Here is a 70,424-nt window from a genome sequence, read left to right as displayed (position 1 = left end):
GTCACTAGGCACCCTGGTCAGTCTGGGAGGTGGTTTTCATGTTCTGGGGGGGGGGCTATGTGACTTTGTGGCGGGGGAGGGCGGTTAGAGATCTTATGCAGCGGTCCTTATCCTGGATCACAGAGCCACGCAGCAGGGGATCTGTAACCATCCTTCCCCGCCACAAGGTCACATAGCCCCCACACACAGAGTCCCTAAAATGAGGGGTGGAAGGCGCCGTTGAAACAACCAGTCCGCCACTGTGGACCGCTCTAGGAGCAGGAGCCTGTCATTCCTCGAGTTTAGAAGCGGTCTTTACATCACTACACACCCTACCCACCACAGTCTGCGTCCCAGTTTCAACCCTTTACCGCGAAATCAGTAATAAAGAAAACGGTGTTAATTAACAAAGTTCCATGTATTTTATTTTTAAACGTGCGTTGGAAGGGGGGAACGGGGTATGTAACTGCAGAGGATAATCAACATTAGCTGGGTAAAGAAACGGGGACAGGTTCAGCTTCTCTGTAAACAAACTTAATAGTCACAGGTTACCCTGCTCACTGAGGAATCTAGCTTTCAAAGCCTCCCAGATGCACAGCGCTTCCCGCTGGGCTCTTCTAATCGCACGGCTGTCTGGCTGGGCGTAATCAGCAGCCAGGCTATTTGCCTCAACCTCTCATCCCGCCATAAAGGTCTCCCCCTTGCTCTCACAGAGATTGTGGAGCACACAGCAAGCTGCAATAACAATGGGGATATTGGTTTCGCTGAAATCTGAGCGAGTCAGTAAGATTCTCCATCTCCCCTTGAGACATCCAAAAGCACACTCCACCACCATTCTGCACTTGCTCAGCCGGTAGTTGAAGAGTTCTTTGTCACTGTCCATGGCGCCTGTATAGGGCTTCATGAGCCAGGGCATTAGCGGGTAGGCTGGGTCCCCAAGGATCACTATAGGCATCTCCACATCCCCAACAGTTATTTTGTGGTCCGGGAAGAAAATACCTTCCTGCAGGTGTCTAAACAGACCATAGTTCCTGAAAACACGCGCGTCATGAACCTTGCCCGGCCATCCGACGCTGATGTTGGTAAAACGTCCCCTATGGTCCACCAGTGCTTGCAGCACCATTGAAACGTAGCCCTTTCGGTTAATATACTGGCTGGCCTGGTGGTCTGGTCCCAGGATAGGGATGTGAGTTCCATCTATAGCCCCACCGCAGTTTGGGAATCCCATCGCGGAGAAGCCATCTAGGATGACCTGAACATTTCCCAGGGTCACTACCTTTGAGAGCAGTAGCTCAACGATTGCGTTGGCTACTTGCATCACAGCAACCCCCACGGTAGATTTGCCCACGCCAAAGTGGTTCGCTACTGACCGGTAGCTGTCTGGCGTTGCAAGTTTCCAGAGGGCTATGGCCACTCGCTTCTGCACACTCAGGGCTGCTCGCATCCGGGTGTCCTTGCGCTTCAGGGCAGGGGACAGCAACTCACACAGTTCAAGGAAAGTTCCCTTACGCAGCCTAAAGTTTCACAGCCACTGTGATTCATCCCAGACCTGCAGCACTATGCGGTCCCACCAGTCCGTGCTTGTTTCCTGGGTCCAGAATCGCCGTTCCACAGCATGAACATGACCCATTGCCACCATGATCTCCACGGCGTGGCGTACCGTGCTTTGTGAGAGGTCTGTGCCACTCTCTGACTTCATGTCCTCACCGCGCTGCCGTAGCCTCCTCGCCCGATTTCTCAACATCTGACTGTGAAAAAGGTGGACGATAAGGTGCGAGGAGTTGACAACGGCATAACTGCAGCAATGATCGCAGCGGGCTCCATGCTCGCAGTGCTGTGGCGTCCGTGCTGTCACTCACCAGAAAAGCGCGCGAACTGATTGCCCGCCGGCGCTTTCAGGGAGGGAGAGCAGGAGTGACGGTTGAACGACGACAGTTACCCAAAACCACCCTCGACACATTTTTTCCCCCAGCAGGCATTGGGGGCTCGACCCAGAATTCCAATGGGTGGCGGGGACTGCGGGAACGGTGGGATAGCTGCCCACAGTGCACCACTTCCAATGTCGACGCTTGCCCCGTTAGCGGGGACTCACAAAGTCGAATTACTGTCCTTACTGTGGATGCACACGTTCGACTTTGTAATATCGATTCCACAAATTCGATTTAAGTAGAATCGAACTACTCTGGTAGTGTAGACATACCCTCAGTTTCAGCCAGAGTGAAAAAGATCAAAGAACCAGCCTCTTATCAGAGTAGTAAGTTTTAGAAAGGAATAAATAGGTTTATGTTTATTTCTTTGTAACCTGTCTTTTGCAATTAGAGGGAGAATCAAATTGGCTATTTGGATATTTTTCATTAGTGTATTAAGTTTTTGCCCAGGGGAACATCTTCTGTGTTTTGAATCTGTTGTCTGTGAGAGTAGCTGGTATGCTAATCTCTCCCAGAGGGTTTTCTTTACCTTTCTTGTCTTTAATTAAAAGCCTTTTTCTTAATACCTGATTGATTTTTTCCTTGTTTTTAGATCCAAGGGGGTTGGATCTGGATCTACCAGGAGTTGGTGGGAGAAAGGAGGGGAGATGGTTAATTTCTCCTTGTTTTAAGATCCAAAGGATTGGATCTGTACTCACCAGGGAATTGGTGAAGGAGTCTCTCAAGGCTACCCAGGGAGGGGAAGGTTTTGTGGGGAAAGGGAGTGATCCAGACACTGAAGATTCTGGATGGTGGCAGTGACACCAGATCTAAGCTGGTAATTAAGCTTAGAAGTGTCCATGCAGGTCCCTACATCTGTACCCTACAGTTCAGAGTGGGGAAGGAACCTTGACATGGGCTCTGGAGGCTGGGAAGAGGGGGCTTGGAGCCGTGCTTGCTAGAGCCGGGGGTGGGACTTTGTGAAGTGAAGGAGGAGGAACCAGGCTGGGGATGTCTGGGACGAGCTAGACTGGGAAGGGAAAAGAGCAAGGAGGGGTGTCTGTATCTTACTCAGTGAGCTAGCAGTCATAGACGCTGACTTGTCGCTAAAACTCGACGTGGTGTAGACAAGCCCTCTCTGAGTCAGGGCAGAAAAAAGAGGCTGGTGCCTGAAGAGAATTTCTGTTCTTACCACACTGCGCACCCCAAGCATTGCTGGGCTGTTCAGGCCTAGAGGGAAATGTTCCATTCTAGGGTGGATGAAAGGCCATTTGGGAGGTGATGGCCCAGAGCCCTGTCAGGCAAGGGCCCGGTGGGGGCTGGACTCAACCATTGATATCAGCAATTTTGGGTCCTGGCTGACATATCAGCCACCATGTGAAACGCTTCCCTGTGGCCTTATGATATGCACACCGAGGTATGTCACTGCCACGTCCCTCTCCTAGGAGGGGAGGGGAGGGGGAAGGCTGCAGGGTGATCTCCCACCTCCATGCAGCCAGGGGCCAATGCTTCCCACTGCCATGCTGGAGCCTCCACATGTATGTACTGACCAGGGCCCCGGGGGCCGTCCACAATGTGTGCAGCTATGTGGGGCACCAGGAAGTTTGGGGCACCAAAGCCCCTGCCCTGGCTTTGCTCCACCCCACCTCTTCCTGCCTGTGCTCCACCCCAGCCCCGCCCCTGAGGACTCTGCAGCAGGGCCTGACCTACACTCATCGGTGGCCAGAAGTACAGAAACCCGACTCCAGCCGTGCCCCTGGTGAGTGCTGGGGGGTGGTTCCTCCCTGTCTCCCAAGCCAACCCCCTGTGGAGGCCTGGGGCTTCCCCCCACGATGGAGGTCTTCCCCCCCGCAGGGGGGTTGTGTAGGGGCCCAGGATAGCTAGTGACGGCCCTGGTATTGACTAATAAAATGGACAAAAATTTAAAATATTGTGTACAGAATGTTGAAAGCCCTCGGGAATATGGCATGCTGGACAGTTTTGGGGTGGGGGCTGTGGGGGGGAGCTGGGCAGTGTGGGGAGTCTATGGGTGGAAGGCCACTGGGCAAGGGAGTTGCTGGGCATAAAGGGGTGAGGGGTCCTGGGCAGGACAGCGGTGTGGCAGGCGCAGGGGCAGCGCAGGGCTGGGGTTTGGGGCGCAGGTGGCAGGGAAGTACAGGGGTTAAGGTGAAGGTGGCACTGTGGAGAGGTTGGGGTGAAGGTGGCAAAATGTAGGGGTTAGGGGCACAGTGTAGGAGTTAGGGTGCAGAAGGGGGTGAGGATTAGTGGCAAAGGGGGTGCAGAATGGGGAGGCCGCCGGGGCTAAGGGAAAAGGCCCTGAGGCCGGCCCTGCCCCCTGGTGGATATGAGGGTGGGTTTCTGCTGTCACCCTTCCCTTCCCCCTTTCTTCCTCTCTTTCTCCTTTTGCTTCTCTCTCCCAGGAGTCTGGCTCCCCCAGCCCAGCCAGCTCCAACTTTTGCACCAGTGCTGGTAGGGTGACCAGATGTCCCAACTGAATAGGGACAGTCCCGCTATTTGGGGCTTTGTCTTCTATAGGTGCCTATTACCCCCCATCCCCTTCTGATTTATGCTGTCTGGTCACCCAGTGCTGGTAACATGCGCCCAGAGATGTTGTATGGTTGTACGTTGAGCGCTAGGACCCAGGAGCAGCCGGGAGGCGGCTCCGGGCAGCGAGCGCTGGGCTCCGGCCCGGCCGCAGGAAGTGACTCGCAGCCGCTGCGGTGACTCTGGCTCCCAGGCTCCTGGCGAGATCCCCGAGCCCCGGGGGGCGGCTGGTGCGGGGAGCCCGGAGCCCTGGCTGCAGCCGGGAGAGGGGAATCTCCAGCAGGGCCCTTCCCGCTGCTCCCCCCCAGGAGCCTCTCCCAGGGCAGAGCCCCCGGCCCGGCCCGGCCCCTGCCCCGGGGGGCCCCGCTCGGAGGGAAGGTGAGAGAGACCCGCCCCCGCACCCCCGGGCTGCAGGGGGCGGAGGCTAAAGAGGTGCAGGGGTGAGGGCCGGCGGGGGAGCGGGGTGGGGGCAGGAGGCGGGTGCGGGGGCTGCGGGGGGGCAGGCTGGGATGGAGGCGGGGGGGCACTGAAGGAAAGATGGGGCGATGCGGGGGGATTGTGGGGCTGAGGAGAGCGAGGCTGGAATGGGGGAAGATGTGGGGGGTACTGCGAGGGAAGGGGGTGGGTGGGGAGGCGGGAGGGGAACAGAGGCAAAAACCCAGCCCCACAGCCCCCCACCCCGCTCCCAGTGTGTGTTATTGTCAGACACCCCCGGGCTGGCGGGGTCTGTGTCTGATGAGTTTTGGGGTCTGCCCGGGGCCCTGGTCTGATATCTGGGCAGGATTCACATCTCAGCCCCACCGGAGTCACTGCTGCTTTGGGCAGGCAGGGAGTGTGGATGGGCCACTGGGCTCAGCCTCTGCCTGCCTGTCCCTGGCTCAGAGCTCTGCTTCCCATATCAGCCTGTGTCTGGCAGGCGTGTGGGAAATGAGAAGACCCTGCCCTGCTCCGTGTGCTGTGGGGGACAAGGAGCTCTCACCTTCTCCCACCCCCTGAAGCCTCCTGGCTGCTCTGAGCAGGGTGGGGGTGGGATTCTGCTACTCTGACTCTCCCAGAGCTTCTATTTCTTTATCCTTCCTGCCACGTGACTAGTGGGATTGTGGCTGGAGCAGCAGGTAATGACTGGGGCCTTTTGTTGTTTCAGATGCCGGTGACCTTCGAGGAGGTGGCTGTGTATTTCACCCAGGGACAGGGGGCTCTGCTGGACCCCGCTCAGAGAGCCCTCTACAGGGACGTCATGCAGGAGAACTACGAGACAGTGACCTCACTGGGTAAGGGATTCCTGTCCCCTCAAATACTAGAAGCTGTGGGGGTCTGCGTGTCTGAATCTGGTCATGTTCTTCCCATGTCAGTTAGATCAGAGGTGAATGGGTTCCATAATGCACAGCTGCCATGTGAGAGAGACTTGCATCTCCGTGCCCCCTCCAGTGGGACATGGGTGTCAAAACCCAGTGGACAAGCTAAACCATCCCCACGCTTCCAGCTTTCAAAGGGGCATAAATCCAGCATTCTCCTTTCTGTGTTGTTTCTCAGCTGCACACACAGTCCCTGTTCACCTCCCTCGTTGGGACTAGCTCCAGCCCTGGGGAGGGCTCTGGGCTCTGCAGGTTTAGAAAGAGGCAGGGGTTTAAGTCCAGAGCCGTGTGTGAGTAAGCAAGGCCTCCAGAACGCACAGATCCTGAGAAAGGCTAGTGAAGGTGTAGTAGTAATTCAACTCACCTCCCCAGACAACTTCCTCTTCGCAAGGGGGCTCGGTGACCGTTTTCCCGTCCTCTTGGATTCCACGTTCCTGCAGCAGAGCACAGGGACAGGTGCCACTCATAGAATGTCCTTTCTGAAAAATACTCCACCAATGCTCCATGCACCCTGTTCTGGTCTGATTTCACCCTCTGCGCAGGATTCCCCCTTCCCAAACCTGAGCTGATTGTCCAGCTGGAACGAGGCGAAGAGCCATGGGTGCCCGATCTCCGGCCCTGCAAGGAAAGAAGGCTTTCTAGATGCCCCCATACAGGTGAGGACTGACACAGAAACCATCTCGGGAATGAAGGAAAACGTTGAGAATCCCCAAATATGGTGTGGGTAAGCACCTTCAGTTCTTCCTCGTTTCAGCCAGGACAGGGCTGCAGTCATCAGATCTAGCTCACGCCATTCCACCCAGCCTCTTCCCTGCAGGAGTTTGCTTCCCAGCTTTCCTGCCCTGTGAGTGTTTGGGAGGGATGTGGAGGAGGAGTCCACTTGCTCAGTCTTTTTGTTGGGTTTTCCCTCTGTGCTATTCCTCTTTCTCCCCAGCACAATGACTCCTGTCTAAATTGTCTCTCTCCCAGCAGGTGCTGAGCGAGGGAATGACAATGAGGAGGGGAATCATCATGAGGAAGTTCCCGGGGAAGTGAAATCGCAGGGGACCTTTGTGGGAAGAGGTGAAGGGAATTTTTCCCAGTGCTTCGAACTCGAAGAAGCCTGGGGAAATTGGCACAGGTCAGAGAGGCTTCAGGGAAAGCACCCAGGGAAGAAAGTGGATGAATCTATTAATGGTGGGGGAGGAGAGGAGGATCCCAGAGCGCAGCAGACAAATCCCAAAGAAGAGAAACCCTGGCACTACCTTCAGTGTGGGAAACGATTCACTGTGAGATCACAGCTTGTGACACATCAGACAATCCACACAGGAGAGAGACCCCACAAGTGCTTGGACTGCGGGAAAAGTTTCATAAGCAGGTCAGACCTTGTTCAACATCAGAGAATCCACACAGGAGAGAGACCCCACAATTGCTTGGAATGTGGGAAAGGTTACATACAAAGGTCAGACCTTGTTAAACATCAGTCAGTCCACACAGGAGAGAGACCCCACAAGTGCTTGGACTGTGGGAAAAGTTTCCTAAGAAGGTCACACCTTGTTAATCATCAGGCAATCCACACAGGAGAGAGACCCCACAAGTGCTTGGACTGTGGGAAATGTTTCACAGAGAGGTCAAACCTTGTTACACATCAGGCAGTCCACACAGGAGAGAGACCCCACAAGTGCTTGGACTGTGGGAAAGGTTACATACAAAAGTCATCCCTTGTTAAACATCAGTCAATCCATACAGGAGAGAGACCCCACAAGTGCTTGGAGTGTGGGAAAAGTTTCATAAGCAGGTCAGACCTTGTTCAACATCAGAGAATCCACACAGGAGAGAGACCGCACAAGTGCTTGGACTGTGGGAAAAGTTTTATAAGAAGGTCAAAGCTCATTTATCATCAGGCAATCCACACAGGAGAGAGACCCCACAAGTGCTTGGACTGTGGGAAAAGTTTCATAAGCAGGTCAGACCTTGTTGAACATCAGGCAATCCACACAGGAGAGAGACCCCACAAGTGCTTGGACTGTGGGAAAAGTTTCATAAGAAGGTCAGACGTTGTTCAACATCAGAGAATCCACACAGGAGAGAGACCCCACAAGTGCTTGGACTGCGGGAAAAGTTTCATAAGAAAGTCAATTCTTCGTGAACATCAGGCAATCCACACAGGAGAGAGACCCCACAAGTGCTTGGACTGTGGGAAAAGTTTCATACAGAGGTCACAGCTAGTTCGTCATCAGGCATTACACACAGGAGGGAGACCTCACAAGTGCTTGGACTGTGGGAGAAGTTTCATAAGAAAGTCAAACCTTGTTGAACATCAGGCAATCCACACAGGAGAGAGACCCCACAAGTGCTTGGACTGTGGGAAAAGTTTCATAAGAAGGTCAGACGTTGTTCAACATCAGAGAATCCACACAGGAGAGAGACCCCACAAGTGCTTGGACTGCGGGAAAAGTTTCATAAGAAAGTCAATTCTTCGTGAACATCAGGCAATCCACACAGGAGAGAGACCCCACAAGTGCTTGGACTGTGGGAAAAGTTTCATACAGAGGTCACAGCTAGTTCGTCATCAGGCATTACACACAGGAGGGAGACCTCACAAGTGCTTGGACTGTGGGAGAAGTTTCATAAGAAAGTCAAACCTTGTTGAACATCAGGCAATCCACACAGGAGAGAGACCCCAAAAGTGCTTGGACTGTGGGAAAAGTTTTATAAGAAGGTCAGACCTTGTTCAGCATCAGAGAATCCACACAGGAGAGAGACCCCACAAGTGCTTGGACTGTGGGAAAAGTTTCATAAGCAGGTCAAACCTTGTTCAACATCAGAGAATCCACACCGGAGAGAGACCCCACAAGTGCTTGGTGTGTGGGAAATGTTTCACAGTGAGGTCAAACCTTGTTACACATCAGGCAGTCCACACAGGAGAGAGACCCCTCAAGTGCTTGGACTGTGGGAAAGGTTACATACAAAGGTCAAACCTTGTTAAACATCAGTCAGTCCACACAGGAGAGAGACCCCACAAGTGCTTGGACTGTGGGAAAAGTTTCCTAAGAAGGTCACACCTTGTTAATCATCAGGCAATCCACACAGGAGAGAGACCCCACAAGTGCTTGGACTGTGGGAAATGTTTCACAGAGAGGTCAAACCTTGTTACACATCAGGCAGTCCACACAGGAGAGAGACCCCTCAAGTGCTTGGACTGTGGGAAAGGTTACATACAAAAGTCAGCCCTTGTTAAACATCAGTCAATCCATACAGGAGAGAGACCCCACAAGTGCTTGGAGTGTGGGAAAAGTTTCATAAGCAGGTCAGACCTTGTTCAACATCAGAGAATCCACACAGGAGAGAGACCCCACAAGTGCTTGGACTGTGGGAAAAGTTTCATAAGAAGGTCAAAGCTCATTTATCATCAGGCAATCCACACAGGAGAGAGACCCCACAAGTGCTTGGACTGTGGGAAAGGTTACATACAAAGGTCACGCCTTATTCAACATCAGGCAATCCACACAGGAGAGAGACCCCACAAGTGCTTGGACTGTGGGAAAAGTTTCATACTGAGGTCACACCTAGTTCGTCATCAGGCAGTACACACAGGAGGGAGACCTCACAAGTGCTTGGACTGTGGGAAAAGTTTCATAAGAAAGTCAAACCTTGTTGAACATCAGGCAATCCACACAGGAGAGAGACGCCAAAAGTGCTTGGATTGTGGGAAAAGTTTCATAAGAAGGTCAGACCTTGTTCAACATCAGAGAATCCACACAGGAGAGAGACCCCACAAGTGCTTGGATTGTGGGAAAAGTTTCATAAGAAGGTCAAACCTTGTTCAGCATCAGAGAATCCACACAGGAGAGAGACCCCACAAGTGCTTGGACTGTGGGAAAGGTTACATACAAAGGTCACACCTTATTCAACATCAGGCAATCCACACAGGAGAGAGACCCCACGAGTGCTTGGACTGTGGGAAAAGTTTCATAAGCAGGTCAGACCTTGTTCAACATCAGAGAATCCACACAGGAGAGACTCCAGAGGTGCTTGGACTGCGGGAAAAGTTTCATATGGAAGTCTGACCTCATTAAACATGGAAGAATCCACACAGGATCTGAACTTCTGTGACACATGGCAAGAAAGGATTAAGCAAGTTGCATGTAATTGATTCGCTGTGGGTAGGGGCTGAAAGATGGAGAGAATGTTTATAGCTGAAATCACCAAAATGTGTTTTGCAAGGGTAGTGTTAATTGGATCTGTTCCGCTCTCCTGCTTGGACATTTTATGTTGGGATCCCGGAGACAGAAAGGAGCAGGTGTTACCATCTTGGCTACCAATCCCCATGGTGACTCTCTACACTAGCAATTCTCAAACTGTGGGCAGAGCCTCCCAATGGAGGGACAGGAATGTGTCAAGGGAGGCATGAACTCTGTGTGTTGTTTGTTTTTTAAAGAGCACTGGCTGTCGGCCCCAGGTGGCTGGGGCTCATGAAGAAGGAACAGGCCCATCTGGGAGGTGGGGATAAATGCTCAGGCTCTGAAACCCAGGTGGAGCAGCAGCACAGAAGTAGGGGTGTCCTCTCCCTTCTCTACAGAAGGCAAGAACATGACTTGAAAGGCAGCAGGGGCCGGGGAGTGGAGAGGACGGACCAAGGCTGGAAGGAAATCCAATCTGGGTACTCAGAACTGTGAAGTGCCTGCAACAGCAGGTGGGGTGCAGAAACCTCCTTGCTTCACATTTTCCTTAAATTGGTAAAATTTAGGATTTAAAATGCATTTCATAATTTTATAGTTTTAACCAGTTCTGACCTTTGACATGTTTCTCCCTCGTAATCCCTGAAAACCCCCTTGCTCCAGATAGTAAAGTGGTTTTAGTGTTTTGTCTGGACCTGTTTGTTTTCATTGAAGTGTTTGGGGGATTTGACTGGAGAGAACAAGGCTGTGGCATAATCCGGCCCCTCTGTGAGGGTGACCCACTAATGACTGTGTTTGTTCAGCCCAGTGACCAGACTGAGCTGTCCAAGATGCACATTCCCGGGGCGCAAGGCTGGGAGGAGAAAACTGGCTGATGTTCCTGCTAAGTTCCTGAGTGTCTGGCTAGTTGCACTCAGTACAGTGCAGCCAGGAGTGACTTTGAAGGCTGGTGGCTGTGTGTGAGCAGAGCGTGGAGGTGTTTGTTGTTCACACAGGGAAGCAGCAGGGTGGATTTGATTTAAATCACTAGTCAGGACGACTCCATTTAATCATAGTTTTCTACATAAAAATGTATTCTTGTTGGTTGTTATAACCTTGGTAAATATTCTTCAAAATGCAGAGATAGATGTAGGTTTCATTTTTGGAAGGTTCACACTATACATTTTTAAACAGTGATTTATTTTGAAAACTTTTCAGATGAGTTTTACAGCTATATCAGACAATGAATGTTTGGTTATTTCATTTCATTTAATTTCACTTGGTTATTTCATTGTTGGGTTATTTCATTCATGCCATGTTGTATTAGGAGGAAAACATCACCAGACAGACATTTAAATAACAGAAATCTGATTTTCTTGATTTTTTTTTCAAGTCATATATTTTTATTCACCCTGGGATAAAACATGCCCTGGGATGGAGAATTAGGCAGTTCAACAGTCCAGATTGTACCCTGGCGTATGTCTCACACCCGCCGTCTCCTGGGACCTACATGGCACTGTTTGGGCTTTCATCATCCTGATCCTGAAAGGGAAGGTGAGCAGGGCAAAGCAGAGAAGAGAAACCAGCTGACATCCTCAATTGCTTCGGCTTCGGCTAAATCCTGAACTCCCCCTGGCATGTGAGACTTGAGGTTCTGCCGCCAGCTTTCCCCCACGTGTCTGTTTCCTTCCCAGTGGTCAGGGGTGAAAGTAACTTAAAGGACTTAGCGATATGCCGGAGTCCTGAGCAGGGGGAGGGGCCTCAACCGGAATTGGTGGGATCTTTAAATCCCTGGGCCCTTTACATTGAGATTTAAAGGGCCCGGGACTCCAGCTGCGGAGCAGTGGCTGGGAGCCTCAGGCTCTTTAAATCATGGGGGGAGCTGTGGCAGCGGCCGGGAGCCCCGGGGCTCTGGCAGCGATGTAAAAGGCCCAGGGCTCTGCTGCAGTAGCGGCGGCCAGAGCCCTTGGCCCTTTAAATCGCTGCCGGAGACCTGCTGCCGGAGCCCCGGGGTAGCAGCAGCAGCCGGGAGCCCCAGGATTTGGGCGCTGATTTAAAGGGTCCAGGTCTCCATCACACAGGAGGCGAAACCTAAAGATGGAGAACTTGGAGTATGAAAGGGGGTTCTGCAGTGAATAAGAAAACAGGAGAGGAAAAGTGGGTACCTGAGAAACTTTAAAGAGAAGAGATCATTAACCTGTGTCAGTCTATGGCCCACCGAGGAATAGAAAATACTCTCTTTTAAGCTAAAACCAGTTTGGAATACGGCCTAAGATGCGAGAGGACGTAGAATATTTGGTTAAAAGCAGCATAAGATGGGCAGCAGACGGGAATAGACCACCGAATGTGGGACCCTTGTGGCACCAAAGACTTGCAGGGCCATGGATTAGAATCAAGGTTGATTATATTAAGACCCAAAGAGGGAATCAATATTTATTAGTGATAATAGATTCTTTTTGTGGCTGGGTGGAGGCAGTTTCCACCAGGAATCATTCTGCAGAGACCACCGCCAAGAAGTTGTGGAAAGTTCTGTTTGGTAGATACTGGGCTCCAAAAGTAATTGGTTCAGAGGATGGAGCACATTTTATAGGAAAAGTAATTCTAATAATGTTAAAAGCTTTAGGATTAAAGCAACAACTGCCCATCCCCCACCATCCTCAATCGTCAGGGACAGTAGAAAGGATGGATCAGACTATCAAGCAAGCCCTTTGCAAAGTGGTGCACGTCGCTGGCAGAGGTTGGGACAATAAATTACCGATGGTGTTGGCAGCCATCCGGAGCAATGATGGATTGGATACTGACTCCCAGCCGTATCCCGTTCTCTGTGGAAGGTCTATGAGCTTGTGGAACCCTTTAGTGTGGAACCCTTTATTATATGGAGGAGGGGGAGGAGTCTCTGTTGTCTTGGGCCTTCATCAGCAACTCCAAGCAGCCAGTCTTGGGGAGGAAGCCAGGATCCAAGGGGTGCCATTTTCTGCAGTTCTTACACAGTTTTAAAGCCATCCCGATGGTGTTATTTCCTTTCTTGCTGATTCCTCATTTTTTTCCAGGGACGTGACAAAAGTGGTGTATTATAAACAGTTCTTTTTGACCAATTCACCCTTCAGTTCTCGCTTTGGTTGCCAAAATGCAAATCATGCACTCATGTCGAACCACACTCCAGCCACACTTTGTCGCAAGACCTATAACATGTTACATGGATAGATGGGTTATATATGTACATATCCCAACATTGCCTGCATCTCTCAAGGGGGCTCAGTGACCCTGTTCCCATCCTCTGGGATTGAATAATCCCTCAGCTGGCTGGCTGAGGGCTCTGGCTCTACCCAGCGCCCCCCTCACCTCCTCGTGGGAGCTCAGAGATGCGCAGAGCCCCTCCCTGCCTGTGGTGGGAGCCCTAGAGACCAGCCAGAGCAAGGAGCAAAAATTTGTAGCATGTGAGTGAGCAGGGCTGGGGGAGTCAGGCCCGGCAGGGGGGTTGAGCAAGGCTGGGAACAGGCTCTGGAGGCTGGGAAGAGGGGGGTTGGAGCCGAGCTTGGTAGAGCCGGGCATGGGACTTTGTGGCGAGGAGGAGGAACCTGGCTGGGGATGGCTGGGGTGAGGCGAGGTGGACTGGGAAGGGAAAAGAGCAAGGGGGGGGGTGTCTTTGTCTGACTCAGTGAGCTAGCAGTCATAGGCGCTGACTCCATGTTTGTTCTAGGGCTGGAGCACCCACGGGGAGAAATTGGAGGGTGCTCTGCACTCACCGGCAGCCAAGCTCCCTGCCCCAGCTCACCTCGCCTCCGCCTCCTTCCTTGAACGCGTTGGGTCTCCGCTTCCCCTCTCAGCGCTTGCCGCCGCAAAACAACTGTTTCGTGGTGTAAAAGCTCCAGGAGGGAGGAGTGGGAATGTGACGTGCTCAGGGGAGGAGGCAGGGAAGAGGTGGGGCCAGAATAGGGATTTGGGGAAGGGGTTGGAATAGGGCAGGGGTCCCCAACGCGGTGCCTGGCGGGGCATGTATGTGCGCCCGCCTAGTGCCCAGTAGGAGAGAGAAGCCGCGGCCTCGTGTCTGCCAGGGACAGAGAACTCTGGGCCTGCATTCTGCGGGCGCCGGTGTTCTTTGTCCCCGGCAGGCAAGGGACTGCGGCTTCTCTCTGGCTTCTCCGGGGCTGCAGGCACCAGTGTTCTCGGTCCCCGGCAAGCACAGGGCCGCGGCTTAAGCCGGAGAGAAACCATGTCACTGTGCTTGCCGAGGACAGAGAACTCTGGGACTGCAGGCTTCCTTCTATGTTAAAGTAAGAATAATAAATATATTTGGACCAGCAGTTCAACAATGTTTTACTTTTTAAAAAATAAATAAGATGAAAACTTTATGATATTTATTTGGTAAAAACTCCTTAATTTTTCTTACAGGTAGATAAAAAAGAGCAAAATCACATGGTACGGTGAAAGAGTAATTGCCGAATAATTTAATTAATACCTTTTACATGTAAAATTACCCTTTTTATCCTAGAGATTCATATATTCTATAATATAAGTTATGATGTTTTTCGTCTTATTTAATGTACAAGTACGAAAGAAGTCTTGTAAAATTGTTGGTGCTCGGCACACTCTTCTGAAAACATGATTGTGCTACTGGCCACCAAAAGGTTGGGGACCACTGGAATGGGGCAGGAAGGGGGTGGAGTTGGGGTGGGGACTTTGGGGAACGGGTTGGAATGGGGCAGAGTAATGGGGGGTTGAGCACCGACCGGCGCCAGCAGGAGTCCGCACCTATGCTAGCAGGGAATGTGCTGGGGCTTCCTGTTCCCCAAGCGCACCACATTCCCCCTCCTCAGCCCTCCTTCCCAGCTCTTGCCGCCTTGAAACAGCAGTTTTGCGGCAGCAAGCGCTGGGAGCTGGGGAGAAAAGCGGAGCCGCAGGACGCTCAGGGGAGGAGGCAGAGGCAGAGCAGAGGTGGAGGTGAGCTGGAGTCAGGGGGTGGGCCGGGAAGCTGCCAGTGGATGCAGAGCACGCACCAAGTTTTGCCCGTGAGTGCCCCATCCCCAGAGCACCCACGGAGTCAGCGCCTATGGATGTACCTAAGAACATAAGAATGGCTGTACCAGGTCAGACCAAAGGTCCATCCAGCACACACAATGTAGAGATAGTTAATACAGAGATTTCTCTATAAATCTTTATGACGTTGCATTGTGTTATTTTGTATTAAGTATCTTTATCTTTATGACATTGCATCTTGCATGATGTTATTTTGTATTTCATATGTCTTGGTATTGTGCCTCTCTATTTTCATACAACTTTGTATTAGATCCCTTGTAGGAATGTTACACTTCTCAAGCGCTAAGGGGGTAGGAATGCCGCCCCCGGATTTAGAGCATGATTGTGATATATATCTCATATGCATCTCATAGAGTATTAATTGATACCTGTATTACTAATAAATGTGGCATCTTTGCCTTATCCCTCTTAATAAGATCCTTCTGGTTTTTATTACATTGGTATAACACTCAGGGGAGGAGGCAGAGGCAGAGCAGAGGTGGAGGTGAGCTGGGGTCAGGGGGTGGGCCGGGAAGCTGCCAGTGGATGCAGAGCACGCACCAAGTTTTCCCCATGAGTGCCCCATCCCCAGAGCACCCACGGAGTCAGCGCCTATGGGTGTACCTAAGAACATAAGAATGGCTGTACCGGGTCAGACCAAAGGTCCATCCAGCCCAGTATCTGTCTACCAACAGTGGCCAATGCCTGGTGCCCCAGAGGGAGTGAACCTATCAGGCAATGATCAAGTGATCTCTCTCCTGCCATCCATCTCCATCCTCTGATGAACAGAAGCTAGGGACACCATTCTTACCCATCCTAGCTAATAGCCGTTTATGGACTTAGCCACCATGAATTTATCCAGTCCCCTTTTAAACATTGTTATAGTCCTAGCCTTCACAACCTCCTCAGGTAAGGAGTTCCACAAGTTGACTGTGCGCTGCTTGAAGAAGAACTTCCTTTTATTTGGTTTAAATCTGCTGCCTATTTTCTTATTACCATGGATTTATATAACGGCAAGAATATATTCTCAGTCTTATTCTCTATCCCCTTTTGAATGATTCCTAACATCCTGTTTGCTTTTTTGACTGCCTCTGCACACTGCATGGACATTTTCAGAGAACTATCCACAATGACGCCAAGATCTTTTTCCTGCCTCTTTGTAGCTAAATTAGCCCCCATCATATTGTATGTATAGTTGGGGTTATTTTTTCCAATGTGCATTACTTTACCTTTATCCACCTTAAATTTCATTTGCCATTTTGTTGCCCAATCACTTAGTTTTGTGAGATCTTTTTGAAGTTCTTCACAATCTGCTTTGGTCTTAACTATCTTGAGTAGTTTAGTATCATCTGCAAACTTTGCCACCTCACTGTTTACCGCTTTCTCCAGATTATTTATGAATAAATTGAATAGGATTGGTCCTAGGACTGACCTTTGGGGAACACCACTAGTTACCCCTCTCCATTCTGAGAATTTACCATTAATTCCTACCCTTTGTTCCCTGTCTTTTAACCAGTTCTCAATCCATGAAAGGACCTTCACTTTTATCCCATGACAGCTTAATTTATGTAAGAGCCTTTGGTGAGGGACCTTGTCAAAGGCTTTCTGGAAATTTAAGTACACTATGTCCACCGGATCCCCCTTGTCCACATGTTTGTTGACCCCTGCAAAAACTCTAATAGATTAGTAAGACACGATTTTCCTTTACATAAACCATGTAGTATTGATCAACAGTTTATGTTTTTCTATGTGTCTGACAATTTTATTTTTAACTATTGTTTCAACTAATTTGCCCGGTACTGATGTTAGACTTACCAGTTTGCCGGGATCACCTCTAGAGCCCTTTTTAAATATTGGCGCTAAATTAGCTAACTTCCAGTCATTGGGTACCGAAGCCGTTTAAAGGACAGGTTACAACCCTTAGTTAATAGTTCCGCAACTTCACATTTGAGTTCTTTCAGAACTCTTGGGTGAATGTCATCTGGTCCCGGTGACTTGTTAATGTTGAGTTTATCAATTAATTCCAAAACCTCCTCTAGTGACACTTCAATCTGTGACAGTTCCTCAGATTTGTCACCTAGAAAAGCCAGCTCAGGTTTGGGAATCTCCCTAACATCCTCAGCTGTGAAGATTGAAGCAAAGAATCCATTTAGTTTCTCTGCAATGCCTTTATCGTCTTTAAGTGCTCCTTTTGTATTTCGATGGTCAAGGGGCCCCACTGGTTGTTTAGCAGGCTTCCTGCTTCTGATGTACTTAAAAAACATTTTCTTATTACCTTTGGAATTTTTGGCTAGCCGTTCTTCAAACTCCTCTATGGCTTTTCTTATTACACTCTTGCACTTCAGTTGGCAGTGTTTGTGCTCCTTTCTATTTGCCTCACTGGGATTTGACTTCCACTTTTTAAAGGAAGTCTTTTTATCTCTCACTGCTTCTTTTACATGGTTGTTAAGCCACGGTGGCTCTTTTTTAGTTCTTTTATTGTGTTTGTTAATTTGAGGTATACATTGAAGTTGGGCCTCTATTATGATGTCTTTAAAAAGGACCCACGCAACTTGCAGGGATTTCACTTTAGTCACTGTACCTTTTAACTTTTGTTTAACTAACCCTCTCATTTTTGCATAGTTCCCCCTTTTGAAATTAAATGCCACAGTGTTGGGCAGTTGAGGTGTTCTTCCCACCACAGGGATGTTGAATGCTATTGTATTATGGTCACTATTTCCAAGCGGTCCTGCTATAGTTACCTCTTGGACCAGCTCCTGCGCTCCACTTAGGATTAAATCTAGAGTTGCCTCTCCCCTTGTGGGTTCCCGTACCTGCTGCTCCATGAAGCAGTCATTTAAAGTATTGATAAATTGTATCTCTGCATTTCGTCCTGAAGTGAAATGTTCCCAGTCAATATGGGGATAATTGAAATCCCCCACTATTATTGGGTTCTTAATTTTGATAGCCTCTGTAATTTCCCTTAGCATTTCATCATCACTATTACTGTGGTGGTCGATAATAGATCCCTAATGTTGTATTTTTATTAGAGCATGAAATTTCTATCCATAGAGATTCTATGGAACATGTGGATTCGCTTAAGATTTTTACTTCATTTGAATCTACATTTTCTTTCACATATAGTGCTGCTCCTCCCCCTGTACAACCTGTTGTGTCCTTCCGATATATTTTGTACCCCGGAATGGTTGTGTCCGATTGATTGCTCTCAGTCCGCCAGGTTTCTGTGATGCCTATTATAGCAATATCCTCCTTTATCACAAGGCACTGCAGTTCACCTATCTTATTATTTAGACTTCTAGCATTTGTGTACAAGCATAGGCGCCGACTTATATGGGGCTCTGGGGCTTTAGCCCCATGAATAAATCCCAAGCAGGGGCTCTGCCCCACCAATGTTTTTTCTCCCCTGCTTAGAGCGCCCCCCCGCCGCTGCCAGGACCGCCGCCAGGGCTGCCCAGAGCCCTTTAAATCCCAGCCGCGGCCGGGAATCAGAGGGCTCTGGGCTGCCTGCTGCAGCGGGAAGCCCAGAGCCCTCTTATTCCCGGCCGTGGCTGGGATTTAAAAGGCTCTGGGCTCCCCGCGTTTGCAGGCAGCTCAGAGCCCTTTAAATCCCAGCCGCGGGCCGGGAATCAGAGGGCTCTGGGCTGCCTGCTGCAGTGGGAAGCCCAGAGCCCTCTGATTCCCGGCTGCGGCTGGGATTTAAAAGGCTCTGGGCTCCCCGCGTTTGCAGGCAGCCCAGAGCCCTTTAAATCCCAGCCGCGGCCGGGAATCAGAGGGCTCTGGGCTGCCTGCTGCAGCGGGAAGCCCAGAGCCCTCTGATTCCCAGCTGCGGCTGGGATTTAAAAGGCTCTGCGCTCCCCGCGGTTGCAGGCAGCCCAGAGCCCTTTAAATCCCAGCGCGGCCGGGAATCAGAGGGCTCTGGGCTGCCTGCAACCGGGAGCCCAGAGCCTTTAAATCCCAGCCGCGGCCGGGAATCAGAGGCTCTGGGCTTCCCGCTGCAGCAGGCAGCCCAGAGCCCTCTGATTCCCGCCGCGGCTGGGATTTAAGGGCTCTGGGCTGCCTGCAAACGCGGGAGCCCAGAGCCCTCTGATTCCCCGCGGCTGGGATTTTAAAAGCTCTGTGCTCCCCGCGGGTGCAGGCAGCCCAGAGCCCTTTAAATCCCAGCCTCTGTCCGCTGATTGCCTCCTCCCCAGACCCCTGCCCCAACTGCCCCCCCAGAACCTCCACCCCCTATCTAAGCCCCACTGGTCCTTGTTCCCCAAATACCCCCCCGAGACCCCTGCCCCTAACTGCCCCTTGGGACCTCAGCCCCTATCTAAGCCTCCCTTCTCCTTGTCCCCAACTGCCCCCTCCTGAGACCCCACCCAACTTCCCCAGGACCGCACCCCTACCTGTCCCCTGATAAACCTCTTAGACTCCCATGCCTATCCAATTGCTGCCTGTCCCCTGACTGCCCCTTCGAACCTCTGCCCCATCCAACTCCCCTTGCTCCTTGTCCCTTGACTGCCCCCTGGAACTCCCTACCTCTTCTCCAACCCCAAACTGCTTACTGTGCCACTCAGACCAGCGTATCTGGCTCCATGCAGCTCCAGACAGTTGCTGCCATGCTCCCCATGGAGCCCACAGCCCTCTCCCACCCCAGCACCTGCCTTCCAGATTTGAACACCTCAAAATTCAGGAGTGCTCAAGCTCGGTTTGGGCAGCTTTACTTCATTTCTCCCAAATCAGTTTCCTGCAAGGTGCCAACTGAAGGTGTTGGAGAACAGAGAGATCAGGTGGCCTCCTAATGCCTGGAAAAGAGACAAAGGCCGGAGGAGGGAGTGTCAGTGCCTGTCTTGGACTTCTGGGAAGTGCACGGTGTGGAAGGGATGCTGTGATGCTTTGGAACATCTCCATACAAAGCCAGTCAGGACTCTGGGGGAGCCTCCTCTCTCGGAGCATACTGTCTCCAGGGCAAGAAGCTTACACCTTCCTGGGTCTGACCTCGGAGCATTCAGCATGCCCTTCCACGTCATGCACTTTCCAAAGTGAGTCTGCCCAGGCTGGTCCTGGGGCAACCAGAGGTCGCTGCACCCCAACTCTGCAGTCAGATGTGACTCTCAGCCAGACAGTAAAACAGAAGGTTTATTAGATGACGGGAACACAGTTTAAACAGAGCTTGTTGGTACAGAAAACAGAACCCTCTGTCAGGTCCATCTTGGGGGTGGGAGCCCAGAACCAAGTTCTGGGTCTCTCCCAATTTCCCCAGCCAGCTCCAAACTGACACTCCCTCCTCTGGCCTCTGTGTCTCTTCTGGACAAGGAGGCCACCTGATCTCTTTGTCCCCAACACCTTCAGTTGGCATCTTGCAGGGGAAACTGAGGCACCCACACAGTATTCAGAGAAAATATTAAGAACATTCCCACTTCATCACAACAGATGCAACAAAATATAATACTGTATATTGAAGTAGGCAAGTGCTGCTTCTGACTTTCCACTTTTAATTGACCCTTGTAATCTTGTGGCACTGACGCGTTGTAGCTTCATTTTATATCGGCTTACAGGGCGGGAGCGGGGGGGCACCACCATTTTGGGCCCCACCAAAAATTATACAAACCTGCCGCCTATGTGTACAAGCACTTTAAAAACTTGTCCCTGTTTATTTGTCTGCCCTTTTCTGATGTGCCAGATTCTTTTTTATATGACTGTTTATCATCTGATCCAGCCCTTACATTATCCTCTTCCGTCCTTTGCTCCTGACTATAACCTGGAGATTCCCTGTCATCAGACTCTCCCCTAAGAGAAGTCTGTGTCCGATCCACATGCTCCTCTGCAGCAGTCGGCTTTTCCCCATCTCCTAGTTTAAAAACTGCTCTACAACCTTTTTAATGTTTAGTGCCAGCAGTCTGGTTCCACCTTGGTTTAGGTGGAGCCCATCTCTCCTGTATAGGCTCCCCCCCATCCCAGAAGTTTCCCCAGTTCCTAATGAACATGAACCCCTCCTCTCTACACCATCGTCTCATCCATGCATTAAGACTCAAGCTCTGCCTGCCTACCTGGCCCTGCGCATGGAACTGGGAGCATTTCTGAGAATGCCACCATAGAGGTTCTGGATTTCACTCTCTTCCCTAGCAGCCTAAATTCCGCTTCCAGGACATCTCTCCTACCCTTCCCTATGTCGTTGGTACCTACATGTACCACGACCACCGGCTCCTCCCCAGCACTACACATAAGTCTATCTAGATGCCTCGAGAGATCCGCAACCTTCGCACCAGGCAGGCAAGTCACCATGCTGTTCTCCTGGTCATCCCAAACCCAGCTATCTACATTTCTAATAATCGAATCTCCCATTACTAACACCTGCCTTTTCCTAGAAACTGGAGTTTCCTCCCCCGGAGAGATAACCTCAGTGCGAGAGGCAACCCCAGCACCATCTTGAAGGACGGTCCCAGCTATGGGAAGGTTTCTCTCTGTTCCCATTGACTGCTCTGCTTCCCTGGACCTTTCTTCCTCCTCAACAGCACAGGGGCTGTCTGAGCAGAGGTGGGACAATTCTACAGGGTCCCGGAAAGCCTCCTCAACATATCTCTCTGCCTCTCTTAGCTCCTCCAGTCCCGCCACCCTGGCCTCCAAAGTCCATACATGGTCTCTGAGGGCCAGGTGCTCCTTGCACAGACTGCACACTTACACCACTCGCCCACAGGGCAGGTAATCATACATGCAACACTCAGCGCAATCAACTGGATAGCCCCCACTCTGCTGCTGGGCTTCTGCCTGCATTGTCTCCTAGTTAATGGAAGGGTGGTTTAAAGAGAGAGGTTTTGGAAAGTGGTTTGGATTATAGGTTTTAAGGGGACTACAGGGGAAGAGAGAGGCTGACAAGGGACCCCTGCTCCCTTCCCACTCCCCTTCCAAACTCCCTTGCGAAACTCCCTGTTAGCAGCCCCTGGTTGCAAAGCTCCCTGGTCACTTGTGTGTGGCTTTATAAAGCCCTGGCCTCAGTGAATGCCTGCTACCTGAAGCAGAAAAGCAGCAATCAGGGCTGCAGAATGTAAGGGAAGGAGCAACCTCTTAGCTGGGGAAGAAGGTGGATTCACTCTTAAGAAGGCTGGAGTAGCTGAACACTTTTATTTAGGGGAAAGGGACATTTTTTTTCTTCAGGATCCAAGTATCTGCTGGTCTGTCTCTCCAGCTGGGAGCAGTTTGAACAAGGGAGAGTTCTAAACAGTGTAAAGTCGAGTGTAGGGTGACCAGACATCCCGAATTTATCAGACTATCTTGATATTTACTTGTTTGTCCCACGTCCCAACTGATCATTGGTCAGGACACGAATTGTCCCAATATTTTGCCCTCGCCCCCTCCCGGCCCCACACCGACACCACCCCTTCCTCCCCCATTGGGTCCCACACCAAATTCCTGCCCTTCCCCTGCCCCCAGACCAGCCCCCTCCCTCCCCCATTGGATCCCTCCCCAAATTCCCGCCCTTGCCCCACCCCAGCCCTGCCCCCTCACTGCCCCATTGGTTCCCTCCCCAAATTCCCGCCCTGGCCCCTCCTCTTCCCCAAGGACGCCGCATTCCTCCTCCTCTTCACCCCTCCCTCCCAGGCTTGCGCTAATCAGCTGTCTGGCGGCGCAAGCACTAGAGGGAAGGGGGAGACGCAGGATGTGGCAGCCAGCTCAGGGGAGGTGGAGGCGCAGCAGAGTGGAGCTGGTGCAGGGGGGCGTGGGGTGGAGCTGCCGGTGGGTGCTCAGCCGGTGGGTGCTATGCTCCGGCGGAACTTTTGCTTTTATTTTTGTTTTTCCTCCGCCGCCAGCTCTTGCTTTTTAGTTTAGTTTAGTTTTGTTTTTGCTCTGCCAGCACCCCCCACCCCGCCCGCATTCTGATATTTCATGTCTCTCATCTGGTAACCCTAGTCAAGTGGGACTTTAAAGGGTCTTTCAAGAATGCAGCACATGCTTCCTCACCTATGGGAAAGACCTTTAAAAACTGCCTTAAATCATCCTAACAAAGAGCCACTCTTCATATGAGGCTTGGCCAGCACTGTTGAAAGCGTGTGCCGAGTTACCTAGTACAGCCCCACAGAGCCGTGCGCAGCAACCAGGTATGGGCTTGTCTACACTGCCAATTATCGACAAAGCTCTTGTCTTTCCCGGGTACTTTAAAAAGCTCCCCCATCTGAAAGACAAAAGTTTTGCTGCAGCAAGTAGCAGTGTGAACACAGCTTTGTCGGCAGCGCAAACGCCGCTTGTGCGGCTGGAAGTATTTTGCCGACAAAGAGCATTTACACATGTAAGCAGAGTCAGGATGAGCTCTACCCTGACATCTGGTGGTGAATTATGGGGAGTGTGGAAAGGAATTTCAGGTCTTTGCATTTGCACACCGACTCCACCTAGCATAGTGAGCGGCAGCCTGGGATGGTTATTTTCACAACTGTGCAATCCCCAATTTCTTTGTTATTAGGGCAGGAGGAATAAAGTGTTGTCACCCTGATTAAGTAAGTGAGGAACTACAAAACTGTTTGATGATAACGGGTTTCACTATCAACAAAATAGCACTTGTAGACAAGGGACATGGGTTCCAAAACCCAGTGAATTGAGAGAGGCTGGGGACAGGGATCTGTACCTGGTGGGGTAGGTGCCTTGTTTTAGCCAGAAGCACCAGTTCTCTCTGCACTGTGGAATGCCAGATTGATTTTTGATTCCCTTAAGAATCTAGATACAGGTTACTGAGCTGAACTCACTTTGGGCTAATGGTGCACTACCACTGGGGCTCCCCTACTGTGAGCTGAAGTCACTACAAGAGCTGAAATTGCTGAGTTGAGAGCACTGAGTACTGTGCTAACTAGTGGGGGAGCCTGAAGCTATACTGTGGAGCAGAGCAGCTGGCAGAGCAGAGTGGAGCAGTTTGTGGAGCCACAGAGTGAGTGGAGCCGAGCAGTTTGTGGGGACTGCTGCAGCGGATCATGGGACTGCTGGTGGAGCAAAGCAGCTGGTGGAGAGGAGCAGAACGGAGCAGTTTGTGAGGACGGCTGGAGGAGCAGAGTGGAGTGGCTGGTAGAGCTGAGAAGCTTGTGGAGAAGGTGGAAGCAGAACCCCACGGACAGGCAGGGCAGTTGGCCCCGGACCATGTAAGGTGCCCCTTTCTACCCAGGCTGGGGGTGGGGACAGGGACCTCTGCAGATAGACTCTCGAACTCTGGGGCTGCACTGACCCGGGACAGAGACTTTTGGATTGTGGGAATTTTGGGACTATGGGTGATCTTTGGGTTGCTGGATTCTAGGGACATTTGGGGTATTGGACTTTGGAGTCTTGGGGTGATTTGGGGGTTGCTGGACTCAAGAGCCCAGGGAAAAGGACACGGCCCAATTTCTTGGGGTGGATCTTTGCTCATGGTTTGGTCTATGAACTCAATTTGATCTTTTCCCAATTTAATGCTTGTGGTTTATCTCGTGTAATTAAACCTTTTCTGCTACTCCGAGACTCTGTGCTTGTGAGAGAGGAAGTATTGCCTCTTCGAGACGCACAGGAGTGTGTGTAAGATTTTCCCAGGTCACTGGGTTCGGGGCTTGAGCTGGTTTTGCATTATGTTGTAGAGAAGGGACCCCTATTGAACCTGGCCCTTGCTGCTATCAATTCGGCCTGACAGAAGGGTTACACACATGCCAGCTTTTAGCAATGAGGCTGTATGGACATAGCCTCGTCGCTAAAACTCGGTGTCATGTAAACAAGCCCTGTGAGAATCAGGGCAGAAAAAGAAATGCTTGTGCCTGAAGAGAATTCCTGTTCTTACTACACTGCGCACCCCAGGCACTGCTGGGCTGTTCAGCCCTAGAGGGAAATGTTCCATTCTAGGGAGGATGAAAGGCCATTTGGGAGGTGATGGCCCAGAGCCCTGTCAGGCAAGGGCCCGGTGGGGTCTGGACTCAGCCATTGGTATCAGCTATTTTGGGTCCTGGCTGACATATCAGCCACCATGTGAAACGCTTCCCTGTGGCCTTTTGACATGCACACCGAGGTATGTCACTGCCAAGTCCCTCTGCTAGGAGGGGAGGGGAGGGGGAAGGCTGCAGGGTGATCTCCCACCTCCGTGCAGCCAGGGGCCAATGCTTCCCACTGCCATGCTGGAGCCTCCACGTGTATGTACTGACCAGGGCCCAGGGGGCCGTCCACAAAGTGTGCAGCTATGTGGGGCACCAGGAAGTTTGGGGCACCAAAGCCCCTGCCCTGGCTTTGCCCCACCCCGCCTCTTCCTGCCTGTGCTCCACCCCAGCCCCGCCCCTGAGGACTCTGCAGTAGGGCCTGGCCTACAGTCACCGGTGGCAAGAATTACAGAGACCCGGCCCCAGCCGTGCCCCCGGTGAGTGCTGGGGGGTGGTTCCTCCCTGTCTCCCAAGCCAACCCCCCTGTGGAGGCCTGGGGCTTCCTGCCCTATGATGGTCTGACCCCCCACACAGCGGGGTTGTGTAGGGGCCCAGGATAGCTAGGGACGGGCCTGGTATTGACAAATTTAAAATATTGTGTACAGAATGTTGAAAGCCCTCGGGAATATGGCAGGCTGGACAGTTGTGGGGTGGGGGGCTGTGAGGGGGAGCTGGGCAGTGTGGGGAGTCTGTGGGTGGGAGGCCACTGGACATGGGGGTTGCTGAGCATAAGGGGGTTGGGGGACCTGGGCAGGACAGCGGTGTGGCAGGCACACGGGCAGCGCAGGGCTTTGGTTGGGGGCGCAGGTGGCAGGGAAATGCAGGGGTTAAGGTGAAGGTGGCACTGTGGAGAGGTTGGGGTGAAGGTGGCAAAATATAGGGGTTAGGGGCACAGTGTAGGAGTTGGGGTGCAGAAGCAGACAAGGGTTAGGGGAAAAGGGGGTTCAGGATGGGGAACCAACGTGGCCAAGGAGGAAAAAGGCCCTGAGGCCCGCCCTGCCCCCTGGTGGATATGAGGGTGGGTTTCTCCTGTCACCCTTCCCCTCCCCCTTCCTTCCTCTCTTTCTGCTTTTGCTTCTCTCTCCCAGGAGTCTGGCTCACCCAGCCCAGCCAGCTCCAACTTTTGCGCCACTGCTGGTAGGGTGACCAGATGTCCCAATTGAATAGGGACAGTCCCGCTGTTTGGGGCTTTGTCTTCTATAGGTGCCTATTACCCCCCATCCCCTCCTGGTTTTTCACACTCGCTGTCTGGTCCCGCAGTGCTGGTAACATGCGCCAAGAGATGTTGCATGGAGCCGGCTTGATCGCTAGGACCCAGGAGCTGCCGGGAGGCGGCTCCGGGCAGCGAGCGCTGGGCTCTGGCCCGGCCGCAGGAAGTGATTCGCAGCCGCTGCGGTGACTCTGGCTCCCAGGCTCCTGGCGAGATCCCCGAGCCCCGGGGGGCGGCTGGTGCTGGGAGCCCGGAGCCCTGGCTGCAGCCGGGAGAGGGGAATCTCCAGCAGGGCCCTTCCCGCTGCTCCCCCCCCAGGAGCCTCTCCCAGGGCAGAGCCCCCAGCCCGGCCCGGCCCCTGCCCCGGGGGGCCCCGCTCGGAGGGAAGGTGAGAGCGACCCGCCCCCCCCCCCGGCACCCCCGGGCTGCAGGGGGCGGAGGTTAAAGAGGTGCAGGGGGTGAGGGCAGGCGGTGGAGCGGGGGCGGGGCTGCGGGGGGCAGGCTGGGATGGGGGCGGGGGCGCACTGAAGGGAAGATGGGGCGATGCGGGGGATCGGGGGGATTGTGGGGCTGGAATAGGGAAAGATGTGGGGGGGCACTGCGAGGGAAGGGGTGTGTGGGGAGGCGGGAGGGGGACAGCCCCCCCCTGCTCCCAGTGTGTGTTATTGTCAGACACCCCCGTGCTGGCAGGGTCTGTGTCTCACGAGTTTTGGGGTCTGCCCGGGGCCCTGGTCTGATTTCTGGGCAGGATTCACATCTCAGCCCCACCAGAGTCGCTGCTGCTTTGGGCAGGCAGGGAGTGTGGATGGGCCACTGGGCTCAGCCTCTGCCTGCCTGTCCCTGGGGGCTGCTGCAGGAGTCCAGGGCAGCTCGTTCTTCAGGTGATGCCACCAGAGGGCTCGGCTGTTCCTAAGGGAGAGGAGTTTACAGGGCAGTGCGGGGAAATCCCCCAAAGTGGCCCCTTTAGTTTTGTTTTTTTCTAGCATTTACCTCAGAGACGCTATTACTGGGCGGGTCTGAAGAGCCTGGGGGGAATCGGGGGGTTACATGGACTGAAGCCCCTTCTCGTACCTCCCCCATCACCCCGGCAGGCTGAGGAATCACGTCCATGTTTCGGTCCAGATGGGCCCATCTTCCAGGACACAGGGAAAGGAAATGTCTGTGACGGAGCCAGCTGGGGTAGGGGATTTTCAGTGAGCTCCTCGGCAGGGGCAGGAAGGAGACAGGATGTGATAAACCTGCTGATTTTCTGAGTGGGCCCATTGGTGTTGGGGGAGGGGAGATGGGACATTCCCCCATTTCTCAAACAGGATACACCCCCTTGCACAGGGCTGGGAACATTTTCAAGGCTCCCAGTGCTGGAGTGAGACCCCACTAGCCTGAGGCTGCTGTGAAATATGCAGGGAAGCTGTTGGGATTCCTGTCCCTGGCTCAGAGCTCTTCTTCCCGGATCAGCCTGTGGCTGGCAGGCTGGGAAATGAGAAGACCCTGCCCTGCTCGGTGTGCTGGCGGGGACAAGGAGCTCTCACCTTCTCCCACCCCTTGAAGCCTCCTGGCTGCTCTGATCAGGGTGGGGGTGGGATTCTGCTACTCTGAACCTCCCAGAGCTTCCATTTCTTTATCCTTCCTGCCACGTGACTAGTGGGATTGTGGCTGGAGCAGGAGGTAATGACCGGGGCCTTTTGTTGTTTCAGATGCCGGTGACCTTCGAGGAGGTGGCTGTGTATTTCACCCAGGGGCAGGGGGCTCTGCTGGACCCCGCTCAGAGAGCCCTCTACAGGGACGTCATGCAGGAGAACTACGAGACAGTGACCTCGCTGGGTAAGGGATTCCTGTCCCCTCAGATACTAGAAGCCATGGGGTCTGTGTGTCTATATGTGGTCATGTTCTTCCCATGTCAGTTAGATCAGAGGTGAGTGGGTTCCATAATGCACAGCTGCCGTCTGAGAGAGACTTGCATCTCCATGCCTCCTCCAGTGGGACATGGGTGTCAAAACCCAATGGACAAGCTAAACCATCCCCACCCACCCAGCTTTCAAAGGGGCATAAATCCAGCATTGTTCTGTCTGTGTTGTTTCTCAGCTGCACACACAATCCCTGTTCACCTCCCTCGTTGGGATGAGCTCCAGCCGAGGGGAGAGCTCTGGGCTCTGCAGGTTTAGAAAGAGGCAGGGGTTTAAGTCCAGAGCTGTGTGTGAGTCACCAAGGCCTCCAGAGCACACAGATCCTGAGAACGGCTAGTGAAGGTGTAGTAATAATTCAACTCACCTCCCCAGACAACTTCCTCTGCGCTCAGTGGGCTCAGTGACCATTTTCCACTCCTCTTGGATTCCACGTTCCTCCAGCAGAGCACAGGGACAGGTCCCACTCACAGAATGTCCTTTCTGAAAAATACTCCACCAATGCTCCATGCACCTTGATCTGGTCTGATTTCACCCTTGGCGCAGGATTCCCCCTTCCCAAACCTGAGCTGATTGTCCGGCTAGAACGAGGGGAAGAGCCATGGGTGCCCGATCTCCGGCCCTGGAAGGAAAGAAGGCTTCCGAGATGCACCCATACAGGTGAGGACTGACACAGAAACCATCTAGGGAATGAAGGAAAAAATTGAGAATCCCCAAATTCGGTGTGAGTAAGCACCCTCAGTTCTTCCTCATCTCAGTCAGGGCAGGGTTGCAGTCATCAGATATAGCTCACGCCATTCCACCCAGCCTCTTACCTGCAGGAGTTTCCTTCCCAGCTTTCCTTCCCTGTGAGGGTTTGGGTGGGATGTGGAGGAGGAGTCCAATTACTCAGTCTTTGTGTTGGGTTTCCCCTCTGTGCTATTCCTCTTTGTGCCCAGCACAATGACTCGTGTCTGGATTGTGTCTCTTCCAGCAGGTGCTGAGCGAGGGAGTGAGAATGAGGAGGGGAATCATCATGAGGAATTTCCCGGGAAAGTGGAACCGAATGGGACCTTTGTGGGAAGAGGTGAAGGGAATTTTTCCCAGTGCTTCGAACTTGAAGAGTCCTGGGGAAATTGGCACAGGTCAGAGAGGCTCCTGGGAAACCACCCAGGGAAGAAAGTGGATGAATCTATTCATGGTGGGGGAGGAGAGGAGGATCTCAGAGCGCAGCAGACAAATCCCAAGGAAGACACACCCTGGCACTACCTTCAGTGTGGGAAAGGATTCATTGTGAGATCACAGCTTGTGACAAATCAGACAATCCATACTGGAGAGAAACCCCTTCAGTGCTTGGACCATGGAGAAAGCTTTAATAAGCTCTCAGATCTTAATAACCACGGGAGAAGCCACAGTGGAGAAAAACCCTCTCAATCCCTCGAGTGCGGGAAATGTTTCATTTCGAAGACACAAATAATTAGACATGAGTTAAGCCACACAGGGGAGAGACCCCACAAGTGCTTGGTTTGTGGGAAAAATTTCATACAGAGGTCACACCTAGTTCGTCATCAGGCAATCCACACAGGAGAGAGAACCCCCAAGTGTTTGGACTTAAGGGAAAGTTTCATACAAAGGTCAGACCTTGTTAAACATCAGGCATTACATACAAGGGAGAGACCCCACAAGTGCTTGGACTGTGGGAAAAGTTTCATAAGAAAGTCAAACCTTGTTCAACATCAGTCAATCCACACAGGAGAGAGACCCCACAAGTGCTTGGACTGTGGGAAAGGTTACATACAAAGGTCAGACCTTGTTAAGCATCAGGTAATGCACACAGGAGAGAGACCCCACAAGTGCTTGGAGTGTGGGAAAAGTTTCATAAGGAGGTCAAACCTTGTTCAACATCAGAGAATCCACACAGGAGAGAGACCCCACAAGTGCTTGGACTGTGGGAAATGTTTCAAAGAGAGGTCAAGCCTTGTTAAACATCACCAGGCAATCCACACAGGAGAGAGACCCCACAAGTGCTTGGATTGTGGCAAAGGTTACATACAAAGGTCAGAACTTGTTAAACATCAGTCAATCCACACAGGAGAGAGACCCCACAAGTGCTTGGAATGTGGGAAAAGTTTCATAAGAAGGTCACAGCTCGTTTATCATCAGGCAATCCACACAGGAGAGAGACCCCACAAGTGCTTGGACTGTGGGAAATATTTCACAGAGAGGTCAAGCCTTGTTAAACATCACCAGGCAATCCACACAGGAGAGAGACCCCACAAGTGCTTGGATTGTGGCAAAGGTTACGTACAAAGGTCAGAACTTGTTAAACATCAGTCAATCCACACAGGAGAGAGACCACACAAGTGCTTGGACTGTGGGAAAAGTTTCCTAAAAAAGTCAAACCTTGTTCAACATCAGAGAATCCACACAGGAGAGAGACCCCACAGGTGCTTGGTCTGTGGGAAATGTTTCACAGAGAAGTCAAAGCTTGTTAAACATCAGGCAGTCCACACAGGAGAGAGACCCCACAAGTGCTTGGACTGTGGGAAAGGTTACATACAAAGGTCAAACCTTGTTCAACATCAGAGAATCCACACAGGAGAGAGACCCCACAAGTGCTTGGACTGTGGGAAAAGTTTCCTAAGCAGGTCAGACCTTGTTAAACATCAGGCAATCCACACAGGAGAGAGACCACACAAGTGCTTAGACTGTGGGAAAAGTTTCCTAAGAAAGTCAAACCTTGTTCAACATCAGAGAATCCACACAGGAGAGAGACCCCACAAGTGCTTGGTCTGTGGGAAATGTTTCACAGAGAAGTCAAACCTTGTTAAACATCAGGCAGTCCACACAGGAGAGAGACCCCACAAGTGCTTGGACTGTGGGAAAGGTTATATACAAAGGTCACACATTATTCAACATCAGGCAATCCACACAGGAGAGACTCCAGAGGTGCTTGGGCTCCGGGAAAAGTTTCATATGGAAGTCTGACCTCATTAAACATGGAAGAATCCACACAGCATCTGAACTTCTGTGACACATGGCAAGAAAGGATTTTGCAAGTTGCATGTAATTGATTCGCTGTGGGTATGGGCTGAAAGATGGAGAGAATGTTTATAGGTGAAATCACCAAAATGTGTTTTGCCAGGGTAGTGTTAACTGGATCTGTTCCGCTCTCCTGCTTGGACATTTTCTGTGGGGATTCCAGAGATGGAAAGGAGCAGCTGTTACCATCTTGGCTACCAATCCCCAGGGTGACTCTCTACACTAGCAATTCTCAAACTGTGGGCAGAGCCTCCCAATAGAGGCACAGGAGTGTGTCAAGGGATGCGTGATCAGCGTAGGTTGTTTGTTTTTTAAAGAGCACTGGCTGTCGGCCCCAGGTGGCTGGGGCTCATGAAGGAGGAACAGGCCCATCTGGGAGGTGGGGATAAATGCTCAGGCTCTCAAACCCAGGTGGAGAAGCAGCACAGAAGTAGGGGTGTCAACGGGGTGATAAGTCTGCTGTGAACAGTGATATTGAGGAATATCACTTTTCACGTGGCCACCCTCACTTCTGTGCTGCTATTGGAGGACTTCAGAGCTGGGCACATCGCCAGCACCACGTTTACAAAATGATTAATCTTCTCCAAAGTATGTCCTGTGAGGTGTCATAGGGAAAGTCATCACCTGCTGAATATTATTGTCCCATTAAAATGTGTCTATCCGCACTGTCCTTGCAGCTCGGAGAGTTTGCTGTATGTTTGTTATATGCTGTAAAGCTGGAAAACACCCACAGAGGAGCTCCTCATAGACAGCGGCACCTGCACACCAGCTGGGTGCTAAGTAGCCAGTAATTGCTCAGCCGATCCTTCACCAGCTCTGGAGCTGGGAACAAGAGAGTTACAATTCACCAGATGGACGGCTGGATGCTGACTTAGGCCACAGACTGATTGTCGCCTGCCCCCCGGCTGGGGGGTGAACCTCAAAGAACAGAGTGGTACAAAGGAACAAGGGGGAGTGGCCTCCATTTTCACCTCTCCTCTACCTTCTCTACAGAAGGCAAGAAGATGACTTGAAAGACAACAGGGGCCGTGGATTGGAGAGGACGGACCAAGGCTGGAAGGAAATGCAGCCTGGGTACTCAGAACTGTGAAGTGCCTGCAACAGCAGGTGGGGTGCAGAAATCTCCTTGCTTCACATTTTCCTTAAATTGGTAAAATGTAGGATTTACAATGCATTTTATAATTTTGTAGTTTTAATCGGTTCTGACCTTTGACATCTTTCTCTTTCGTAATCCCTGAAAACCTCCTTGCTCCAGTTACTAAAGTGGTTTTAGTGTTTTGTCTGGACCTTTCTGTTTTCATTGAAGTGTTTTGGGGATTTGACTGGAGAGAACAAGGCTGTGGCCTAATCCGGCCCCTCTGTGGGGGTGACCCACTAATGACTGAGTTTGTCCATCCCAGTGACCAAACTGAGCTGTGCAAGATGCACATTCCTCGGGCGCAAGGCTGGGAGGAGAAAACTGGCTGATGTTGCTGTGTCGTTTCATAAGTTCCTGAGTGTCTGGCTAGTTGCACTCAGTACAGTGCAGCCAGGAGTGACTTTGAAGGCTGGTGGCTGTGTGTGAGCAGAGCGTGGAGGGGTTGTTTGTTCACACAGGGAAGCAGCAGGGTGGATTTGATTTAAATTACTAGTCAGGAAGACTGGATTTAATCATGGTTTTCTACATAAAAATGTATTCTTGTTGGGTATTATAACTTTAGTACGTATTCTTCAAAATGCAGAGACAGATGTAGGTTTCATTTTTCGAAGGTACACACTGTACATTTTTAAACAGTGAGTTATTCTGAAAACTTTTCAGATGAGTTTTACAGCTATATCAGACAATGAATGTTTGGTTATTTCATTTCATTTAATTTTATTTGGTTATTTCATTGTTTGGTTATTTCATTCATGCCATGTTGTATTAGGAGGAGAACATCACCAGACAGACATTTAAATAACAGAAATCTGATTTTCTTGATTTTTTTTTTAAAGTCATTGATTTTTATTCACCCTGGGATAAAACATGCCCTGGGATGGAGAATTAGTCAGTTCAACAGTCGAGATTGTACCCTGGGGTATGTCTCACACCCGCTATCTCCTGGGACCCACAGGCACCGTTGGGCTTTTATCATCCTGATCCTGAAAGGGAAGGTGAGCAGGGCAAAGCAGAGAAGAGGAACCAGCCGACATCCTCAACTGCTTCGGCTTCGGCTAAATCCTGAACTCCCCCTGGCATTTGAGACTTGAGGTTCTGCCGCCAGCCGTCTCCCAGCGTCTGTTTCTTCCCAATGGTCAGGAGTGAAAATAACTGAAAGGACTTAGCGATATGCTGGAGTCTTGAGCAGGGGGAGGGGCCTCAACCGGAATTGGTGGGATCTTTAAATCCCTGGGCCCTTTACATTGAGATTTAAAGGGCCCGGGACTCTGGCTTCGGTAGCCGTGGCTGGGAGTCCCAGGCTCTTTAAATCATGGGGGGAGCTGTGGCAGTGGCTGGGAGCCCCGGGGCTCTGGCAGCGATGTAAAAGGCCCAGGGCTCTGGTGCAGTAGCGGTGGCCAGAGCCCCTGGCCCTTTAAATCGCTGCCGGAGCCCCGGGGTAGCAGCAGCAGCCGGGAGCCCCAGGATTTGGGCGGTGCTTTAAAGGGTCCAGGGCTCCATAAAACAGGAGGCTGAACCTAAAGGTGGGGAACCTGGAGTATGAAAGGGGGTTCTACAGTGAATAAGGAAACAGGAGAGGAAAAGTGGGTACCTGAGAAACTGTAAAGAGAAGAGATCATTAACCTGTGTCAGTCTATGGCCCACCGAGGAATAGAAAATACTCTCTTTTAAGGTAAAAAAAGTTTGGAATACGGCCTAAGGTGCGAGAGGACGTAGAAAATTTGGCTAAAAACTGCATAAGATGGGCAGGAGACGGGAATAGACCACCGAATGTGGGACCCTTGTGGCACCAAAGACTTGCAGGCCATGGAGTAGAATCCAGGTTGATTATATTAAGACCCAAAGAGGGAATCAGTATTTATTAGTGATAATAGATTCTTTTTGTGGCTGGGTGGAGGCAGTTTCCACCAGGAATCTTTCTGCAGAGACCACCCCCAAGAAGTTGTGGAAAGTTCTGTTTAGTAGATACGGGGCTCCAAAGGTAATTGGTTCAGATGATGGAGCACATATTATATGAAAAGTAATTATAAAAATGTTAAAAGCTTTAGGAGTAAAGCAACAACTGCCTATCCCCCACCATCCTTGATCGTCAGGGACAGTAGAAAGGATGGATCAGACTATCAAGCAAGCCCTTTGCAAAGTGGTGCACGTCGCTGGCAAAGGTTGGGACAATAAATTACCAATGGTGTTGGCAGCCATCCGGAGCAATGATGGATTGGATACTGACTACCAGCCGTATCCCATTCTCTTTGGAAGGTCTCTGAGTTTGTGGAACCCTTCAGTGTGGAACCCTTTATTATATGGAGGAGATGGAGGAGTCTCTCTTGTCCTGGGCCTTCATCTGCAACTCCAAGGAGCCAGTCCTGGGGAGGAAGCCAGGATCCAAGGGGTGCCATTTTCTCCAGTTCTTACACAGTTTTAAAGCCGTCCTGCTGGTGTTTTTTCCTTTCTTGCCGATTCTTCATTTTTTTCCAGGGACATGACAAAACTGGTGTATTATAAACAGTTCTTTTTGACCAATTCACCCTTCAGTTCTCGCTTTGGTTGCCAAATGCAAATCATGCACTCATGTCGAAACACACTCTAGCCACATGTTACATGGTGTGGAAGCAGGGAAAGAATTAATAAGGATTTGAAGGGGATCTTAATGCATGTCAGTCAGTTATCAAGAGTTAGCCGAGCTGTAACCCTAATGACGTGAGACTTCTAGAAGCAAGGATAGTGTGAGGCAGAGGGAAAGAACTGTGTAAAAAGTTATTACGATCTTGTAACTGATAACCAAATATGCAGCCTTGTGTCTTCTAGGAGTGAGAAAACAAGATAGCGAAGCGAAAGCTCGTGATCAGGACTACTCTAACACAAGCCCGGTAACTAGTGGATCTTTAGGAGATCCGACCCACGGTGGGCTGACTCAGCCTGGCATCGTCCGGTGAGGAAGCTGCCTGGGTCTAGGAGTGTGTGAACCCACCTTCCCTCCCCTTTCCTTTCCATGTGGGCTACTGACAGTCTGATCATCTCACTGGATGCAATCAGAGTAAGCGGCGCCGTCTCCCAGAGACTAGCCGACGCTCTTTGCTGAAGGGAGGTGTAGGAGAGTCGTGGTCATCCTCGTTAGTCTCTCCCATGTGAGTACCCTGTATTGAGATCCTTAGTTTCTGAGCCGCTAGAGCGGACAGGGCACCCTCTCTGTGTGTGTAAGTGGAAAATGGGTAAGGGACAGTCTAAACATTCCATCTCATCCCCTAAGGGTACCCCAGCATATTACATGTACGTACATTATGGTCCTAAAACCTGCAGGTATTTAGAGAATTGGAATCTTCACACTCGTGAAAATCCATCTAAACAATGCCCATTAGAAGGTACCTTCAATCTAGATAAGATCATACATCTCAGAGGAGCTTTTAATCACCAAAGAAAAGCCTCTGACACAGTGTGAGCAATTTGTCTAGGAACGGGTTAATTTGAAATTCAGCTTGGCTTAGAGATAAAGATAAAGTTGCTCTACATTCAAGGTCAAGAATCAACGCAGACTATGCTAAGTACAAAGAAAAACTGCTTTCAGCCTCAGCTGGCTGTGGAAAATAGAGACAGAGGCAAACCAAAGGCAATACAAGTTACAGAATTGAAATTACATTTGCAAAGCTTAACTTTCCAGTGAGATCCAGCAGTGTGCTTCTGCGACCCTGTAGCTGGTGTGGCTTGGTGACACTGGAAAAGCCACAGGCAGTTGACCTGGACTGGAATCTCTGAAAGAGACACCGCAGGAGATTCCAGGGTGTAAAAGAACAGCCATCCCAAGAGTGGAAGCATGTTGGAAATTCTGAACAGGCTGTATACAGGATAATCTCCCGTCCACCTATTCCCCTTCTCTGAACATTATACACAGACGTGGCCAGTCTGGACATGTGTGAGTATTAAAGTGGCTTAATGCTTGGAGCATTCATATTTTTCCCGAGTGATGTGGGAGCGTTCCCAACACTCTCCATTGTTGTTTTATTATTTTTAATGAAGCTTTCAAATTTGGTTATATGGTGTGTTTTCTTCCCCCAACCTCCTGCAGTGTCAGCCTGATCACCTGACATGAGGGATAAATTGGTAACAGATATTTGTCACAGTTTGGTGAGCAATTGAGAATGGGGGAGCCCTGCAGAATTTACACCATCTATCTGTTTTACTTTTGTTATTTTATGTTTGCTTTGTTTGGTACTGTTGGTGTTATATGATAAGGATTGCATGATTAAAGGTGAGCCCTAATAGAATAAGGAAACACGTTCTGGTTCTGTTCTGTTTAACTGGTTACTGTTGTTTTTCTGCTCTGTTCATTTGGGCGTTAGGTGTGTGGGCGGAACTGAACTTCTCGTTTGTAATTCCTCAGGGTGGAAGCCATGTGTGTGATGAAACTCTGAGGTTGTATTGAGATCCTTCTGTCCCGCCCCCTGTAACGGATTTGGAAGCAGGGAAAGAATTAATAAGGATTTGAAGGGGATTTTAATGCATGTCAGTCAGTTAGCAAGAGTTAGGCTAGCTGTGACCCTAATGACGTGAGATTTATAGAAGCAGGATAGTGTGAGGCAGAGGACAAGAACTGTGTAAAAAGTTATTACGACCTTGCAACTGATAACCAAATATGCAGACTGTCGTCTTTTAGGAGTGAGACAAATAAGATAGCAGAAAGGCTTATGTATAAACAAAATGTATTTGTTGCTTTTTACCGTCTGTATTATTGCTAGAAATTGTTTGTAACAAAGGTATAAAGGCTTGCTGTAATTGTTTATCAGTGGAGAGACCTGTCCGGGACTGGGGCGACCCTGTGTCCTATGGCACTCTCTCCCTCCATTGTAATTACTGGAGAAATAATAAAGTATTTGATTTTGCTGCACCCAAACGAAAAAGCGAGAACTGAGTTTTTCTCCGACACGGACAATGTAATAGAAGTAGAAAAATCTGGCTTAGACTGTAATTCTCTCTGCTTTCTGTGTAATTTTCTTTTCTGTTTAAGTGTCAGCAGACAAATGGGTGGGTCTCTGGGTAGACCCCCTAAAGGGGTTTGGATTATGTGTTAAGTAAAAGGCCTTTACCCAAGGGCCATGTATTTTTGCCCAGGTGGCAAGCCTTACTAGGGAGGACTCGGGTAGTCTTGTAAGTAAAAATGTTCTAGGGAAAAGACCAGAAGGGTGGGGGCTAGTTGAGAAGCCCACCCTCCTAGCTAAACTGGTAGTGGAACAAGCTAGTGCCCATGGAAGGGACGGTTCAGCGAGAAAAACAGGATCGGGCCCAGGTGGGCAGGCAACAGACAAAGAGATTGGAAAACAGGTTGGAAACTTTTGAGGGTGTAGTGGAAGGAAGGAGTAAGTGAGTATAAGCATGAGGATTTCAAATACTCAGGAGGATATTTGGAATGGTGATTTGAATTGGTAAGTGGCTGTTGGAAGACAAAGCAAGTGATTTAAAGGAAAGTGAAAAGTTGACTCTGTAGTTCCTGGAGGGAACAGCAGTTGAACTTTGTAAAAATGCTAAAGAGAAAAGTTTTTGGTGTCTTTAAAATGTTTGTAAATAAATTCAGGCAAAGAAATTATTAGATTGCAATCATTTGGCTATGAACAATTTTGTTAAATTAGTTGAAGAATGTATACAGTGCTATGTAATGGAAATTGTATTAGGCTCTAAGGGCACTGTAAATGGTGATGTTTTCTTTCAGTGTTTAAAAGCAAAAGTTAAAAGTAAAAAGCAAGCCAGAAAGCATCTGTTAATGCAAATTATCTAACTGATAAGGTAGAAGCCACTGAAACCTGGGCTGCCTATGAAACACATACGAGAAAATATGGGGTAATTCCCCTGTTTTGCCTGAAATCAACAAGGGTGTTTGTATATTTTAAGTAATTGACTGCCCAGAAGGGGTAGACCTCTGTTTTTGTCTTTCAGATAATCAAAGAAAACTAATGCTAGCTGAACAGCATTCAACGTACCATGCATTTACTGACAGAGTAAAAATTATGTTTTGTGTTCTATGTTCTGTCTTGTGGTGTTTGTCTCGTGGCCAGAATTGTTGTGTTTAATATTTTCATGGGATGGTCTGATTTGAAATCTAGCGGAAGTGTTGGATTGAAATGCAGATACTTGTTTTGTTCAACTTAGAATACAAAGTGTTTGGATACATCAGAAAAATGTGATATACTAAAGTCTAATACATTTTCTTAAGTAAGAGAAAGAAACTACATTGGCCAAATCTTTTAATTACAAATTGTTGTTAAAATTTGCATACCGATGGTCTGCAAACATTAAATGTACCGCTCACAAGACCCCTGATGATTAAGTTACCCATGGAAATGCTTTGGCAGACTCTGCAGCCAAAGCAGCGACCCTTTCCGTACCTCGGGCTGAACATACTTGTGTCCTAATTGAGCAGCCTTCACTAGCCTCCCTTGAGGATCTGGCTAAGATCCAGGAGGCTGCATCAAGAACCGAGAAACACTCTTGGAGTGCTGCTGGATGCATTTTACATACTGATAACCTTTGGTGTGCCCCGGATGGTCGCCTGGTGGCACCAAAGATGTTACTGCCCTATCTTGCTCGCATATACCATGGAATGGCACACGTGAGCAAAGGGGGGATGGGTGCTGCAGTTAACATAGATTGGTGTGCACCGAGTTTCCCTTCTGTAGCACATTCCTACTGTCAGCACTGTGTGATTTGTCAACAGCACAACATTGGTAAAGCTGTTAAAGCTAAGCGGGCAGCCCACCCTCCTCCTTGGGGACCTTTTGTAAATATTCAGATTGATTTTATTCAAATGTCTAAATGTTGTGGTTATGAATATGTATTAGTTTTAGTTGATGTATTTACCAATTGGGTTGAAGCTTTTCCTTGCAGGAAAGCTGATGCCAAGACTGTTGTGAAACTTCTGCTTAAAGATTTTTATACACATTTTAGCATCCCTGTGAGTATCAACAGTGATCGTGGAACTCATTTTACTGGACAGATTGTAAAGGAGTTATGTGCAGCTCACTGCCCTCACCACCCACAGTCTGCTGGGACAGTGGAACGCCAGAACCGGATTTTAAAGAATAAACTGGCCAAGATTTGTGCTGAGACAAACTTAAAGTGGCCAGATGCCCTTCCTTTGGCACTGATGAGATTGAGAGCCATTCCCAATCGAAAGACTGGACTCAGCCCTCATGAAATTTTGACAGGACGCCCAATGCGACTACCAGCTGCACCCCCACTAACCCTAGCTCAGATGGACATTCATTTGATGGATGACATAATGCTTAAGTATTGTCAGGCACTAATGACATGTGTTAAGTCTTTTTATACACAGGTGAAGGAAGCATTACCGAAGGATCCTGTGCAACCTTGCCACTCGTTGGAACCAGGAGACTGGGTCTACATAAAGATCCATCAACGGAAGACTGCCTTGGCTCCACGTTGGAAAGGCCCTTTCCAAGTCCTGTTGACTACCAACACCGCTGTGAAGTGCCAAAGACTGACTGCTTGGACCCATGATTCTCACTGCAAAAAGACCCCTCCACATCAGGAGAATTCTCCTACTGATAATTAGCCTATTCTTTCTTCTAGTTCTACTGTGCTTCTGGACAGCAGGGAAAAAAGGACAAGGTGACGTGCTAGCAACCTCTCCCTTGTCCACTGACAAATCTACTGTGCCTTTAAACTTTTCTAGAAGAAGCAAAATCATTACAGGGTGATGTCCTGGTAATCTCCCCTGTAGGATGCTGAACCACGACTGCTTCGGGAAAGAAGAAGAAACACCCACTCCACTGACATTGCCAAAGTCCAGGAATTCCTGACCAGAAAGGACAATTGAGAACTGACCCTGGTGAAGAAACAAAGAATTACACACTGGCAGGGAAAAAAAATTGTGGGACCCATGCTTGGGAATGTGGTATTGATTGGATTTTGGGGTTTATTCTACAGGCTGCACCCTGTGTTTTGGATAAATCCTTCAGTATGTATTGCCCTCCCTAATTGGATTTTAAATGACATTGCCCTTATCCAGTTTTCAGATCACTTCTACATACCCAGATTGCTCACAAGGGGCTGCCATTAGATTAGCACAACAAAAAGCCTGGGTTATTTCCTCTGGACCAAAAGGGAATTGACCAGATCCCTGTGGGCTAGGGCCAATAGTGCAGCAGCCATTTGGAATATTCTTAAAAGCCAAGAACATGATAAAAAAATTGGGCCAACTAGAAAAGGCCACTAGCCTTATTTTTAAAGCTCAGCTATCTTAAGTACAGGCTGGAGTTGGTGAGTTACATGTCATTTCCACCCTTAGTTCTATGACCCAGAAATTACTGACAGAGATGGTATTGAATATCACTGAGGCTGGGAAGGCATTGCAGTGGGATCTAGTATGTTTAGAAATCCAGGATTTCCTGAATGACCAGCTGATGGCCATTCGGAGTGATCTTGAGCCCAGACTTGGCCCACTGCCCTTACAGACACATCAGGATTACCATCTGATCTATGGTCATGGAAACATACTTGGACATTTTCTGGATGGAAGTGTGGACATTTACAGTGCTCCTTCCAAGCATATGGACCGGTTAGGGGGGTGTGGGCTCCCACATACCGAATCCTGCCGGGTCCATGGGGAGGATGCATGTGGGACTGAATTATTTACTGAGACATCTTGGAAATTAGGTATACCAGGTGGTCTAACTGATTTATAGACAGTACCCCTAGAATAACACCTGACATTTTGGATAAGAATAGAGAGTCAATGGACATTTTGGCCGTTAGAACCACCACAGCTCAGTGTATCTATAAACTGAAGCCAGGGGAAGTTGTCACTGTTTATGACAATATTTGCTGAGAGGGTGGAGGTCAAGGAACTACCCTGACGGGACACCCACTTTTTCAAGCTAATGATAGCTGTGTGTACGTTAAAGCCACCACATTGCAAGATATACATATTAATCTTACCACTGCTGCAGGCAATCATATCATTTACTGGCCTGCAGATAGAATGTTGAAAGTAGCTCTTAGATTTCAGGTATATTTTAATTGGACTAGAGTAGTGCCTGATCGGTTTCAAAATTTGCTTTCATTGTTACCAGAGGTTCAAAGAATCTCTGAATTGCAAGGGCAAATTCACATGCTTCATAATATATATCAAGCTGAAAAGAATGCCTTTCATACAGCTTATAGAGTGTCTACTTTATGTATTAAGTATGATGTCTTGTACAATTTTGGTTACAAAGCACAACAGCCCCATTGTATTATTCCTATGGGAATGTTATTGTTTGTAGTGTTGTTAGTTAGCTTAGGATTATGTTGTTGTTATTGTTGTTGTAAAAAAACGTAATAATAGCAATACCTTTCGTGTTCATGCTAATCATGCATTGTCATTACATCCAATCAAAACCCCTAAGGTTGAAACATCTGATGTAGAATCTGAAATCCACGAATTAATGCAAATAGAGATTTGAAAATATTTGTTGTACTAGAAGTAGAAAAGGGGGGAGTGTGGAAGCAGGGAAAGAATTAATAAGGATTTGAAGGGGATCTTAATGCATGTCAGTCAGTTAGCAAGAATTAGCCCAGCTGTAACCCTAATGATGTGAGACTTCTAGAAGCAAGGATAGTGTGAGGCAGAGGGAAAGAACTGTGTAAAAAGTTATTACGACCTTGTAACTGATAACCAAATATGCAGCCTGGTGTCTTCTAGGAGTGAGAAAACAAGATAGCAGAATGGCTTATGTATAAACAAAATGTAGTTGTTGCTCTTTATTGTCTGTATTATTGCTAGTTATTGTCTGTAACAAAAGTATAAAGGCTTGCTTTAATTGTTTACCAGTTGAGAGACCTGTCCGGGACTGGGGCAACCCTGTGTCCTATGGCACTCTCTCCCTCCATTGCAATTACTGGAGAAATAATAAAGTATTTGATTTTGCTGCACCCAAACGAAAAAGCGAGAACTGAGTTTTTCTCCGACAATGGATAGATGGGTTATATATGTACATATCCCAACATTGCCTGCGTCTCCCAAGAGGGCTCAGTGACCCTGTTCCCATCCTCTGGAATTGAATTATCACTCAGCTGGCTGGCTGAGGGCTCTGGCTGTACCCAGCACCCCCCTCCCCTCCTCCCAGGAGCTCAGAGCTGTGTGGAGCCCCTCCCTGCCTGTGGTGGGGGTCCTAGAGATCAGCCAGAGGCAGGAGCAAAAGTTTGTAGCATGTGAGTGAGCAGGGCTGGGGGAGTCAGGCCCGGCAGGGGAGTTGAGCAAGGCTGGGAACAGGCTGACATAAACAGACAGTTAAGGGTTAATGCCTCTTTTACCTGCAAAGGGTTAAGAAGTTCACCTAGCCTAGCTGACACCTGACTAGAGGAACCAATGGGGGAACAAGATGTTTCAAAAGGAAGGAGGGAAGTTTTCCTTTGTTTAGAGAGTCTCCGTTTCAGCAGGAGTGAAAAAGATCAAGGAACCAGCCTCTTATCAGAGTAGTAAGTTTTAGAAAGGAATAAATAGGTTTATGTTTATTTCTTTGTAACCTGTCTTGTACAATTAAAGGTAGAATCTAATTGGCTATTTGGATATTTTTCATTAGTGTACTAAGTTTTTGCCCAGGGGAACATCCTCTGTGTTTTGAATCTGTTGTCTGTAAGGGTACGTCTACACTACGGGATTATTCCGATTTTACATAAACCGGTTTAGTAAAACAGATTGTATAAAGTCGAGTGCACGTGGCCACACTAAGCACATTAATTCGGTGGTGTGCATCCACGGTCCGAGGCTAGCATCGATTTCTGGAGTGTTGCACTGTGGGTAGTTATTCCATAGCTATCCCATAGTTCCCGCAGTCTCCCCCACCGCTTGTAATTCTAGGTTGAGATCCCAGTGCCTGATGGGGCAAAAATCATTTTCGCGGGTGATTCTGGGTAAATGTCGTCAGTCACTTCTTCCTCTGGGAAAGCAATGGCAGACAATCATTTCACGCCCTTTTTCCCTGGATTGCCCTGGCAGATGCCATAGCATGGCAACCATGGAGCCTGTTTTGCCTTTTGTCACTGTCACCATATGTGTACTAGATGCCGCTGACAGAGGCGATTCAGCAGTGCTACACAGCAGCATTCATTTCCTTTTGCATGACAGCAGAGACGGTTATCAGCCGTTCTGTACCATCTGCTTCCATTGTAAATTGGCAATGAGATGACGGTTACCAGTCTTTCTGTACTGTACTGTCTGCTGCTGTCATGGGTGCCCCTGGCTGAGGTCATCTGGGGGCGCAAAAGACAAAAATGGGAATGACTCCCTGAGTCAGTCCCTCCTTTATGGTATCTAAAAATAGAATCCGGCCTGCCTAGAATATGGGGCAAGTGTACTAGAGAACCAGCAGAAATGAGCTGCATGCCATTCACAGGGGGTGCCCCTGCAACAACCCCACCTGTTGCTTCCCTCCTCCCCCAGCCTTCCTGGGCTACCATTGCAGTGTCCCCCTATTTGTGTGATGAAGTAATAAAGAATGCAGGAATAAGAAACAGTGACTTGTTAGTGAGATAAAATGAGGGGAAGGCAGCCTCCAGCTGCTATGATAGTCGAGACAGGACATTAAGCAGTGTGGGGGAGAGGAGCCCAGCATCCTGCTGCTATGATAGTTCAGGCAGTACAGAATCTTTTCTTTACACATGAAGGGCGGGGGCTGATGGGGCTCAGCCCCCTGTTGCTATGATGAAGACGGTTACCAGCCGTTCTGTACCATCTACTGGGAATGACCGGTAGGCCAGCCAGGAGCACTCACGGGCTGATGATGAGGACGGATACCAGTCCTTCTGTACTGTACCATCTCCCACCAGGTTGATGATGGCGATGGATAGCAGTCATATTGTACCATCAGCCACCAAGGAGGGGGGGCGAGGATGCTGCAGTTCACTGCCGCAGCATCGCGTCTACCAGTAGCATTCAGTAGACATAGGGTGACATTTAAAAGAGTCAAGAGACGATTTTTTCCCTTTTCCTTCTGGGGGTGGGGGGTGGGTAAATTGACGAGCTATGCCCTGAACCACCCCAGACAATGTGTTTGACCCTACAGACATTGGGAGCTCAGCCAAGAATGCAAATGCTTTTTGGAGACTGAAGGAACTGTGGGATAGCTTGAGTCCTCAGTCCCCCACCCTCCCTCCCTCCATGAGCATCCATTTGATTCTTTGGCTTTCCGTTATGCTTGTCACGCAGCAGTGTGCTGAGTCCCTGCTGTGGCCTCTGTCTGGAGATTTTTTAAAAATGCTTTGGAATTTCATCTTTTGTAACGGAGCTCTGATAGAACAGATTTGTCTGCCCATACAGCGATCACATCCGTACGGTCTATGCTGGAGCTCTTTTTGGATTTGGGACTGCATCGCCACCCGTGCTGATCGGAGCTTCACGCTGAGCAAGCAGGAAATGATATTCAAAAGTTTGCGGGGCTTTTCCTGTCTACCAGGCCACTGCATCCAAGTTCTGATTGCTGTCCAGAGCGGTCACAGTGGTGCACTGTGGGATACCGCCCGGAGGCCAATACTGTCGATTTGTGACCATGCTAACCCTAATCCGATATGGTAATACCGATATTAGCACTACTCCTCTCATTGGGGAGGAGTACAGAAACCAGTTTAAAGAGCACTTTATATCGAAGTAAAGGGCCTCTTAATGTGGACGGGTGCGCCGTTAAATCGGTTTAACACTCCTAAAATCGGTTTAAATGCGTAGTGTAGACCAGGCCTGAGAGTAGCTGGTATGCTAATGTCTCCCAGAGGGTTTTCTTTTACCTTTCTTTTCTTTAATTAAAAGCCTTTTTCTTAATTCCTGATTGATATTTTCCTTGTTTTAAGATCCAAGGGATTGGATCTGAACTCACCAGGGAATTGGTGAAGGAGTCTCTCAAGGCTACCCAGGGAGGGGAAGGTTTTGGGGGGAACGGGAGTGATCCAGACACTGAAAATTCTGGATGGTGGCAGCGATACCAGATCTAAGCTGGTAATTAAGCTTAGAAGTGTCCATGCAGGTCCCCACATCTGTACCCTAAAGTTCAGAGTGGGGAAGGAACCTTGACATGGTGAGCAGCAATGTGGGATTTTTAGGAACCAAAAGCCAGATTTTGGTCCCTCTTTTGAGATGCTGGGGAAGCAGTGAAGGAGAGAGACCCTGAAGGCAAACAGATAAAGGTTTTTCTAACAAGGCTTTGTTCGAAAGGATTTCCAGCTGGGCTTAGCTGGAGGGTAATTAACAGTTTGCAAAAGACAAGTAACAAGCCAGTTTTTCTGGTCTCTTCTCATTCTGAGAAGTCCAGATAAAAGCTGTGGGTTGTTTTTTTTTTTTACCTCTCAAACCAAGCTAGCTCAGGCAGAGCAGGGAAACATGCCAAGGGGAAAAAAAGCCATATTACTGGACCTGGAATTAGCCAAACTCTGGGCTGAGGAGAGCCAAAAGGAACATGGCAGACAGATGGCCAGAGATGAGGCTGCCCACAGAAGAGCTATGGAGGAGAAACCAAAAGAGATGGAGGTGAGAGAAAACCAGATGGAGGAGAGGGAAAGGGAGAGAAAGCATGAGCTGGAATTGGCAAGGGCTAAGCAGGAGTTACCAGCCAACCCTAACAACCCTTCTCCAACCTGCTTTCCATCCCAGAAAATTCCCACCTACAATCAGGTGATGATGTGAGGCCTTCTTAGAAAATTTCAAAAGGGCCTGCCATGGGTACAGCATCTCTACAGACCAGTACATGTTAGAGCTGAGGCCACAGCTCAGTGGACCCTTAGCAGAGGTGGCAGCTGAAATGCCTAAGGAACAAAGGAACGATTATAAACTTTTTCAAAACAAGGCCAGAATCAGAATGGGGCTAACACCTGAGCATGCCTGTCGGAGGTTAAGAGCACTAAGGTGGAAACCAGATGTGTCATTTACCCAACACGTCTACCACATTGGAAGGAATTGGGATGCCTGGATATCAGGAGCAAGTGCTAAATCTCTGGAAGAGCTGTCCCTCCTGATGCAAATGGAGCAGTTCTTAGAGGGTGTTCCTGAGGAAATAGAAAGGTACCTCCTAGATGGGAAACCCAAAACTGTATCCGAGGTGGGGGAGATCGGAGCCAAATGGGTGGAAGTGGCAGAAAAGAAAAAAACTACTAGCAGTTGGAGCGAATATCAGAGGGGGCAAACTGAAACCAAACCCTATCACCGGGGGCAACCCAAGGCCCCACCTACAACCCAAGGAAAGCCCCAGACACCTTATTGTCCCACCTCACCAGTCTACAGCATCCCACCTCGACCCAATGACCAGTCAGCTGGGCGATGTTTTAAATGTAATGAACTGGGACATATAAAGGCCCACTGCCCCAAGTACCTCAACCGATTACAGTTCATTACACCACAATCACACCAAAAATCTCCAGGCACAGATGCCTCTCAAGTATCCTTGGAGAGAAAGGAAACGTTGAGAGTGGGCGGAAAGAAGGTTATCGTGTGGAGAGACACCGGGGCACAAGTGTCAGCTATCCACCAATCCTTAGTGGACCCCAAATTCATCAACCCAAAGGCCCAAGTGACAAAATCTTTAAACTTGCCTACAGCTCAGTTGCCTGTCCAATACAAGGGCTGGTCAGGAAGGTGGACTTTTCCTGTCTATGACAATTATCCCATCCCCATGCTACTGGGGGAAGACTTGGCCAACCATGTGAAGCTGGCCAAGAGAGTGGGAATGGTCACACGCAGGCAGGCCAAGCAAGCTTCCACACCCATCCGTGTTCCTGAGCCGTCCACCAGGGCCCCGTCTGTGTTACCAGAGACCCGACAGAGGTGGTGGAACCGGATCTTCTACCCATGAATGCTACAGCCCTAGTGAATCCAGTCCCAGAACCGGAACTGGCAAAGCAACCAGCACCAGAACCATTGCCAGCACTGACTCCAGCGCTTGCAAACCGATCTACAACCCCAACGCCAGAGGGAACCAGCGGACCTGAACTGGCAGAAGCAGCAGACGACCCTACCCACGAGGCTCAGCCAGAGCCTGAAGTATCACCTAGTGCAATAGCGGAGAGCTTTTCACAATCAACGAAAACAACCCCATCACCTACCTCGCTTCCAGAGCGACCAAGCCCAAGTCCAGAGTCCAAGGGGGAACTGATGTTTCCAGCATCAAGGGAACAGTTCCAGGCTGATCAGCAAGCAGATGACAGCCTTTAGAAAGCTTGGGTGGCGGCACGGACACCCCGCCGCCTCTCAACTCTTCTAACCCATCCCGGTTTGTTGTAGAACAAGGACTTTTATACAAGGAGACACTTTCTGGTGGACACCAGGAAGACTGGCGTCCTCAAAAACAGTTGGCAGTTCCAACTAAGTACCAGGTAAAGCATTTGAGCTTATCCCATGATCATCCCTGTGGCCATTCTGGAGTGAACAGAACCAAGGACCGGTTGGGGAAGTCTTTCCACTGGGAGGGAATGGCAAGGACGTTGCTAATTATGTCCGGTCTTGTGAGGTGTGCCAACGAGTGGGAAAGCCCCAAGACCAGGTCAAAGCCTCTCTCCAGCCACTCCCCATAATTGAGGTCCCATTTCAGCGAGTAGCTGTGGATATTCTGGATCCTTTCCCAAAAAAGACCCCCAGAGGAAAGCACTACATACTGACTTTCATGGATTTTGCTACCTGATGGCCGGAAGCAGTAGCTCTAAGCATCACCAGGGGTAAAAGTGTGTGCCAGGCACTAGCAGACATTTTTGCCAGGGTAGGTTGGCCCTCCAACATCCTTACAGATTTGGGAACTAATTTCCTGGCAGGGACAATGAAAAACCTGTGGGAAGCTGATGGGGTGAATCAGTTGGTTCCACCCCTTACCACCATCAAACCAATGGCCTGGTGGAGAGGTTTAATGGAACTTTGGGGCCCTGATATGTAAATTTGTAAATGAACAATCCAAGGATTGGGATCTAGTGTTGCAGCAGTTGCTTTTTGCCTACAGGGCTGTACCACATCCCAGTTTAGGGTTTTCACCATTTGAACTTGTGTATGGCCACCAGGTTAAGGGGCCATTACAGTTGGTGAAGCAGCAATGGGAGGGGTTTATGCCTTCTCCAGGATTTAACATTCTAGACTTTGTAAACAACCTACAAGGCACCCTCCAACACTCTTTAGCCCTTGCTAAAGAAAACCTAAAGGACGCTCAGGAAGAGCAAAAGGCCTGGTATGATAGACATACCAGAGAGCGTTCCTTCAAAGTAGGGGACCAGGTTATGGTCTTAAGGGCGCTACAGGCCCATAAGATGGAAGCGTCATGGGAAGGGCCATTCACGGTCCAAGAGCGCCTGGGAGCTGTTAACTATCTCATAGCATTTCCCACCTCAACCCTAAAGCCTAAAGTGTACCATGTTAACTCTCTCAAGCCCTCTTATTCCAGAGAATTAAAGGTTTGTCAGTTTACAGCCCAGGGAGGAGATGACGCTGAGTGGCCTGAAGGTGTCTACTACGAAGGAAAAAGTAACGGTGGCGTGGAAGAGGTGAACCTCTCCGTGACCCTTGGACGTCTGCAGCTACAGCAGATCAAGGAGCTGTGCGCTAGCTTTGCACCAATGTTCTCAGCCACTCCAGGACGGACCGAACGAGCATACCACTCCATTGACACAGGTAATGCTCACCCAATTAGAACCCCACCCTACCGGGTGTCTCCTCATGCCCAAGATGCTATTGAATGGGAGATCCAAAGCATGGTACAGATGGGTATAATCCGCCCCTCTGACAGTGCATGGACATCTCCAGTGGTTCTAGTTCCCAAACCAGATGGGGAAATACGCTTTTGCGTGGACTACCGTAAGCTAAATGCTGTAACTCGTCCCGACAACTATCCAATGCTACGCACCGATGAGCTATTGGAGAAATTGGGACGTGCCCAGTTCATCTCTACCTTAGACTTAACCAAGGGGTACTGGCAAGTACCGCTAGATGAACGCACCAAGGAAAGGTCAGCTTTCATCACCCATGCAAGGGTATAGGAATTTAATGTGCTCCCCTTCGGGCTGCAAAAATCACCCGCCGCCTTCCAAAGACTTGTAGATGGTGTCCTAGCAGGATTGGGATAATCTGCATTTGCCTACCTCGATGATGTGGTCATTTTTTCTGATTCATGGGCAGAACACTTGGAGCACCTGGAAAAAGTCTTCGAGTGCATCAGACAGGCAGGACTAACTGTTAAGACTAAAAAGTGTCAAATAGGCCAAAACAGAGTGACTTCCCTTGGACACCAGGTGGGTCAAGGAACGGTAACTCCCCTACAGGCCAAGGTGGATGCCATCCAAAAGTGGTCTGTCCCAAAGTCAAAGAAACAGGTCCAATCCTTCTTAGGCTTGGCTGGATATTACAGGCGATTTGTACCCCACTACAGCCAAATTGCTGCCCCACTAACAGACCTGACCAGAAAGATACAGCCAAATGCAGTTAAGTGGACTGATGAGTGTCAGAAGACCTTTAACCAGCTTAAGGCAACAATCATGTCTGACCCTGTGCTAAGGGCCCCAGACTTCGACAAACCCTTCCTAGTAACCACAGATGCACCTGAGCATGGTGTGGGAACAGTTTTAATGCAGGAAGGACCGGATCAAGAATTCCATCCTGTCGTGTTTCTCAGCAAGAAACTGTCTGAGAGGGAAAGCCACTGGTCAATCAGTGAAAAAGAATGCTACGCCATTGTGTATGCCCTGGAAAAGCTACACCCATACGTTTGGGGATGGCGTTTACAGCTACAAACCGACCATGCTGCGCTAAAGTGTCTTCATACTGCCAAGGGAAACAACAAAAAACTTCTTTGATGGAGTTTAGCTGTCCAAGATTTTGATTTTGAAATTCAACACATTTCAGGAGCTTCTAACAAAGTAGCTGATGCACTCTCCTGTGAAAGTTTCCCAGAGTTAACTGGTTATAATTGTCCTTAAAATGTGAAAAATCTTGTAGTTTTACATAACTGGTAGTATATGTAAAGGTCCATGTGTTTTATTAATCTGTATATTCTAAGGTTCTAGGAAGAAATCACCGCCAGTGTGGTTCAACACTGTCTGAGATTTGGGGGGCGTGTCATAAACAGCTAGTTAAGGGTTAATGCCTCTTTTACCTGCAAAGGGTTAAGAAGTTCACCTAGCCTAGCTGACACCTGACTGGGGGAACAAGATGCTTCAAAAGGAAGGAGGGAAGATTTCCTTTGTTTAGAGAGTCTCAGTTTCAGCGGGAGTGAAAAAGATCAAGGAACCAGCCTCTTATCAGAGTAGTAAGTTTTAGAAAGGAATAAATAGGTTTATGTTTATTTCTTTGTAACCTGTCTTGTGCAATTAGAGGGTGAATCAAATTGGCTATTTGGATATTTTTCATTAGTGTACTAAGTTTTTGCCCAGGGGAACATCCTCTGTGTTTTGAATCTGTGGTCTGTGAGAGTAGCTGGTATGCTAATGTCTCCCAGAGGGTTTTCTTTTACCTTTCTTGTCTTTAATTAAAAGCCTTTTTCTTAACACCTGATTGATTTTTCCTTGTTTTTAGATCCAAGGGGGTTGGATCTGGATCTACCAGGAGTTGGTGGGAGAAAGGAGGGGGGATGGTTAATTTCTCCTTGTTTTAAGAGCCAAGGGATTGGATCTGGACTCACCAGGGAATTGGTGAAGGAGTCTCTCAAGGCTATCCAGGGAAGGGAAGGTTTTGTGGGGAAAGGGAGTGATCCAGACACTGAAAATTCTGGATGGTGGCAGCGATACCAGATCTAAGCTGGTAATTAAGCTTAGAAGTGTCCATGCAGGTCCCTACATCTGTACCCTAAAGTTCAGAGTGGGGAAGGAACCTTGACACAGGCTCTGGAGGCTGGGAAGAGGAGGCTTGCAGCCGCGCTTGCTAGAGCCGGGGGTGGGACTTTGTGAAGTGAAGGAGGAGGAACCGGGCTGGGGATGGCTGGGACGAGCCAGACTGGGAAGGGAAAAGATCAAGGAGGGGTGTCTGTGTCTGACTCAGTGAGCTAGCAGTCATAGACGCTGACTTGTCGCTAAAACTCGGCGTGGTGTAGAGAAGACCTGTCTGAGTCAGGGCAGAAAAAAGAGGCTGGTGCCTGAAGAGAATTCCTGTTCTTACTACACTGCGCACCCCAAGCACTGCTGGGCTGTTCAGGCCGAGAGGGAAATGTTCCGTTCTAGGGTGGATGAAAGGCCATTTGGGAGGTGATGGCCCAGAGCGCTGGCAGGCAAGGGCCTGGTGGGGGCTGGACTCAACCATTGATATCAGCTATTTTGGGTCCTGGCTGACATGCCAGCCACCATGTGAAACACTTCCCTGTGGCCTTTTGATATGCACACCGAGGTATGTCACTGCCAAGTCCCTCGCCTAGGAGGGGAGGGGAGGGGGAAGGCTGCAGGGTGATCTCCCACCTCCATGCAGCCAAGGGCCAATGCTTCCCACTGCCGTTCTGGAGCCTCCACATGTATGTACTGACCAGGGCCCAGGGGGCCGTCCACAAAGTGCGCAGCTATGTGGGGCACCAGGAAGTTTGGTTCACCAAATCCCCTGCCCTGGCTTTGCTCCACCCCTCTTCCTGCCTGTGCTCCACCCCAGCCCCGCCCCTGAGGACTCTGCAGCAGGGCCTGGCCTACACTCACCGGTGGCAAGAAGTACAGAGACCTGGCCCCAGCCGAGTGCTGGGGGGTGGTTCCTCCCTGTCTCCCAAGTCAACCCCCCTGTGGAGGCCTGGGGCATCCCCACGCATGATGGTCTCCCCCCCCCCACAGGGGGGTTGTGTAGGGGCCCAGGATAGGTAGGGATGGCCCTGGTATTGACAAATTTAAAATATTGTGTACAGAATGTTGAAAGCCCTCGGGAATATGTGGGGGGGGGGCTCTGAGGGGGTGCTGGGCAGTGTGGGGAGTCTGTGGGTGGGAGGCCACTGGGCATGGGGGTTGCTGGGCATAAAGGGGGTGGGGTGACCTGGGGAGGACCGCGGTGTGGAAGGCACAAGGGCAGCGCAGGGCTGGGGGTGCAGGTGGCACTGTGGAGAGGTTGGGGTGAAGATAAAAAAATGTAGGGGTTAGGGGCACCGTGTAGGAGTTAGGGGGCAGAAGGGGGCAAGGATTAGTGGCAAAGGGGGTGCAGGATGGGGAGCCCACAGGGGCTAGGAGAAAAGGCCCTGAGGCCGGCCCTGCACCCTGGTGGATATGAGGGTGGGTTTCTGCTGTCACCCTTCCCCTCCCCCCTTACTTCCTCTCTTTCTCCTTTTGCTTCTCTCTCCCACGAGTCTGGCTCAGCCAGCCCAGCCAGCTCCAAATTTTGCACCAGTGCTGGTAGGGTGACCAGATGTCCCAATTGTATAGGGACAGTCCCGCTGTTTGGGGCTTTGTCTTCTATAGGTGCCTATTGCCCCGCCCTCTCCTGGTTTTTCACACTCGCTGTCTGGTCACCCAGTGCTGGTAACATGCGCCCAGAGATGCTGCATTGAGCTGGGTTGATCTCTAGGACCCAGGAGCCGCCGGGAGGCGGCTCCGGGCAGCGAGCGCTGGGCTCAGGCCCGGCCGCAGGAAGTGACTCGCAGCCGCTGCGGTGACTCTGGCTCCCAGGCTCCTGGCGAGATCCCCGAGCCCCGGGGGGCGGCTGGTGCGGGGAGCCCGGAGCCCTGGCTGCAGCCGGGAGAGGGGAATCTCCAGCAGGGCCCTTCCCGCTGCTCCCCCCCAGGAGCCTCTCCCAGGGCAGAGCCCCCAGCCCGGCCCGGCCCCTGCCCCGGGGGGCCCCGCTCGGAGGGAAGGTGAGAGAGACCCGCCCCCCCCCGGCACCCCCGGGCTGCAGGGGGAGGTTTGGCCCCAGGCTGCTCCCAGCGGAGCTGCTGCGATTCCCGCCCGGGGCCCGGGAAAGCTGCCGCCAGCCCCGGTGGGTGCGGGGCGGGGGGAGCCCGGCTGGGCCGTGCTGGGGGCGGGGACAGCGGCATGTGGAGGGGACTGAGCGGGGAGAACTGGGGCACAGGCCCCGCCAGGCGGGCCGCAAGGGGAAACCCAGGAATAGGGAGGAGCAGAGGGGATAAAAGTTCCCCCAGATGGGCGGAGCCAGCTGCAGTGGTTGCAAAAATGGGGGGCTTTTCCTTTCCCCTTTCCCAGGAGCTCAGCTCCCATTTCCCAGGGCCGTGTCCATAAAGGCCCAGTGCATCGCAGGGCCGCTCTCCCCCCTATATAAGGTGTTACTGAGCTGCTAGAGGGGACTTGATCCAGTGAAATATTTGCAGACACCCCCACAAAGATCTCACTGTCACACCTGCTTCCAGTGTTTAAAGAATCCGGGTCTCAGTCCCTGTGTCTGCGTAAAGCCGCCCAGCGCTTCACCCGTTTTTCCTCGCCACTGTCCCAGGGCCCCTGAGTTTAACTCCTCTTGGAATCCAGTCTGGGCAGTTTCACTCCTTTACATTAGTTCCTTATCAAAATATGATTTTCATTACTTTGAACTCTTCATCCTAAACTTTATTAACGTTTTGCAGAGGGACGTCATTGTGCCCTGGAATTCATATTTTTAATGGGAAATCATGATGGGAAATATTAATAGTTGCGAGTAGCTTCAGCAATCACATCTCAGGGTGACACTGTAACAGGTCCCGTTTCTATTGCAAGTACCGCTAGATGAACCCACCAAGGAAAGGTCAGCCTTTGTCACCCATGCAGGGGTGTATGAATTTAATGTGCTTCCCTTCAGTGCTGACTGATTCATGGGCTGGTCTGAAAACTTAAATTTCCTTTGCTTTTAGTCAACTGTTATTTTGTTTCTCTCCAGCACCGTGGTGTTTTTTCCTCATGTCCTAATTGTGTATAGAACTTGGTTCCGAAATATTCACTAACAGGCAGAAGTTTTAAGGTTGAAGGCACCTAGATATTTTTAAATATTCGACTAGTGGCCTCAATCATTTAAAAAAATCAGTTCCTAAGGGCCTTAGAGTATTTCCTATAAAATGCTTTTCAAAAATAAATTTCTGTGGTATTTTTTTTTTACTAAGGACAGATCTACATCCCCAAGATAGATTGGCAAACCCAAGAATTTGAACCCCATGAGTTATGCACCCAAAAGTCTAGGATTTAAATAAAGAATTAAAGAAATTTTTTTTTCTTTTTTTTACCTTTTTGTGTCTGAGCCTTTGGGGTGTACTAGCTACGTAGGTTTACTGCTACCCCGTTCAAAGGATCCATATATCTAGGATGGCTGTACAATCTTGTAACAGCCGATGCCATTTCACATTTCTGGGAACATTTGATCCCCCTCCCCCACTTGCAATTGAAAATTGATTTAAAACCCCTATTTCTGTAGATACCCCCGCCCCCTCCTGCACACTCCAAAGTGCGCACTTGACTCTCCTGTGACTTCATTTATTGTATTTATTTTAACTGATCTAAGAAACATTGGTTGGCCAGATGAACAAACCGAATAATTAAGCCTCTGTTTAAAAAAAAAAACCCCAAACACTTAAAAAACATTAAAAGGAAAAAAGGGACAAAATCTTTCCTAGTTTACGGAAATCCTCAGCCTAGCTCTGCCCTTGGGGTTTGGGGCTGGGGGCGCGGATTGCATGATTCGCCTAGGGCACCTGGTGTAGGGCCGCCCCTGCATTCTGATGTAGGACGGGGGTAACAGACGCTGCTGTCTGTCTAAGTCACATGTCCCTGGCAGAGCCTAGTTACAAGGGAACTATCCACAGGCAGCCCTCTCCCTTCCGGCGCGCACACGCTGCTCTCAGGTTACACTGGATTTTTTAAAAAAGAGACACACTCATGATTGTTGGGGCTCTGATTCCTGAATGTTCAGGGCTGGCCTAGGTCTTGGTCTGATTTCCGTGCAGGATTCAGATCTCAGCCACACCAGAGTCACTGCTGGCTCTGACCAGGGAAGAGTGTGGATGGGCCACTGGGCTCAGCCTCTGCCTGCCTGTCCCTGGGGGCTGCTGCAGGAGTCCAGGGCAGCTCGTTCTTCAGTGGGCTCCGGCTCTTGCTAAGGGGGAGGGGTTTACACTGCAGTGGGCAACAATCCCCCCAAAATGGCCCCTTTGATTCTGCTCTTTTCCTAGTTTTTGGCTCAGAAATGCTGTTACTGGGAGGGTCTGAAGAACCTGAAGGAAATTGGAGTGTGACATGGACTGAAGCCCCTTCTGTAACCTCCCCCATTGCCCCTCTCGCCCTGACAGGCTGAAGAATCAGGTCCACATTTCGCTCCAGATCAGCCCATCTTCTAGGAGACAGGGAAGGGAAATGGCTGTGATGGAGCCAGCTCAGGTAGGGGATTTTCAGGGAGCTGCTGGGCGGGGGGAGGGAGAGGCAGGGAAGAGACAGGGTGTGAGAAACCTGCTGATTTTCTGTGTAGGACCATTGGTGATGGGGAGGGAGGGACATTCGCCCATTTAAAAAACAGGAGACAACCCCCCTGCACAGGGATGGAACCTGAACCCAGTAGCCAGAGGCTGCTGTGAAATATGCAGAGAAGCTGTTGGGATTCCTGTCCCTGTCCCCGGCTCAGAGCTCTGCTTCCCGCATCAGCCTGTGGCTGGCAGGCGTATGAGAAATGAGAAGACCCTGCGCTGCTCCGTGTGCTGGGGGGACAGGGAGCTCTCACCTTCTCCCACCCCCTGAAGCCTCCTGGCTGCTATGATGGGTAGGGGTCTGATTCTGCTACCCTGGCCTCCCTAAGCTTCGAGTTTTCCCCCCTTTCCCGTGACTAGCGTGTCTGTGGCTGGGGCAGCAGGTGCTGAGTGGGGGACTCTTGTTCTTTCAGATGCCGGTGACCTTCGAGGAGGTGGCTGTGTATTTCACCCAGGGGCAGGGCACTCTGCTGGACCCCGCTCAGAGAGCCCTCTACAGGGACGTCATGCAGGAAAACTATGAGACAGTGACCTCGCTGGGTAAGGGATTCCTGTCCCCTCAGATACTAGAAACCGTGGGGTCTGTGTGTCTATATGTGGTCATGTTCTTCCCATGTCAGTTAGATCAGAGGCAAATGGGCTCCATAATGCACAGCTGCCATGTGAGAGAGACTTGCATCTCCGTGCCCCCTAGAGTGGGACACTGGTGTCAAAACTTAATGGCCATGCTAGCTCATCCCCACCTCTCCTGCTTTCAAAGGGGCAGAATTCATTCATTGTCCTTTCTCTATTGATTCCCATTCGCACACACAATGCTTATTTACTGCCCTTCTTGGGAATAGCTCCTGCCGTTGGGAAGGCTTAGAAACAGGCAGGGGTTTAATGCCAGAGCTGTGTGTACATCAGCAAGGCCCCTAGACTGGGAAGATCCTGGGAACTCCTAGTGAGGGTGTAAAAATTCCCCTCACCTCCCCAGTGGTCTGCCTCTCCCAAGGGGGCTCAGTGACCCCTTTCCCGTCCTCTTGGGTTCCACGTTCCCCAGCAGAGCACAGGGACAGGTACGGCTCACAGAATGTCCCTTGTGACAGATGTGCTCTCAACCCTCCATGCAGCCTGATCTGGTCTGATCTCCTCCCCCTGCCACATAGGATTTCCCATTCCCAAACCTGAGCTGATCTCCCGCCTGGAACGAGGGGAAGAGCCGTGGGTCCCGGATCTCCAGGTCTGCGAGGAAAGAGAGAGCCTGAAAGGCAATCGCACAGGTGAGGACTGACACCGAAACTATCTGGGGAATGAAGAAAAAGTTGAGATGCCTAAAAATGTGGTGTGAGTGACGCCCTCAGTTCTTCCTCCTCTTACCCAGGGCAGGGCTGGAGTCAGCAGATATTGCTCAGGCCATTCCACCCACCCTGTTAGCTGCAGGAGTTTCCTTCCCATCTCTCCTTCCCTGTGAGTGTTTGTGTGGGATGTGGAGGCAAAATCCAGTTGCTTAGTATTTGCAACTTTAGTGAGTTGGGTTTGGCCTCGGTGCTATTCCTCTTTCTCCCCAGCACAATGACTCCTGTCTGGATTGTCTCTCTCTTCCAATAGGTGCTGAACGAGGGAGTGAAAACAAGGAGGAGAATCATCATGAGGAGGTTCCTGGGGAAGTGGAACCACAGGGGACCTTTGTGGGAAGAGTAGAAGGGATTTTTTCCCAGTGCTGGGAACAGGGAGAAGCCTGGGGAAATGGGCAGAAGTCAGAGAAGCTGCTGGGGATCCACCCAAGAAATAAATTGGATGAATCTATTAAATGTGGGATAGGAGACAAGGATCCCACAACTCAGCAGACAAATTCCAAGGAAGACAAACGCTATGAATGCCTCGGTTTTGGGGAAGGATTCATTGTGAGATCACAGCTTGTTACACATCAGACAATCCATACTGGAGAGAAACCCCTTCAATGCTTGGACTGCGGGGAAAGGTTCAATAATCACTCAGCCCTGAATAACCATGGGAGAAGCCACAGAAGAGAGAAACCCTCTCAATGCCTTGAGTGTGGAAAATGTTTCATTTGGAAGTCAGAACTAATTAGACATCAGCTAAGCCACACAGGAGAGAGACCCCATAAGTGCTTCGACTGTGGGAGAAGTTTCAAACAGAGGTCAGACCTTGTTAATCATCAGGCAATCCACACAGGAGAGAGACCCCATAAGTGCTTGGACTGTGGGAAAAGTTTCATACGGAGGTCAATCCTTGTTAATCATCAGAGAATCCACACAGGGGAGAGACCCCACAAGTGCATGGACTGTGGGAAAAGTTTCACATGGAGGTCAGACCTTATTAAACATGAGAGAATCCACACAGGAGAGAGACCTCACAAGTGCTTGGACTGTGGAAAAAATTTCATACAGAGGTCAGACCTTGTTAATCATCAGGCAATCCACACAGGAGAGAGACGCCATAAGTGCTTGGACTGTGGGAAAAGTTTCATAAGCAGGTCACACCTTGTTCAGCATCAGAAAATCCACACAGGAGAGAGACCCCACAAGTGCTTGTACTGTGGGAAATGTTTCATACGAAGGTCAAGCTTTGTTTATCATCAGGCAATCCACACAGGAGAGAGACCCCACAAGTGCTTGGACTGTGGAAAAAATTTCATACAGAGGTCAGACCTTGTTAATCATCAGGCAATCCACACAGGAGAGAGACCCCACAAGTGCTTGGACTGTGGGAAAAGTTTCATAAGCAGGTCACACCTTGTTCAGCATCAGAGAATCCACACAGGAGAGAGACCCCACAAGTGTTTGGAGTGTGGGAAAAGTTTCCTAAGAAGGTCATGCCTTGTTAAACATCAGGCAATCCACACAGGAGATTGACCTCACAAGTGCTTGGACCGTGGGAAAAGTTTCATTAGAAAGTTAAACCTTGTTGAACATCAGGCACTCCACACAGGAGAGAGACCCCACAAGTGCTTGGAGTGTGGGAAAAGTTTCCTAAGAAGGTCATGCCTTGTTAAACATCAGGCAATCCACACAGGAGATTGACCTCACAAGTGCTTGGACCGTGGGAAAAGTTTCATTAGAAAGTTAAACCTTGTTGAACATCAGGCACTCCACACAGGAGAGAGACCCCACAAGTGCTTGGAGTGTGGGAAATGTTTCACAGAGAGGTCAAAGCTTGTTAAGCATCAGGCAATCCACACAGGAGAGAAACCCCACAAGTACTTGGAGTGCGGGAAAATTTTCAATAGACCGTCAAACCTTGCTGAACATCAGGCAATCCACACAGGAGAGAGACCCCACAAATGCTTGGACTGTGGGAAAGGTTACATACGAATGTCACGCCTACTTCGTCATCAGGCATTACACACAGGAGCAAGACCCCACAAGTGCTTGAAATGTGGGAAAAGTTTCACAGAGAGGTCAAACCTTGTTAAGCATCAGGCAATCCACACAGGAGAGAGACCCCACAAGTGCTTGGACTGTGGGAAAGTTTACATACAAAGGTCACACCTTATTCAACATCAGGCAGTCCACACAGGAGAGACTCCAGCAGTGCTTGGACTGCGGGAAAAGTTTCATATGGAGGTCTGACCTCATTAAACATGGAAGAATCCACACAGGATCTGAACTGCTGTGACACCTGGCAAGAAAGGATTAAGCAAGTTGCATGTAATTGATTCGCTGTGGGTAGGGGCTGAAAGATGGAGAGAATGTTTATAGGTGAAATCACCAAAATGTGTTTTGCAAGGTTAGTGTTAATTGGATCTTTTCCGCTCTCCTGCTTGGACGTTTTCTGTGGGGATCTCGGAGATGGAAAGGAGCAGGTGTTACCATCTTGGCGGCACTTTGGCACGTGCTTGGGGCAGCACCTTGGGAGGAGGCGGCGATCGGGGTTTGTTTTTGTTGTTTTTGGTTTAGCCGGGCGGCGTGGGGGGGGGCGGTGCGATGCGGCATTGTGGGTTGGGGACTTGGGCGGCGCGACGCGACGCGACTGGCGGGGGCAGGGACTTGGGCGATGCGACGCGGCGCTGAGGGTGGCGGGAACTTGGGCATCGCGATGTGACTCTGGGAAGGGTGGGGTCTTGGGCGGTGCGACACGGCACTGGGGCTGGCGGGAACTTGGGTGGTCGGAGGCGGCGCTGGGTGGGCAGGGACTTGAGTGGTGCGATGTGACGGGGCGCTGTGGGGGCGGGGACTTTGGCGATGCAACGCGATGGTCTGGGGGGCGGGGACTCTGGTAATGCGACGCGACACTCGGGGGGGGTGGGGACTTGGGCGGCGCAATGCAACGCTTGGGGGGGGCGGGGACTTGGGCGGCCGGACGCGGCGCTGGGGGGCGGGTACTTAGGGGACGCAACGCTCGGGGAGGGGTCGGGCGGCGCTCTTTTTTTTTTGCTTGGGGCGGCAAAATGTTAGAGCTGGCCCTGTTGGGTACCAGTCCCCACGGTGACTCTCTACACTAGCAATTCTCAAACTGTGGGCAGAGCCTCCCAATGGAGGCTCAGGAATGTGTCAAGGGAGGCGTGACCTCTGTGGGTTGTTTGTTTTTTAAAGAGCATGGGCTGTCGGCCCAAGGTGGTTGGGGCTCACCAAGAAGGAACAGGCCCATCTGGGAGGTGGGAATAAATGCTCAGGCTCTCAAACCCAGGTGAAGCAGCAGCAAAGAAGTAGGTGTCAATGGGGTGATAAGTCTGCTGTGAACAGCGATATTGAGGAACATCACTTTTCACGTGGCCACCCTCACTTTTGTGCTGCTGTTGGAGGGCTTCAGAGCTGAGCACATCGCCAGCACCACGTTTACAAAATTATTAATCTTCTCCAAAGTATGTCCTGTGAGATATCATAGGGAAAGTCATTGCCTACTGAATATTATTGTCCCATTAAAATGTGTCTAGCCGCACTGTCCATGGAGCTCGGAGAGTTTTCTGTATGTTTGTTACATGATGTAAAGCTGGAAAACGCCCGCAGAGGAGCTCCCCAGAGATAGCGGCACCTGCACACCAGCTAGGTGCTAAGTGGCCAGTAATTGCTCAGCCGGCCCTTCAGCAGCTGTGGAGCCGGGAACAAGAGAGTTCCAATTCACCGGAAGGACAGCTGGATGCTAACTTAGGCCACAGACTGATTGTCGCCTGCCCCCCAGCTGGGGGGTGAACCTCAAAGAGGAGAGTGGTACAAAAGCACAAGGGAGAGTGGTCTCCATTTTCACCTCTTCTCTCCCATGTTTACAGAAGGCAACAAGATGACTTGAAAGGCAACAGGGGCCGTGGAGTGGGGAGGACGGACCAAGGCTGGAAGGAAATCCAGCCTGGGTACTCAGAACTGTGTACTGCCTGCAACAGCAGGTGGGATGGAAAAACCTCCTTGCTTCACATTTTCCTTAAATTGGTAAAATTTAGGATTTAAAATGCATTTTATTATTTTATAATTTTAACCGGTTCTGACATTTGACATCTTTCTCCCTTGTCATCCCTGAAAACCCCCTTGCTCCAGTTACTAAAGTGGTTTTAGTGTTTTGTCTGGACCTGTGTGTTTTCATTGAAGTGTTTGGGGGATTTGACTGGAGAGAACAAGGCTGTGGCCTAATCCGGCCCCTCTGTGAGGGTGACCCACTAATGACTGAGTTTGTCCTTCCCAGTGACCAGACTGAGCTGTCCAAGATGCACATTCCTGGGGCGCAAGGCTGGGAATGGGTCCTAGCGCTGAAGAGGCTCCTGTGCAGCATCTCTGGACGCATGTTACCAGCACTGAGTGACCAGACAGCAAGTGTGAAAAACCAGGAGGGGATGGGGGGTAATAGGCACCTATATAAGCCAAAGCCCCAAATAGCGGGACTGTCCCTATTCAATTGGGACATCTGGTCACCCTACCAGCACTGGTGCAAAAGTTCGAGCTGGCTGGGCTGGGGGAGCCAGACTCCTGGGAGAGAGAAGCAAAAGGAGGAAGAGAGGAAGTAAGGGGGAGGGGAAGGGTGACAGCAGAAACCCACCCTCCTATCCACCAGGGTGCAGGGCCGGCCTCAGGGCCTTTTCCCTTAGCCCCTGCAGGCTCCCCATCCTACACCCCCTTTGCCACTAATCCTTGTCCCCTTCTGCACCCTAACTCCTACACTGAGCCCCTAACCTCTACATTTTGCCACCTTCACCCCAACCTCTCCACAGTGCTACTTTCACCTTAACCCCTGCACTTCCCTGCCATGTGCGCCCCCAACCCCAGCCCTGCGCTGCCCGTGTCCATTTTATTTGTCAATACCAGGGCCGTCCCTAGCTATCCTGGGCCCCTACACAACCCCGCTGTGGGGGGGGGGGAGGAGGGCAGACCTCCATGGGGGGGAAGCCCCAGGCCTCCACAGGGGGGTTGGCTTGGGAGACAGGGAGGAACCACCCCCCAGCACTCACCGGGGGCACGGCTGGGGCCAGGTCTCTGTACTTCTTGCCACTGGCGAGTGTAGGCCAGGCCCTGCTGCAGAGTCCTTAGGGGTGGAGCTGGGGTGGATCAGGGGCAGGAAGAGGTGGGGTGGGGCAAAGCCAGGGCAGGGGCTTTGGTGCCCAAAATTTCCTGGTGCCCTACATAGCTGCACACTTTGTCGACGGCCCCCTAGGCCCTGGTCAGTACATACATGTGGAAGCTCCAGCATGGCAGTGGGGAGCATTGGCCTCTGGCTGCATAGAGGTGGGAGATCACCCTGCAGCCTTCCCCCTCCCCTCCTAGCAAAGGGACTTGGCAGTGACATACCTCGGTGTGCATGTCAAAAGGCCACAGGGAAGCGTTTCACATGGTGGCTGGCATGTCAGCCAGGACCCAAAATAGCTGATATCAATGGCTGAGTCCAGCCCTCACCGGGCCCTTGCTTGCCAGGGCTCTGGGCCATCACCTCCCAAATGGCCTTTCATCCTCCCTAGAATGGAACATTTCCCTCTCGGCCTGAACAGCCCAGCAGTGCTTGGGGTGCGCAGTGTAGTAAGAACAGGAATTCTCTTCAGGCACCAGCCGCTTTTTTCTGCCCTGACTCAGACAGGGCTTGTCTACACCACGCCGAGTTTTAGCGACACGTCAGCGTCTATGGCTGCTAGCTCACTGAGTCAGACACAGACACCTCTCCTTGCTCCCTCCCCCCAGCCATCCCCAGCCCGGTTCCTCCTCCTTCACTTCACAAAGTCCCATCCCCAGCTCTACCAAGTGCGGCTCCAAGCCCCCTCTTCCCAGCCTCCAGAGCCTGTGTCAAGGTTCTTTCCCCACTCTGAACTTTAGGGTAGAGATGTGGGGATCTGCATGGACACTTCTAAGCTTAATTGCCAGCTTAGATCTGGTATCGCTACCACCATCCAGAATTTTCAGTGTCTGGATCACTCCCTTTCCCCCCAAAACCTTCCCCTCCCTGGGTAGCCTTGAGAGACTCCTTCACCAATTCCCTGGTGAGTCCAGATCCAATCTCTTGTATTTTAAAACAAGGAGAAATTAACCATCCCCCCTCCTTTCTCCCACCAACTCCTGGTGGATCCAGATCCAACCTCCTTGGATCTAAAAACAAGGAAAAAATCAATCAGGTATTAAGAAAAAGGCTTTTAATTAAAGACAAGAAAGGTAAAAGAAAACCCTCTGGGAGACATTAGCATACCAGCTACTCTCACAGACAACAGATTCAAAATACAGAGGATGTTCCCCTGGGCAAAAACTTAGTACACTAATGAAAAATATCCAAATAGCCAATTTGATTCTCCCTCTAATTGCACAAGACAGTTTACAAAGAAATAAACATAAACCTATTTATTCCTTTCTAAAACTTACTACTCTGATAAGAGGCTGGTTCCTTGATCTTTTTCACTCCCGCTGAAACTGAGACTCTCTAAACAAAGGAAAACTTCCCTCCTTCCTTCTGAAACATCTTGTTCCCCCATTGGTTCTTCTAGTCAGGTGTCAGCCAGACTAGGTGAACTTCTTAACCCTTTGCAGGTAAAAGAGGCATTAACCCTTAACTATCTGTTTATGACAGCCTGTTCCCAGCCTTGCTCAACCCCCCAGCCAGGCCTGACTCCCCCAGCCCTGCTCACTCACATGCTACAAACTTTACAATTCACCGGAAGGACGGCTGGACGCTCACTTAGGCCACAGACTGATTGTCACCTGCCCCCCAGCTGGGGGGTGAACCTCAAAGAAGAGAGTGGTACAAAAGCACAAGGGAGAATTCCCTCCATTTTCACCTCTCCTCTCCCATCTTTACAGAAGGTAAGAGTATGACTTGAAAGGCAACAGGGGCCATGGAGTGGGGAGGACGGACCAAGGCTGGAAGGAAATCCAGCCCGCGTACTCAGAAATTTGAACTGCCTGCAACAGCAGGCGGGGTGGAAAAACCTCCTTGCTTCACATTTTCCTTAAATTGGTAAAATTTAGGATTTAAAATGCATTTTATTATTTTATAATTTTAACCGGTTCTGACATTTGACATCTTTCTCCCCTGTCATCCCTGAAAACCCCCTTGCTCCAGTTAGTAGAGTGGTTTTAGTGTTTTGTCTGGACCTGTGTGTTTTTATTGAAGTGTTTGGGGGATTTGACTGGAGAGAACAAGGCTGTGGCCTAATCTGTTCCCACTGTGGGGGTGACCCACTAATGACTGAGTTTGTCCATCCCAGTGACCAGACTGAGCTGTCCAAAATGCACATTCCCGGGGCGCAAGGCTGGGAGTCGAAAACTGGCTGATGTTGCTGTGTCGTTTGTTAAGTTCCTGAGTGTCTGGCTAGTCGCCCTCAGTGCAGTGCAGCCAGGAGTGACTTTGAAGGCTGGTGGCTGTGTGTGAGCAGAGCGTGGAGGGGTTTGTTGTTCACACAGGGAAGCAGCAGGGTGGATTTGATTTAAATCACTAGTCAGGAAGACTGGATTTAATCATGGTTTTCTACATAAAAATGTGTTCTTATTGGGTGTTATAACCTTAGTACATGTTCTTCACAACGCAGAGATAGATGTAGGTTTCATTTTTGGAAGGTTCACACTGTACATTTTTAAACAGTGATTTATTTTGAAAACTTTTCAGGTGAGTTTTACAGCTATATCAGACTAAGAATGCTTGGTTATTTAATTTCATTTAATTTCATTTGGTTATTTTATTGTTTGGTTATGTCATTCATGACATGCTGTATTAGGAGGAGAACATCACCAGACAGACATTTAAATAACAGAAATCTGAGTTTTCTTGATTTTTTTTTATAAGTCATTGATTTTTATTCACCCTGGGAAGCAGTGTAAAACATACCCTGGGATGGAGATTTAGGCAATTCAACAGTCCAGATTGTACCCTAGGGTATATCTCACATCCGCTGTCTACTGACTGGGAAGGGAAAAGAGCAAGGGGGGAGTGTCTTTGTCTGACACAGTGAGCTAGCAGCCATAGGCACTGACTCCATGGGTGCTCTAGGGCTGGAGCACCCACGGGGAAAAATTGGAGAGTGCTCTGCACCCACCGGCAGCCAAGCTCCCTGCCTCAGCTCACCTTGCCTCCGCCTCCTCCCCTGAGCGCGTGGCGTCTCCGCTTCCCCTCTCAGTGCTTGCCGCCGCAAAACAGCTGTTTCGTGGCGTAAAAGCTCCGGGAGGGAGGAGTGGGAATGTGACGTGCTCAGGCGAGGAGGCAGGGAAGAGGTGGGGCCAGGATAGGGATTTGGGGAAGGGGTTGGAATAGGGCAGTGGTCCCCAACGTGGTGCCTGGCGGGGCATTTATGTGCGCCCGCCTAGTGCCCAGTAGGAGAGAGAAGCCGCGGCCTCGTGTCTGCCAGGGACAGAGAACTCTGGGCCTGCAGTCTGCTGCCGCTGGTGTTCTTTGTCCCCGGCGGGCACGGGGTTGCAGCTTCTCTCTGGCTTTTCCAGGGCTGCAGACTGCCGGCACAGTTCTCTGTCCCCAGCAGGCATGGAGCCGCAGCTTCTCTCTGGCTTCTCCGGGGCCGCAGGCTGCAGGCACCAGTGTTCTCGGTCCCTGGCAAGCACAGGGCCGCGGCTTAAGCCGGAGAGAAACGGTGTCACTGTGCTTGCCGAGGACAGAGAACTCCGGGGCTGCAGGCTTTATTCTATGTTAAAGTAAGAATAATAAATATATTTGGGCCAGCAGTACAACAATGTTTTACTTTTTTTTAAAATAAATAAGATGAAAACTGTTTATGATATTTATTTTGTAAAAACTCCTTAATTTTTCTTACAGGTAGATAAGAAAGAGCAAAATCACACAGTACGGTGAAAGAGTAATTGCCGAATAATTTAATTAATACCTTTTACATGTAAGATTACCCTTTTTATCTTATGGATTCATATATTCTATAATATAAATTATGATGTTTTTGTCTTAATTATTGTACAAATACGAAATAAGGCTTGAAAAATTGTTGGTGCCCGTCACACTCTTCTGAAAACATGATTGTGCTACTGGCCACCAAAAGGTTGGGGACCACTGGAATGGGGCAGGAAGAGGGTGGAGTTGGGGTGGGGAGTTTGGGGAAGGAGCTGGAATGGGGGTGGGTTAAGGAGAGGTCGAGCACCCTCTGGCGCAGGCAGAAGTCGGGGCCTATGCTAGCAGGGAATGTGCTGGGGCTTCCTGGGGAGCAGGCTGGTGCCCCCGGAGGGAGCAGCTGTTCCGAACTGCCCCATTCTGCATCTGCACCTCTCCCACCTGTGCCCGGTGCTCTGCGGGCACCTCCCTGCAATCTCCTTTTCACGCTGCCTCCCTCTGCTCTGAAGTTGAAGGCCAGATGCCGAGGATCCCCTTTGGCCGTTTCCCTCCCCTCCCTTCCACAGCAGGGATCAGCAGCAGACGTGGGCTGGGAGGAGGGAGAGGTACACACATAACCTGGCTGGGGAGGAGGGACAGTTAAAGGAATATAAAAGAAGGGGGCATTTGCTTTTCCTGCTTACGGGTGGGGAGGGGATAGCTCAGTAGAGCGTTGGCTTGCTAAACCCCAGGTTGTGAGTTCAATTCTTGAGGGGGTGATTTGGGGCCAAAATTTGTCTGGGGATTGGTCCTGCTTTGAGCAGGGGGTTTGGCTAGATACCTTCTGAGGTCCCTTCCAACCCTGATATTCTGTGATTAACAATATGTCTGTTTCAACAGGAAACGGACACTAAAACAAAAGTGGGGGAATGTACCCATGGGCACCAACTTTTCCTGGTGCTATGGGGTGCTCAGTGCCCCTGGCCCAACACCAACTCCACCACTGCCCCACCCACCCTTGCCGAACATCTGCCCTCTCCCTGCCCCATTGGACTCCTTCCCCAAATCCACAACCCAGCCCCACCTCTTCCCCAAGCGCACCACATTCCCCTCCTCCCCCTCCCTCCCAGCGCTTGCCGCCGTGAAACAGCTGTTTTGCGGCAGCAAGTGCTGGGAGCTGGTGGGAGAAGCGGAGCCGCAGGACAGTCAGGGGAGCAGGCAGAGGAGGAGCAGAGGTGGAGGTGAGCTGGGGTCAGGGGGTGGGCCGGGGAGCTGCCAGTGGGTGCAGAGCACCCACCAATTTTTCCCCATGAGTGCCCCAGCCCCAGAGCACCCCCGGAGTCAGCGCCTATGGATGTACCTGGAGCAGAAAAGCAGCAATCAGGGCTGCAGAATGGAAGGGAGGGAGCGACCTCTTAGCTGGGTGTGACGGAGCGATTCTGGCGGGACCCAACTGAGAGTGCCAAATCAGGACCAATTGCTTAAACAGGGCAGTTACAGCCCTAGGCTGGGGGTTTTCCACCTCTAAGGCAAACCAAACCAGCCAGACAAAAAGGACTTTGGTCTCACCCCACTGGCTAACCACAAGTCACACAAGCAATTTCCTTAGACACTCCAGTCTCCCAGTATCACCACCAGTGCACTTGTCCTGGGGATAAATGGTTATGAAAACCAACACCCCAATAAAAGAAAAAGGTTCTCTCAATCCCAAAGGACCAAGCCCCAGACCCAGGTCAATATACACATTAGATCTTACCCACAAATCACGCTGTTGCCAATCCTTTAGAATCTAAAATCTAAAGGTTTATTTACAAAGGGGAAAAGGTAGAGATGAGAGGTAGAATTGGTTAAATGGAATCAATTACATACAGTAATGGCAAAGTTCTTAGTTCAGGCTTGCAGCAGTGCTGGAGTAAACTGCAGGTTCAGATTAAGTCTCTGGAACATCCCCCGCAGGGATGGGTCAACAGTCCTTCGTGCAGAGCTTCAGTTTGTAGCAAAGTCCTTCCAGAGGTCAGAAGCAGGATTGAAGACAAGATGGAGATGATGCATCAGCCTTATATAGACTTTTCCAGGTGTAAGAATCCCTTTGTCCTCACGGTGGAAACTTACAGCCAAAAATGGAGCCTGGAGTCACATGGGCCAGTCCCTGCATACTTTGCTGAGTCACAAGGCGTGTCTGCCTTCTCTCCATGGGTCAATTGTGTAGCCGATGGCCCTTAATGGGCCATCAAGCCAGCTATGCAGGGCTGACATCAGCTTGTCTGGGACACTTCCCAGAGGCAGAGCATAATACAAAATACAGACATTACAGAGCCAATACTTATAACTTCAACTACAAAATGATACACAGACATACAGACAGCATAATCATAACCAGCAACCCAGAACCTGGTCTTAGACACCTTATATGACCCCCTTTACTTAGGATTTGTGCCACTACAGGATCTTGGTTGCAACCCATGTTCTATATGGTCCCCATTTATATCAATAACGTCACACTGGGGAAGAAGGTGGATTCACTCTTAACAAGGCTGGAGTAGCTGAACACTTTTATTTAGGGGAAAGGGACATTTATTTTTTTCTTGAGGATCCAAGTATCTGCAGCTCTGTCTCTCTGGCCGGAAGCAGTTTGAACAAGGGAGAGTTCTAAACAGTGTAGAGTCGAGTGCAGGGTGACCAGACGTCCCGATTTTATCAGCACTGTCCCGATATTTACTTGTTTGTCCCGCGTCCCGACTGAACATCGGTCAGGACACAAACTGTCCCCACATTTTGCCCTCGCGCCCTCCCGGCCCCGCCCTGACACCACCCCTTCCCTCCCCCATTGGATCCCCCCCCCCAAATTCCCACCCTGGCCCCGCCTTGTCCCCAAGGACGCCACATTCCTCCTCCTCCTCGCCCCTCCCTCCCAGGCTTGTGCTAATCAGCTGTATGGCGGCGGAAGCACTAGAGGGAAGGGGGAGAAGCAGGACGCGGCAGCCAGCTCAGGGGAGGTGGAGGCGCAGTGGAGGGGAGCTGGTGCAGGAGGTGGAGCTGCCGGTGGGTGCTCAGCCGGTGGGTGCTATGCTCTGGCAGCACTTTTGCTTTTGCTTTTGTTTTTTCCTCTGCCACTGGTTCTTGCTTTTTTGGGATTTTTTTTGTTTTTTTTTCACTCTGCCAGCCGCGCCCGCATCCTGATATTTCATGTCTCTCATCTGGTCACCCTAGTCAAGTGGGACTTTAAAGGGCCCTTCAAGAATGCAGCACATGCTGCCTCACCTATGGGAAAGACCTTTAAAAACTTCCTTAAATCATCCTAATCAAGAGCCACTCTTCAAATGAGGCTTGGCTGGCACCGTTGAAAGCGGGTGCCGAGTTACCCCAGTACCGCCCCACAGAGCTGTGTGTGGCAACCAGGTATGGGATTGTCTACGCTGCCAAGTTGTCGACAAAGCTCTTGTCTTTCCCGGGTACTTAAAAAAGCTCCCCCATCTGAAAGACAAAAGTTTTGCCGCAGCAAGTGGCAGTGTGAACACAGCTTTGCCGGCAGCACAAACGCCACTTGTGGGTGTCATAAACAGATAGTTAAGGGTTAATGTCTCTTTTACCTGTAAAGGGTTAAGAAGCTCAGTAAACCTGGTTGACACCTGACCAGAGGACCAATGAAGGGACAAGATATTTTCAAATCTTGTTGGAGGGAAGTCTTTGTTTTGTGTTCTTTGTTTGGTGGTTGTTCTCTCTTGTATCTAAGAGGGGCCAGACGTGCAACCAGGTTTCTCCAAACTTTCTGAAACAGTTTCTCATGTGCAAGATAGTAAGTACTAGCTAGAAGGTGGATTAGTCTTTTGTTTGTTTTCTTTATTGCAAATGTGTATTTTGCTGGAAGGATTTGTTACCTCTGTTTGCTGTAACTTGTACTTATGCTATGGGGGAGGGAGTCCCTCTAGTCTATATAAGCTGAATACCCTGTAATTTCCGGGACGGAAATGTAAGCATTTCCATCCTGCTTTTACAGAAATAATTTTTACCTTTTCTTTTTCTTTAATTAAAAGCTTTCTTTTTAAGAACCTGATTGATTTTTCTTTGTTTTAAGATCCAGGAAATTGGGTCTGGACTCACCAGGGATTGGTGGGGGGGTGGGGGAAAAGAAGGGGGATGGTTAATTTTTCCTTGTGTTAAGATCCAAGGAGTTTGGATCTGTGTTCCCCAGGGAAAGGTTTGGGGGGAATGGGAAGTGTACCAAAACACTCTCTTTTTGGTTGGTGGCAGCACTATCAGATCTAAGCTAGGATTTAAGCTTAGAAGGGTACATGCAGGTCCCCACTTTTGAACGCTAAAGTTCAAAGTGGGGAATCATACCTTGACAGTAGGGCTGGAAGTATTTTGCCGATAAAGAGCATTTACATGTGCCGGCTTTTAGCGACGAGGCTGTATGGACACGGCCTCGTCGCTAAAACTCAGCGTAGTGTAGACAAGCCCTGTGTGAATCAGGGCAGAAAAAAAATGCTGGTGCCTGAAGAGAATTCCTGTTCTTCCTACACTGCGCACCCCAAGCACTGCTGGGCTGTTCAGGCCTAGAGGGAAATGTTCCATTCTAGGGAGAATGAAAGGCCATTTGGGAGGTGATAGCCCAGAGCCCTGGCAGGCAAGGGCCTGGTGGGGGCTGGACTCAGCCATTGGTATCAGCTATTTTGGGGCCTGGCTGACATGTCACCCACCATGTGAAACGCTTCCCTGTGGCCTTTTGACATGCACACCGAGGTATGTCACTGCCAAGTCCCTCTCCTAGGAGGGGAGGGGAGGGGGAAGGCTGCAGGGTGATCTCCCACCTCCATGCAGCCA

At 50.3% G+C, this 70,424-nt stretch overlaps 1 protein-coding gene, 1 long non-coding RNA gene and 1 pseudogene across 4 annotated transcripts; all 3 read left to right on the top strand.

Annotated features, from left to right (window-relative positions):
• The first annotated feature begins 5,647 nt into the window (after positions 1–5,647).
• LOC120382851 lies at positions 5,648–10,631 on the top strand (annotated as a pseudogene).
• A 17,184-nt stretch (positions 10,632–27,815) lies between these two features.
• Positions 27,816–59,164, top strand: LOC120382869 (zinc finger protein OZF-like). Of its 3 annotated transcripts, none has more exons than XM_039500305.1 (3): positions 27,816–27,867; positions 56,582–56,695; positions 57,024–59,164. In XM_039500305.1, the coding sequence occupies exons 1-3, from the start codon at positions 27,834–27,836 to the stop codon at positions 58,289–58,291; spliced, it is 1,416 nt and encodes a 471-aa protein (XP_039356239.1). In that variant the 5' UTR covers positions 27,816–27,833; the 3' UTR covers positions 58,292–59,164. The 3 variants fall into 3 exon arrangements, with proteins under 3 accessions (XP_039356239.1, XP_039356238.1, XP_039356237.1); XM_039500304.1 differs by lacking the exons at positions 56,582–56,695; positions 57,024–59,164 and adding exons at positions 28,494–28,607; positions 28,924–32,708 and having other exon boundaries at positions 27,817–27,867; XM_039500303.1 differs by lacking the exons at positions 56,582–56,695; positions 57,024–59,164 and adding exons at positions 28,494–28,607; positions 28,921–32,708 and having other exon boundaries at positions 27,817–27,867.
• On the top strand, positions 52,804–55,895 carry LOC120382934. Its single transcript, XR_005588273.1, has 3 exons — positions 52,804–52,853; positions 55,146–55,350; positions 55,847–55,895. It is a non-coding gene; the product is annotated as an uncharacterized LOC120382934 (long non-coding RNA).
• Positions 59,165–70,424: the final 11,260 nt, after the last annotated feature.

Source organism: Mauremys reevesii, linkage group 15, assembly GCF_016161935.1.
Source record: "Mauremys reevesii isolate NIE-2019 linkage group 15, ASM1616193v1, whole genome shotgun sequence".
In the NCBI taxonomy this organism is placed as follows: domain Eukaryota; kingdom Metazoa; phylum Chordata; order Testudines; family Geoemydidae; genus Mauremys; species Mauremys reevesii.
Note: the sequence above shows the minus strand (reverse complement) of the source record. Positions and strands in the feature narration are given on the sequence as shown.

What these genes read in the sequence shown, in the direction of transcription:
- LOC120382869 (XM_039500303.1), top strand. Translation starts at nt 27,834, where the DNA reads ATGCAGGAGAACTACGAGACAGTGACCTCGCTGG. An exon ending in CGAGACAGTGACCTCGCTGG is followed by an intron (nt 27,868 to 28,493) that starts GTAAGGGATTCC and finishes CCCTTGGCGCAG; the next exon opens with GATTCCCCCTTCCCAAACCT. An exon ending in TCCGAGATGCACCCATACAG is followed by an intron (nt 28,608 to 28,920) that starts GTGAGGACTGAC and finishes TGTCTCTTCCAG; the next exon opens with CAGGTGCTGAGCGAGGGAGT.